At 42.7% G+C, this 72,089-nt stretch overlaps 1 protein-coding gene across 1 annotated transcript; it reads left to right on the top strand.

Moving 5' to 3' along the window:
• Window positions 1–34,966: 34,966 nt before the first annotated feature.
• LOC147449697 (transcription initiation factor IIB) lies at window positions 34,967–59,276 on the top strand. Its single transcript, XM_086522061.1, has 7 exons — window positions 34,967–35,368; window positions 57,681–57,705; window positions 57,856–57,985; window positions 58,054–58,184; window positions 58,615–58,703; window positions 58,876–58,952; window positions 59,036–59,276. The coding sequence occupies exons 1-7, from the start codon at window positions 35,019–35,021 to the stop codon at window positions 59,167–59,169; spliced, it is 936 nt and encodes a 311-aa protein (XP_086378187.1). The 5' UTR covers window positions 34,967–35,018; the 3' UTR covers window positions 59,170–59,276.
• The last annotated feature ends 12,813 nt before the right edge of the window (window positions 59,277–72,089 follow it).

Genomic DNA, 72,089 nt, shown 5'->3' with positions numbered 1-72,089 from the left:
CATACCCATGAAAGCCTTGCTACCAAATGATGGAGAGATGATGAAATGGATTGGGAGGTGGCATCAAAGAACTCTGACTTAGAGGAGATCAATGATCTAGTGCGTGTGATAGATGGGTATCAAAAGTGGCCTACCCTAAACTTTGTAACTATTGGAATTGCTTTTTAAATAAATTGTTAAGCACTCTTTGACTTGTTAATCTTCAAATTGATAATTGCATACATTGACAACTGTATAGACAAGAAACAAAGTACAAAGACTTGTTTAAATGATTTTCCATTTATACAAATACTTGCAATTTCAAAACAAAGGCTTAGTAGTGATCATAAACACTACCCCATATAGTGATTCATATTCCTTGACACTCGCTTATAACCCAAAAGCTCATCGATGCCAAAGACATCATCCGCTTGCTGCTGCAGCTATGAGGGATAAAAACGCATATTTTTTGTCATAATAACTAATATCTAATTCTCCTAAATGATTTCCTCATGTTAAACTGATCATTTAATATGGGGAAGTACCAGGGGAGAAAAGGCTAGAATATTGGTTAAGCTGGCAGATCAGCCACAGTAGGGTTCCAAAGGAGGGAAAATAGGGATCCAAAGGACGGGCCATTTGCAAAAGAGCAAGGTGCAACAATGGGCTTTAAAGACCCTAAGGTTCTGCCCATTAAGACTTCCAAAATGCTAAGGTTCCAAAATTGAAAGGTTGTGTCCAAAGGTCAATCACTAGGAAAATTGGATGCTTAGTGTGTGTGCCAAAAAGTCTTCAAAGAGTCCTACATAGGAGGGGGCGAGCCCTGGAAGTAGGGGATGAGAGAGAGAAACAAACACACACACTCACAAGCTTCCTTTACACAAGGGGAAAGAGGGACACATGTTAGCTTCCTAGCCCATATGCCCACAAGGTGTACTCAAATCCTATTGGATGGCCATGGACGTGGACCAATGAGAATTAGGCTAGAGTAAATCTAGTTTAATTAATTCAAAAACACTTGATAAAAGAAACAATAAGAATTAAGCTCTCTGGAAGACTATTGGACAATCTCCCAAGGGGTCCGATGAGCATTCAATAGCCCAATGGCTTCCGGAATTCTTATTGGCCAGGAGACAAATGGGTCCAATGAGAGTTTAGTTGCATTAATTAATTACCTAAAGCTCTCACAAAAGAGGAAAGGGGGACACATGTCAGAAGGCTATCACTTATGCTCTTGAAATTCCATTGGCTAAGCCTAGAGAGGTCCAATAGGGTGTGAGCATGAGCAAATAGCAAGAGGGGTCGACCAAGAGAGAGAGGGGGCTGATTTTCTCAAGGCATTATTGCATACACATTCACACAAGTACATGTGTGAAGGAAGAAGACTCTCTCTCTCTCCTTCTCAAGATTTAATGGAAAGCTTATCACCTACTCCAAGCTTGTGAGAAGGGAGGCCTACACCAACAACTCTTGGCTTTGTGATGCAAATCCAACCAAGAGCCAAGCTTCAATGCATGCTCATCTCCTCTACCATGCTAATTACTAAGCTAAGCTATGCTAATATGAGTGATTATGTGAGGAGATGTACATCTTTCTCATAAGACTACTCCTTCTTCCTCTCAATCTACTCTCATACCCCACTAGCTCTCACCATCTTCGAAGGTGTGTGAGGTCTTGGGTCTGAGACTGTGAGGGAATTGATGTTGGTGTTTTATAAGTGTTTTACTTAGTGCTTGAAGCTTCCATCTTCATTGCACTATCTAGTATTGAAGGAACACAAAGAATTGTATTGTAAAATGTCTCTCTTGATGGGAGAAACCTATAATACAAAGACTTTTGGAGGGGGGACCCCAGCTCCATGTAAATCCGGTCCTCAATTGTTGTCAATAGCTTAATTTTTGTCTCTTTTGAAGTATTGTTCATGCTATCTAACTAGGTGTTATGCTTTTTGTTACTCTCTCCACCCAAGCACTCTTGTTATGCTCATTAGGAATCTATTCTAATGAAATTCTTTCCGCTACACACAAGTTACTAGGCCATTAAATGTTACTTTTTCCTTGTATCTTGCTAGGTCGCCTCCAAATTAGCTATCCGTGCATCTATCTCTACGAGATTCATTTGCAGAGATGTTGCACTCTCTCCTTAAGCTTGCCAATGTGGCTCCTTGGGTGGCCATGTCCACACTGTGTTCATGCTCCTCTAGCAAGAGCAAAATGGTTCGCTTTCTTCTTGAGGGGAAGTGCCTCTCTGTTTGTGCAGATGTCCTTTCCTTGCTCCTTCCCAAGCCCATAATTGCATTGTGTGGGAAGCCTCTCTTATTCACCCTTTGTCCCACAATATCCGTACAAAATTCTGCGTTATGAAATACATGAAAATCTGGGTGTTGTTTGGCACTAATCACTCTTTCTAGATAAAGCGCACCAAAAAACACCTTGCCAAACACTTGTGTGGTGTAGATCTAAAAAATTCAATGGCAACGTATGCTTTGCATGTGTAGAAACTTTGAAAAGATTGGATCTGACAAACCATGAGGGGCAAAGTTTCTTGCACTGGTAAGAGACTCTTCTTGGATCCCATCGAGCTTTATTTCCTTCCCAAAAAGGCTAAAAACCCCTCCTTTCAAATCGCGCGGACTCCTCTTCCACGATGCAATGTGATTCTTCACAGTCAATCTCGGTCTCAACATCTACGATGACACTCACAAGACCATTTCTAGTTAATGCAAACCATATCAAACATTAGGTTATGATTAAATCAGTCAAATAATCCAAGAAAAGGAAAAATCTATAATATTTACTACCTAATCCAAGCAGCTTTAACCATTCATCAAAAAGATGTAGCAGATAATGGCATATAAGATTCAAATCTCCTATGACAGACCACATTGCTAAGCACGCCTTCAAGAAATGTTTGCAATTAAAACTGAACACAAACAGCTTAAACCACTCATCACAAAGATTCACAACAATTGAAAGACATATAAGAACTTTGTATTTATTAACTATTCCAAAAGGTTGCAAAAATGGGGTTTGTGATATAATGAGGCCAAAATGACTATTAATCATCATTTGGTGGTAAGCCTATTGTGGGTGATAATGCATAGCCTAGCCATTTTATGCCATCTAAGCATGACAAGAGAGTGTGTGTGTGTGTGTGTGTGTGTGTGTGTGTGTCTTTGAAATTTATAATAAGAGAGTCCAGGATCAAGATGAGGAGATGCTTGTACTTTGATACCCACTAGAGGTAATTGGTGTCAACATCATGGAACAAGTACTTCAACAATCCCAATATATGGCTTATTAGTGCATATACGCCATACAATTTGGTATAAATTGGTGGGTTTGTGGATATGAATTGAGGCTCAACCCACCAATACCTCTTGTGACACTCTATGCATGTAGACGGTTGTAGTTTTGGCAAAGTTGGAAATGAATTAATGGTGGGATCGAGGGTAGCTTGCCCCCAATTGTAGAAGCCCATGTAAACACCATGCGATCCAAAGTGGAGTTGGATGTTACTACAATGGATGTCATTGTGAGTGCCATTGTTTGCATGCAAGAAGGCAACGATGTGTAGCATTTCAAGCCCAGGTATTAACTAAGGGCATGATATCATGTGAGGTAGGATGGGGAGTTTCATAAGGAAAAAAAGATAGATTTTACAAAGAAAGGTTCTGTATATAGGTGTTAAAAATGCCATTTTGGCATGCATTTGATATCTCCCTAGTACTACAAGTTAACTGGTGAGCCCAATATCGGCATCGAGACTCGGCGCTTCTGTCCAACGGTGGAAGGTGGCATTGACTCAAATCTGCTTCAACATCACATTGACTCGATGACTTCCTCGACACCAATAGCCTAGGTCTACCATAAACACACACCTATGGATTGCTTACACTCACGATGAGGAATTTTTGGAGCCGGAGCATACTTTTTGGCTCTCCTTGAGGTCTCTCAAGAGACCGGTTTCCTGAGCACACTGCTTAGAGGCCAAGTATCGGCATCGACATCACAAGTGGGGTTTGTTGGAGTTTCAACCGAGGATTTTTTTCCGATTGAGGTGTATTTTTTTGCATCAGAATCACAGGTGGAGTTCAATACTCACAAGGAAATTGTTTGCGCTTCACTTGCACGTAGCTTGTTAGCTTCTACATACATAGGGATTACATGTTTGTTGGATACAAGTTTTGTATCAGTTTTTGGTTCTGATGGGAGGTTTATGCATTGAAAAATGCGTTTCTTTTAGCACCTAAAGTGACATTGAGCACTTTTGAAAGCTTCCCCGTTGAGATATGACACACTCCTTGCATCACTTTTGGTGCCTATTTGTACATGTTTCACCTCATGTACGTTGTAGTTGCAGACACTACCTTCTATATACCCGAGCCATTTTTTGGCATTTTTGATAGTTTCCTTGCCATTTCTAAGACACGGACCAAAAGAGCCCTTTTTGGGACTACAACTAATATCTTGTGTCTATACTTATCCTTTGGAGGGCCTTGCATGAGGTTTTTTTGAGCTAGGGTATTTTCAAATGTTGAAATACCTTCAATGATACAAGTTGTTGGAGTTTTCTATTACAATATCCCTGCCACCATAGGTGTTGTATCTTATGGGATATTTTTCTTGATGCCGCATATGGTTGTCATTTGTCATTGAATTTTACTCTCTTGAGTTGATTTTATGCTTTCTATGCGTCATTTGGGTCAAGTTTTCACTCCCTGTACAAAGGAGACTCTGCAGGATTTTCCTAGCAAATCTACTTATGCATTTTATGGAACTCTGAGCACCATTATGGCTTGAGATGTTTCTTTTGTTACAAAGGAGATTTTGTCAAAATCTTGCTAGGTTTTCTCGCCGTAGTTTTTTGGCATTCTTGCCACAGTACTCAAGTCTTGCAAAAATGTCCTTTTCTATTGAGAAGGACATTTATAATGTTAGAAAATTCAATGGCACAAATGTTTCTATGTGGAAAGAAAAGGCCTAAGATGTGCTATCCCAAAACAGCCAATTAGTCACTTTTTGCGCACGCAAAGAGAAATGGCTGGAAGATGCTAGATGCAAAAGCCATATCCACTATTTACTTATACTTAGCTGGATATGTGTATTTGACCATAGTGAATGAAGCTACTACTAAATCCTTATGGGACAAGCTATGAAATATATATAAGAGAAAAAGTGCAAGTAATAAGGAGTACTTGATGAAGAAACTCTTCAAGCTTTGCATGAAAGAAGGTAGCACTCGAATGAGTTGATTATACTTTTCAACCAATTGACATCACAAGGACTGACGATAAAGTGCATTTCATCTTCTTATTGTTCTCTCTACCCTCTTCATGGAATATATTTTGTACATCAATTAGCAACTCTGCGCCTGAGGACGTATTGGACTACGATGTTGTAGTTTCCAATCTACTCAATGAAGAGATACAAATGAAGTCTATGGAGCCTACAAAGCAAGGTGATGCATATATTGTCAGTGGAAAAGGTCAAAGAGGTGCACTCATAACCGTGCCAAAAGTAAGGATTGTGACAATTCTCAAAGTAAATCTAGAGCTTCTTTGCGTAATGACGATCGATGATTTGGGTTACATGTCCACTTTTGGGAATGGATCATGGACGTTCAAGAAGGAGAATCTTGTGATTCTCAAAGGTCAAAAAATGAAATGCTTTAATCCATGTTTGTTTTGTGTGTAAAAGAGGATTTTATATCCATAGCCAAGGAGCTTCCATCTACTGAGTTGTGGCATAGCCGACTAGCCCATGTGAGCCAAAAGGGAATAAAAACACTAGCTTGTTTTGGTTACTTGCGTATGTGAAGTTATTCTGGTTTTTCTATGTGTGCATTGCATCTATGGTAAAGAAACTAGGAACACCTCATTGCCATTGAATAGAAAACGTCACCCTAGAAGTGGTCAAAAATGGAATGTGGGGATGTGGCAAAGTGATTTGGGTATCAAGGATTGAGCGTACAAAATTTGGTGAATTTTGGAGTCCGTTTGGGGTTTTTCCCGCGAAAAATGCCCGCGGGGGTCAAAATTGGCCAAAACTCGGTCAAAAAAGGTCAAAAAATGACCAAGAATGGTGTGAAAAGGCTTCAATTTGCCACATCAGTCACGGTGGCATGAGTGTTCCAGCTGAGGGAGAACTTTTCAAGTACAATATCAACACTTTCACCTCTCTGTGTGTGGAAGGAAGCAGGGTTCCTACAGGTGGTCTAGTGTAGTCCAGTTGCGTTTGCATACTGTTTTCGAGTGTGTGGAGGAGTGAATGAGAGCTTTCTCTCTTCAATTTTGCACTTGGGAGAGTCTATGGAAGTTCTAAGGTTTCCATGGATGTGTGTGTGCGAGGAATTGAGGGAAGAAGGTGTGACTTTCTGCAAGACTATGTGACCCTGTATCGGTGCCATTAGGGTTGGCGCTACTCCAAAGAGTCCAACAGAGTGGAGTTTGGTGAAGCTTTTGCAATGGTTTGAAAGAGGCCTTTTGTGGCTGGAGTTTTTGACCTTTTGATGGTTTTTCTTGTATAATTTGGTCACCCATCGAGTGTGATTTTGAGTGTTGACAACTCGACTCACCTTGTAGTGTCTGCGGGTAGACAAGGGCTTGTAGGTCAAGGCGTTTGGAGTTTGAATCGAGCTTGTGGGTAGATTTTTAGAGAGCTCTTGAGTGGTGGTGTGTGAGGTGAAAATTTCAAGTAAATTCCTTGTGTGGTGTTGAGTTTTCTGGGTGTGTGAGTGTGCGCACGGCGTCTTTTGCTCCATCATCCTTTGGCGATCCCGCTGGGGAGCGAAAATTGCCGGTTGTGCACCCAAAATTTGGATTTTGAGCAGTGATGTATGCACATTTTGGATGTTTAGGGGAGTTTCATGATGGTGGTTCCATTCCAACCATCAATTTTCACAGATTTCGAGGATGTAGACGATTGGCTTGCATCATATGAGTTCGACTTGACATGTTTATGCCATGCAGTTTAAAGTGAGGCGCAAAAGCTTGCAGGTATCAATCTGGTGGTCAGAGGTAATGCAAGGGATTGGTATAAGAGCTTGTCTCACAAGATGACAAAGTGAATTGGGATAAGTTTAAGAGATGCTTTTTGAAGCGGTTCAAGAAGGTGATTCCTCACCAAGATGCATGGAAACAGGTCACTAGTTTGTTTATGCAAGAGCACGAGTCTGTCGCAGATTTTTGGTCAAGATTTGATGATGCTTGGAGAGTGTGGAAAGATACTCTATTGCATGTGGAAGCCATGTCTAAAGAGGAATTCTATTCAGCATTTACAAATAGCCAAAGAATACAGGTATTCACAAGTTTGTTGCGACCGGTCCTTAAGTTGAAAGTGCAAGAGAAAGAGCCCAAGTCCATGTGTGAAGCATTAAAAATAGTGCTACAAAAGGAGAGAAAGTTGTGCGTTGCTACAGGCATGAAGTGCCCATTGTCAATACGTGGTATGGATAGTGTGGATGACCTTTATATGCATAAAGTCGTGATTGTAGATGCCCATGCTGGCAACGATAATAGCTTGGATATAGGTGTGGAGGCCCATATGCACAAAGTCGATGCAAATGAAGTATGTGAAGAAACTTTGGAGACCATACACATGCCTATGGTGAAAAATGGCAAGGAGATAGTAGATGAATGCAAAAGTTTGAGCAACAGTGTGGAAAGTGAAGATGATGAGAGTGAAATTGACAAGGATGAGACAACCTATGAAGGTGACACATCTGATGCTTGTGAGAATTGGTGCAATGATGTATGCGATGATGACATAGAGTCACTAGATCCATTGAAGGATATGGTAGCCTTGCGCAAAGAGCAATGTATATTTTGGGAAGGAGCTTTGCAACAACAGGTCATGGATGCTTGCTTTGATGATGAGATGGTGGGCTATGGTCAAGGAGTTTCCACATCGAATGAAGATGATGTAAGAGGGAGTGATGCTATGGCGATTGATTTGACCTTGGGTCCATGTGCTTTGAAAGAGCTGGGGGTTGGACAACCCTATAGTGGTTGTGATGCAAAGACTTTGGGTCATGAAGGTTATATGGATGAGTTCTATGTGTGCAAGGATTTGATGCTATTTCCATATCCAAGGGATGTCCATGATGATATGTGCCATGTGGTTGTTAAGTATAAACTTCTTGAGGATGGGGTAGACAAGGAGGTTAAAGTGACCTTTTGCTTGCATGATGATTTGATGGATGCATTTCGCATGCTTCAATATATGTTTGAGCCATACCCTTTTATCTGTGAAGAACCTGATTGGCAATTGGCGAGTCTTGGGGCTAGTTGGCATGATGAAGACTTAGTTATGATGTCTTGTGTGGCTTTGTATGCATGCTACCAGCTTCTCAAGTGGAATATGCCTTCTGCAGAAGAAAAAGATGTTGGCGATAGTGCTTATGAAGAGTGTTTTCAATTTTGGAATGGAGTCGTTAATGCTTGGAGTGATGGTCTATTGGGCGTGGGGAATGAAGAGCAGTCAATGCATCAAAAAGATAATGTGGGGTTGATGGTTGTCAATCAAATGAGCTCTAGTTATGAGATGCATTTTGAGGTAACTGTGGGTTCAACTGATTGGAACAAAGTATGGTACGACATGCATGTGCCAACCTTGGAGAAGATTCAAATTACTCTTGAGATCCAGGTGGGTGGTGGCGTTCTGGCAAGAAAATAGATGCTTTTGCATTTGATGTGAGTGGCATCCTTAGATCCATGGGTGATGTTATGCAAGTGGGTGAGTTTCCATATGATCCAGGAGGAAGTATGCAGCCACTTTTGTAGGTTTATGACACAATTTGATGCAAGTGTTGAGCATAAATGCTCAACTAGGGGTTGGGCAATGATGATAAACCACTTTTGGTATGTAAAAACTAGTGCGTATATACATGGTCATATGTACAAAAGGATGTAAATACATGCATTTGGGAGCTCTAAAAAGTGGTTTCAAGTTTTAAAAATGATGCAGCGTGTACACATTGTGAATAGTCAGGTTCGCGCGCTAGCAGTCGGACACATGTACATGCCCGTATAGGGTATCGGGGCCTTGGATATGGTTCTTGGTGGCCCCTTTTGGCTCTATAGAATATGTTTGATCTTTTTAGAATGTAAATAATGCAAGCGACAAGTGTGGGTACTCTCATCCTGCCCGAGAAGTTTGGGACATGTAGTAACTGTCTATTTACGGTGCCTGATGTGCGGTGATGCGTGCACCACCCTAGAAGTGGCCAAAAATGGAATGTGGGGATGTGAAAAAGTGATTTGGGTATCAGGATTGAGCGTACAAAATTTGGTGAATTTTGGAGTCCGTTTGGGGTTTTTCCCGCGAAAAATGCCCGCTGGGGGTCAAAACTGGGTCAAAAAAGGTCAAAAAATGACCAAAAATGGTGTGAAAAGGCTTCAATTTGCCACATCAGTCACGGTGGTGTGAGTGTTCCAGCTGAGGGAGAACTTTTGAAGTACAATATCAGCACTTTCACCTCTCTGTGTGTGGGAGGAAGCAGGGTTCCTACAGGTGGTCTAGCGCAGTCCCTTTGCGTTCGCGTCCTGTTTTCGAGTGTGTGGAGGAGTGAATGAGAGCTTTCTCTCTTCAATTTTGCACTTGGGAGAGTCTATGGAAGTTCTGAGGTTTCCATGGATGTGTGTGTGAGGAATTGAGGGAAGAAGGTGCGGCTTTCTGCAAGACTATGTGACCCTGTATCGGTGCCATTAGGGTTGGCGCTACTCCAAAGAGTCCAACAAAGTGGAGTTTGGTGAAGCTTTTGCAACGGTTTGAGAGAGGCCTTTTGTGGCTGGAGTTTTTGACCTTTTGATGGTTTTTCTTGTATAATTTGGTCACCATCGAGTGTGATTTTGAGTGTTGATCAACTCGACTCACCTTGTAGTGTCTGCGGACAGACAAGGGCTTGTAGGTCGAGGCGTTTGGAGTTTGAATCGAGCTTGTGGGTAGATTTTTAGAGAGCTCTTGAGTGGTGGTGTGAGGTGAAAAATTCAAGTAAATTCCTTGTGTAATGTTGAGTTGTCTGGGTGTGTGAGTGTGTGCACGGCATCTTTTGCTCCATCAACGTCCATTTGGATAAGTTCCATGTCCTCAGCGGCTATTAGTCCAAGCACAAGACACAATATGGTCATCTTGACTACTAGAGAGAAAATCTCATCAAATTCTTTGCCTTTCTTCTTCTTCAATCCCTTAGCGATCAATCTAACCTTATACTTAGGCTCGAGATCTTCTGACATGTATTTCTTTTTATACACTCATTCTCAAGGCAAGGCTTGTTTGCCCTCTGGCAACTCTGTTAGTTCCCATGTCTTATTTGCTACAATCAAGTTATACTCCAATTGCATTGCTTGCTCCCTCTTCATGCTATCTTTCATCAACATAGCCTCTTGGTAGATGGTAGGCTCTCCGTTAGTGACCAACAAATAGACTAACCCTAGATGAAATGCTCATGGGTATGAGAGACTCACGTAAATCTCCTCGGTGCTTGACTAAAAAAACTATGCTCTCTTTCGAGCACTACTAGTGGTAGGAAAGTCACTGGTAGAGTGAGATGTTTGTTTTATCTCAATTGAAGCTATGTCCTTGAATCTGACCTTATGATACTCAACCTCTTTGACAGGCTATCTATGCATCTTCAATTCATTGAAGATTACCTATGAGCTGCCAATGACTTTTCGAGAATCCAAGTGCTAGAGATGATAGCCCACCTCTTCATCTGCACCATATCTAATGAAGATGCATTTGTGTGATTTGGTGTCTAGCTTCTTGTGTAGATCTTTGGGGACATGTGAGAATGCCTCACACCAAAATACACATAATCTATCGTAGTTTGGGTTCTTTCTAGTCCACATCTTGTGCAAAATAATATAGCTCAATGGCATGCTAGGTGATCGATTGATGATGTAAACTACTTTCATGCTCCTGTCATGAGACAATTTCTCCCCAAAACTCTAGAGGTAAGTTTGCCATAGACAACATGGATGTGACGCTCTTGGATTGTCATGTTCATACACTGAGCAATGCCATTTTGAGCAAGTGTGTATGGCGTAGTAAACTATCATCTAATGCCTCTTTTGCTACAAAAATTTTTGAACTCAATGGAGACATATACTCTACCCCATTGTCAGTGTACAAAGCCTTCAGCTTCTTGCATGACTTGTTCTCTTACCATTGTAAGGAATTCCTAAAACATAGCAAAGACTTCGTCTTTCCTCTTCAAGAGGTAGACCCACACCTTCAAAGTAGAGTCATCTATGAATGTTAGGAAATATAATGCCCCCCTAAGAGATTTATGTGGCATAGGCCTACATGCATGGGTCACTATATACCAAATCTAGAGGATTACCTAACTCTCTAGTCAATCGCAAAGAGGTAACCCTAGTCTGTTTTCCATAAATGCAATGCTCACTCAAGCTAAAATCAAAATAGTTTAAGACAATTAAGTAGCCCAAACATTGAAGTTGTTTCATTCCTTTCTGACTAGTACGACCAAGAAGGCATCTCGGAAACATAAATGGCATTCTCTTTCACAGAGGAGACATACAAAGAGTACAATGAGATAAACTTTTGGCCCTTCAATATTCCCTTGAAAATCATTCAAGAACCATTTCCAAAAACCATCATATAGCCCAAATCATCAAGCTAACTAGCCGAAACTATGCTCTTAGTCAAGTTTGGCACATGTCAGCTTAGGAGGGTTAGATTTGACAATGGCTTTACCCTTTTCACGATGCAAAATGTGGCAATCTTTCTTCAAATGGCCCTTCTTGTGGTAATGATAGCATTCTACATTTTGCAGGTCACGTCCATGTGTACGCTTTGCCGTATGTGTCGAAGCTGGGAACTTGCATGTGCACTGTGTGTGTGTGGGAGCATTGAAAGGCTGCAAACACACAACTAGAAGAGCCTAGCAAGCTCAAAGGGGCAGGGGTGTGTCACTCACTACTCAATGCTTCTGTCATGAAGGATCGTGTGCTACGAAGAAGAAAGAGCCACCGTCGATGAAGCGCTCAACCGCCTCGCCGCCGCCGATGCCACCGCAATGCTCTATCTCTCTCTCTCTCTCTCTCTCTCTCTCTCTCTCTCTCTCTCTCTCTCAAGCATACACACACACACACACCTATGAGCACATGAAGGAGAAGGAGACAGAGATGGAGCAAGAACACTTCTTACCTTACACCTCAGAGAATGAGGATTTTTAGGTCGAATGGACCTTTTATTAGAGTTTGACCCATTCACACATGAACGCTCACAGTTGGCCGGTCGTTGCAAAACTACTGTAAAAATAAGATAAGTTGTGAGCCTCTCATCGGCAATCACCTACACACCTATTCGACCGACAAGCTCAGTCTATGACTCAATCAATAAACAATATGCATCCGTCGAAGGTGATAGGATGTCTGTGAAGGTTAACATGCCCCCCTTTTTTATGTAGACTCCGTCCTCGGAAGCTATTGAGATGAAGCCCGTTCATCGAGATGGAAGAGCATCCGAGATTGAATGTCCTTAGCCTTCTTCAATCACTGCAAAATCAACCAAAATTGGCACGATAACTGCATTTTCATATACAATTAAAAAGCATATGCAGTTGTAGGCACACAAATTGATTGGTAACACAATATTAAACAATTTGTCAGTAGAGTAAACATTAAATTGTAATATAATCAAACTCATAAACAGTTGTAAAGGTCAAAAAACTAAACAAGTGTGGGGTCACTAATTTAACGATCAAAAGGCACTAGAGGTCAACTATTAATACCATGGGCAAGCTTCTCAATTCTCTCTGGTCAATTAAGTCGTTTAATCACGAGAGCCAAGTATTTCATGTCCGAGGGCTGACTAGAGGCTATACATAGAAGACCTTGTAGTTAAGCTACAATAAAAGGAATTGCTCATGAAATAATCGCCTGACTTATTCCCTTTTCTTTGACCCCCCAAAGTCTTTTCACATTGATTCAATTTTAATGTGTGTGCTTATTTTGTAGGCCTTGGGTTTTTTGCTTTTCAAGGAAAAGCACCCACACTGGGAACCTCTAGGGCTCTAGTACCATAGGCGATACATGTGAGTGAAGTACCAAATCAAGCTGAGGTTTCTCTTCCCGCTTAAGATTTTACATTGTGACACTTTTGATTTTTTTGTTTGTTTGTTTTCAACATTTTTATTTTGTAACTTTGGAGGGTCATATAACACTGTTACCCTCCCCAGGCTCATCACACTAGTAAACTCCCTTTATAATACATAAGCTACATGTCAATAAGCTACATGTCAATAGGGACTAAGCCCACTAGAAAGCCCTAGTACATTGCACACAATGCTGCCTAAATTGGATTAAGAGCATAAAGTAACCATTGATTATTAGGAAGGCATTCCCCATGGTATTAAGAGAAGATCTCTAACGCCTAACTTGGTCAAACTAGCTTAGTTAGACTGCTTGTTCTCTAATCTAGACAAGGGGTTATGACAAAAATTTATATAGGATCTAATGTTTAATCTAAGCAAATGTGATGAATATTATGCTACCGATCACATTTATAGTAGACAAACATGGATGCAAAAGAAAGGACAAGGGGCAATGCTAATGGACAAGAAACACTTGTTCGTGTTGATGATTGCGCTTTATTTGAAGAGTAAACGAGAGAAAGACTCCATGAAGTTCCAAATCCTAACAATAGCAACACATTCCTATATACACTAGAAAACACAAAGAATACCTCTAGAAGACACATGATTGGGAAAAGGCACCCTTATTGAACACAATCAAACAACATAAGGAACCCTAACTTAATTATTTGCACTCCACCTAGAGAGTCAAGGGAACAGGATATTGTAGAGATGAGGAGGTAACCCTAAGGCTAAATCCCTATCCTCATCATCGTCGAGAAAAACAAAGTCATCATCGGTGAGACCATACGTGCCATCTGTGTACTCATGTAAATCTTCTTCATCATTAGAGGCACCAATGTTTACTAAGAAGGTCACTAGACGTCTATAGTCATCTTGGTCAAAATGGTAGGCTTTTGCAATTGGAGAGACCCTCTCTACTAAGTATGGATCAGTCGTGGTCAAGAGACGTATCAGCCATTTTAATTCCTCAAGATTCCTCTCACATGCTAGCGTACCTACCAAATCCCATTCACAGGCAAGCACCAGAAAGACTATGTGAAACACTTGTGAAGAGTAAAGAGGGTACCTCTCACCCAAGGTAGGAGTGGATGACTCTAGCGTACTAGCCATATTTGTACACACAGATAAATGGTTAGAGTGCAAACATTATAAGGGTCATGTCAAACGGTGTTGTCCTTGTGCATAATGTGTTTTTATGATTTTGTGTCATATATAGAACTTGTAAGTTTCCAGATTATTGTTTGGTGGCTCTTACTCTTTTACTTTTCTATTTTGGTTTTTGTCAGTTTAAGGCTTTACATATACATTCCCTCATATTGGAGATTGAGAGGTCAGGGAGGAAGGTTAAGAGGGAAGCAAGTGAATGAGGGATGTTCGCAAGCACTCTCCCCTTCCTTGGGTAGATCATACCTTTTGGAATGATGTCGTCACCTTTTGAAACCAATTGTTCCAAGTTTTCTTAGGTGAAGACTTTGACCAATTGTTTTTTACCACCCTAGGCATTTCATCTAGTTGCAAGGGTGGTAACGTACTCTCCCATGATTTTATTTGCAACGTTGTTGTAGGTGGTGAACTTACAACGGGAGTTGAAAACTCTTTCTTGCTTGTATGGATATGTACAATGGTAGGTAGAGGTTGTGTGGAAGCTTCTTATTTCGTATATGAATTACATGAAGAGCAAGAAGCTTCATTCGTTTTTTCTATGGTTGAGCTGAACAAAACAAGCCTTTCTCACTTGGGTACCCAAACTAGCTCCGTATCAGGTGTATAGTGTTCTATGAAATTTCCTTTCCCACGATCTTCAATCCGCTTTATCGTCACAGGATTTTACTCACATGGGTCAGGTGACAGGTAAGAACACAATTTACATTTTGACACGCAGATTTGATCATTTCCTTGATAGGAGCCTTGGGCTTTCAATATTCGTTTAGGAATCCAACGCAACGTTTTCTTGCATTTTCGGGAGCGAGTGGGGAGTTTCTTACAAGGCTCCTGTTTTTTAGCATTAGCCATGGTCGCTAAAGAAGCTTTAGGGACGCACTTGTATGTTTTCTTCGTTATATTAGGATGCACCTTGTGTGTCTCAAGATTTGTTTCAACTACAGAAGTTGAAGATCTAGATAGTTTGGCTATAGGGACATATGGTTCATCCGCCTAGACATACACTGTTTTGGGTTTTATATCCTTAGGAGATAATATCTCAAGGACTATGGCTTGAGTGGCAGGGCTAAGAGTTGGTTTCTGAGTTGTGACACTCCCAATCCCCCAATCATTAGTGCATTTGGTCGTTATCATCCACGTGCATCCTAGGTTTATATTGCCTTCCATAGTTCCAGCAGGCACGACCAAAAAGTATTGAGCCACAACTTCGTTGTCATAACTGACATAAGTGTGCCAAATTCCAAAAACCGCAGTTTTTTTCTTGTTGACACCCTTGACTTGGATAGTACTCTCAGATAGAGATGGCTTTCCCAACTGACACCACACTCCATACTCGGGGGGTTCACTATTCAGTACACCCCTATATAACATGCGTTTGGAGGGTATTAAATAAACCCCTCTTTTAACATGTCTGAATGAATAAAATGACCCCTTATTTTAGGAATTTTTTTCAAAATTGAATATAAAAACCCGTTATTTTAATGTATCTCTATTAAATTGCCTAAAATTTTTGCATTAAAAAACCCCTCCTTTTGAACTCATGTTATGCATTAACATGATTACATAGTGCACCCCCCGAGACTCCACATGACAATAGATTATATTTAGCACCCGTGTCTAACAAGGCATTATATAGCACTTTCCCATAGGTGCTATTTAGTTCAATAGGGTATCGTAGAGGTGTGTCAAAGTCCAACCAATCATCCTATGTTTCAACGTGGAATGCATGTGTAACTCTAAGGTTGGCCTCTCATTGGCATCTTATGCATTGTTGTCGCTCCTTAGCATCAGCTTGAGCTTGTATCTTCTTCAATTCTGTTTGTGCCTTGGCTGCCTCTTTTTTATGGATGGTACGTAGCTCCTCTTGGCTTAAAGGATCATAGTATCTTTTAAATTTTCTCCCATTGAGGAATCCAATGGTTTCAACTCCATCAAGAGTCTCCACACGAATGGTACCTTGTGGGGTGATTTCACATACTCTATATGGTCCTCTTTTGAAATATTTTAAATTTTTCTTTTCGTTATGCACTCCATACATAAGGAGTTTATCACCAACATTGATATCTTTGTTCTTTAGATGACAATCAAACCATTTCTTCCTCCTATATTTCTCCACAAGTGCATTTTGCACAGCCAATTGTCTTTTTTCGTCTAACCTTTCAAGGATATATAAACGCACAACTAAAGGGTTACCATCCCAACCTTCTTGTGAAGCTACACACAGACTAGGAATTACAAATTCCCATGGCATAACTGCTTCCTGACCATATACCATTTTGAATGGTGTACAATTAATAGCCACCTTGTAAGAAGTACGATAAGCCCATAGAGCTGATGTCAGATTCACATCCCAATCTGTGCAATGAACTTTGACTGTTTTGGTCAAGATAGAAATTAAGGTCTTGTTAGTGCTCTCAGCTTGGCCATTTTCTTGTGGATAATAAGGTGTCGACTTATGGTGGGCTATCATGAAGTTTGTCGTGAGTTACTTTATCACTCCATTTATAAAATGAGTACCATTGGCACTCACAATCTCAAAGGGACAACCAAATCTTGTAATAATGTTCTCAAAGAGAAACTTGGCAGTTGACCTTGCATCAGCCTTACGTGTCGCCCTAGCTTCCGTCCACTTTGTCACATGGTCAGTGGCAACGATAATATATCGAGATTGACTGTTACGAGTTGTCGCACTAATTGGGCCTATAAAGTCTAAACTCTATTTTTCAAATGGTTGAGTCACTTTAACAGGATGTAAGGGCATCTTATCCTTTCATTGTGTGATCTTGTGACATTGGCATTCATCATATCCTTTTGCAAAAAGTGATGCATCCTTAAATAAGGTAGGCCACCAATAGCCTGATTGCAACACCTGTGCTTCTTGCAGTATGTATAAATATGCATCCTCACGAGCACAACGTCTAAGAATATCATCCTTCCTAGCTTTCTAGAGAGTTCTTGCAATGAGAGAATAAGGTTTACATCTTTTAAGAGTTTTTGAGTCATATCCTTACAAAGCTCCTTGGGTGGAAAACCATTAACTAGAAAGTTCACAATCTTCTCACTCCATTCAGGCATGGTCTCGATTAGAAATAGGGAAGTATTGGGTAATTTATCATCGACTCCAGTAGGGGCTTCACCATTGGGTATGCATGACAAATGATCCGCCATGACATGTCTTTTACTAGGTCTCACCACAACCGTGAAATCAAACTCAAGAAGAATTAACAACCATCGTGTAATTCTTCTCGTGGAACAAGGTTTATTTAATAGATACAACAAGGCTTGATGATCAACATAGAAAACAAACTTGTTGGCAAGAAGGTAGTAGCAAAATTTCTTCACTGCGTAAATCACAGCTAAATCTTCCCGCTCTGTAGTGGTGTAGTTTCTCTTAGCATCATTCAATTGACGACTTGCAAAGCTAATGGGGTAGTCCAATTTATGTTCTCCTAGTTAAGCTAGAACACACCCAATAGCAAAGTTCGATGCATCAATATGCACATGGAAAATTACATTCTAATCGAGCACTCGTAGAATGGGAGCGCTTGTCAAGGTCTTTTTCAACGACTCATAGGCATGGTCACACTCTGCGGTCCAGTGGAGCTCAATAAGAAGCTTGTAAAAAGAACGAGCTATCTCGGCAAAGTTTAAAATAAACCGTCGGTAATAACCAACGTGGCCCATGAACCTTTGAACTCCTTTATAGTTTGTAGGTGGTGCAATTCAACAATGGCTTTAATTTTGCTCTCGTCGATGGAAATCCCATTTTTGGACACTATATGCCCTAAAATGACTCCATGTTTAACCCAAAATTGGCATTTAAAAGGGTTTAAAGAGATGCGATACAATCTGCACTTCTCAAACACTTTTCGTAAACATGATAGATGTTATTTTCAAGAGGAATAAACACAAAGGTCATCTAAGAAAGCTTCACAAAACTCCCTCAAATATTCTCTAAAAGCAGTGTTTACTAATCTTTGGAAGGTAGCAGGAGCATTGATTAAGCCAAAAGCCATAACACAAAATGCGAACACTCCAAATTTGGTTATAAAATCCATTTTAGCTTGATCGTTTAGTGCAATTCTGGCTTGATTGTATCCAGAGTACCCATCTAAAAAGCTATAAGCTTCCTTTCGTACAACTCTTTCAAGCACATGTTCTGAATATGGCAAGGGGTAATTGTCCCTCCTAGTAGCGGCATTGACCTTCTTAAGATCCATGCACACTCTGAGTTTCCCATTCTTTTTCAGCATAATCACTATTGGAGACACCCATTCTGAGTGCACAATAGGGTATATGAATCCGCATTTGACAATCTTTTCAATCTCTTCTTGAACAATCTTTCAATACTTAGGATTCATTGGGTAGGGTCGTTGCTGGACTGGTTCAGCCATGCTATTCATGGGGATTGTGTGTTGCATTATGGAGGGTGGAACACCTTTCATATCATGATATGTCCAATCAAATATATCCTTGAATTCCTTGAGAATCTCTTTAAGTACATACTCCTCAGTCTCGATCAGATCTTGGGCAATGAAAAGAGGTTTGGACTCTTCTCCTGGGTCTACTAACTCTATTTCCTTAACTACCACTCGATCATCATAAACTCCATTACTTCCATTGATACGTGTCCTCTATGCCTTTGTATACACAACCTTACTTCCTATGTGGTGTAGGATTTGAAATGTTCAGGTGCAGGGTGTAAGTCTGTGGGGTCTTGTTGTTCTATGGACTGTGATTTCTCTTTCACTTCCTTTTGTTGTTGAGCTAACTCGCGATTTTGGCGTCTCCTTACAGTACGGCTCAACTTTGGCTTCTCTATAGCCTCTAGTTGTGTGATGTCAATGAATTGTGGACTACACCACATAACGCTTTGAAGGTATTCACCGTAGTTATCTACCAACTTTCGATGAGCATCACATGCCCCTATATAATTAAGCCATTCTGCGGTAGATTTCTTTTCATTTATTCTAGCACGCACATTTGCTCAATATCGTCGCCTCTTATATCTCTTACTTTTCTTATCTAATTTTTTATTACGGACGATCTCTAGTAAAGAGTCACTAGATGAATCACTACTTGTGTCTTCTACTACCTTGGATAGATTGTCATCTAGGGTACCACTGGGCCGTGAATGGTTTGTCCCACATTTGCATTAAGATTAAACTCAAATTCTTTGTCCTCGGAGTCAATTTCAACTGATGATTCTAACTCCAAATCGAGTGGGCTATAGTCTTGTGAGACGCTACTGGTTCCTATGTCAGTCAAGCCTTCATCTTGTAGGTCATCAGAAGCTATATGCATTGCTTCTATCATATTTAAGGTACGATTTGTGGCATTTCATCCCCCTCAAGTGTTACCCAGGGCGTCCCCCTATTTCCCCACGTGTTTGTGGTTGTTGGTAGGTGGACCCAATCTACATTGTCAGACTCAGTCATCCTAGGTAGAACATCCATATAAGGAGAATCTTCCCCAACATCAGTATCCATTTTACATGTGTAACAATACTACAATGGGGCCAAGTGAACTATGGTGTCAGATCTATGATCAATCATAAATATATTTCCTAGAGGATGTGCTCGACCAGCTACAAGATCCACTCGAATGACAGAATCTTGGAACTGCAAATAGACATGGTTTTTAGATCAGTCATGCACCATTTTTGCTTCCCTTATAAAAGGACGTCGTAAGATCATTTCAAATGACATAGTGTGCTTGGAGAAATCCATAATAATGAAGGTACTCCTTATTTTGTATCCAAAGACCTTGATCTTGAGATCCTCTAGCATCCCAATAGGCTTAACAATTGTCCCATTGGCCATCTTTACCACTATGTTTGTGGTCCCAAGGTGAGGTCTTCCCATAGTTTCCCAGAAATTTTTAGTCACAATGCTGACCCCAACGCCACCATCAAGGATTCCCTTCACAGTTAATCCCTTGGTAGTGATTGGTATGGTCGCATTAGATTCATAGCCCTCAAATTATTGTCCCAATTTGTTAACAAGTATTTCTACAACAGAGTTTTCATCTAGGTTGGGCTGTGGATCTAAGTGTTCCTCCTCTATTGGCATCTCCCTAGCTTCATCCATCTGTGCAAATTGTGGTAGCCCGACTTTTAGTTCTCCATTGAGGAAATCTCGAAGAGCTAAGAATAGGTCGGGGTCTCCATATAGTTTGGACTTGATGGTGGTTCTAACTTCTGAAGCCATGAAATCCATCAATTTGGCAATATTTAATTGCACCTTTTGGGCTTCATTCTCTTGACGTGGGAAAGATGGGATCTCCATTTCTTTCATAGGGTCAGGTAGTCCCTTTGTAAACATTCTTTCCAACAAGAAGTGAGTACGCCCACTTTCCCATGACTTTAAGTCACTTTCTTCTTGGATGACACTAGGTATGGCTAGGGGTCTATGGACTTTGTGAGGTTGTTGTTGTGTAGGAAACATTGTGTCTGTAATCTAGGTCTGCCTAGGTGCTCGCTCTAGATCCCTTTGGGTCTCTTCTACCAAACTCCTTAATTGCTTTACTCGCTCGATCTCCTGTGTAGGGTTTGGGTAAGTTCTTATCTTCTTCTTGGGTCCTGGCCATTGTGGCTCATGACCATCTTTCTTGTTTGTTTCTTTCCTAGTGGTCGTTTTAGTCTCCATGGTTTCACCTGAATCAGAATCCTCTTCAGCATCATTCATATATATGTGGTCGTCACCAGTCCCTATGTTGGTCTTTGAACTGGGATCTGACTTCGCTGCTTTTTGCGATCTCTTCCTTCATGTTTTCTTCTTCTTCTGAGATTGGGCAATTGATGTTGTGTCTCCTTCTTCAAGAATATAATTTTGGTTTTGGAGCATCGATCGTGTGAGTACATTTACTGGTATCATAGGTGTACTTTGTGTTGGTTGCTCAGTAACCTCAATTAACTTCAATGGCGTTATCTTTGGCGCATTTGGATTATTAGGACATTGGGCAATCAAATGATCTATGCCACATCGATTACACATAAGTATCGACATTGTAGACGTGCTCGCTTGATTGGTTTGCATTAGTGTTGTGGAATTCTTTTGTAGCCTAATAGGACACTTGGCTACACGATGTGGACATCCACACTAATAGCATTGAAGAGGTGGTTTCTTGGCAGTGTAATTGATGTTTTGGCCTCTTGCAGCAAGAGCAACTACTTGATAGACGAGTTTGACTTATCCCCAATAGTCCTTCATATAGTATTGTGGACTTTCTTCAAGTGCATCAATCCCATAAGAAATATTGGGGTCTATATCTTCCTCACATCCTTCCAAAAAAGCAATAGATGACTCACAACCCACTTGATTCACAAAAGTGATTCTTGGATGTGTTGGTTGCGGTCCTAGCATTGGAGGTGGTAAGGGTGTTGTTTGAATGATATTTTGGGCCCTAGGGACCATGCGTTGTGATGTTTGGTCAAGAGGTGGGGCTGCCATCAATGCAGGCACTCGAGGTGTGTCCGTCCATGCTAAGGTTGGTCTATTGGCCATCGCGCGCTTAAATACTATGCAATCCTTAGCTTGATGACCATACCTTCCACAGGCATTGCAATTCCCATTAAATTTTACTCTAAAAGTAGGGCATTCACTGGTACTATGCGGACCATAGCAAACTCAGCACCACTGTTTCTCCTTTCTTGGATACATATGATTGTTTTGTGGAGCACGATTGTCTCTGAGACTCTCTTGAATGGCCTTGGTGAGATTTACTAAATTCATCTCAGATATCTTTGGCTCCTTAGCAATAGGCTTAGGGTCATTGGCTGATGCCCCGATGCTTGCGAGCTAGTAGATTTAGGCTCAGCAGGCACTCTTTCTCCTTGAATCATTAAATTATCCTCCAATTTGGTGGTGACTGCTTCCCGAGTGGTGATACCACTAATGACTAGGCCATTGTAGATATCCTCATGTCGTAATCCCCTAATGAATCTATCAAGCAATTGGTTATTATTGAAGTGCTCATTTGGATTGCAACGAGAATTCAAATGCTACAAGTGAGTATTAAAGTCTCTCACGGACTCTCCTTCCTCTTATTGGGCTTTCTGGAGCTGAGATACTACACCCCAAAGCACTCCTTCTAGTATGTATTCTTTCAGGAACTGTCTCCTAAGAATAGGGTAAATCGTTTTTTCTTCCACCCTTAGGGTTCTATACCAATCCCCAACCTTCCCACTTAAGGTTAGGCTTAAAGCATTACTCTTATGTAGGTCATTGTGTTCTCCTAGAGAATCGCATATTTGTTCAAACACTTCGATATGCTTTCTCACATCTCCGTCTCCACTAAATTTTTGTGTGAGCTTGGCTATTTGTACTGCCTTACTTCTAGGCTCCCTATCAGGTGTGTTACGCGTATTCTCAGCAATAGATCGATCGATAGCTTGAGCAAATGTTGCCAAGTGACCTAAGCTAGACTTGGAAAGGTAAAGCTATCACTTGTGGGCTCAGATTGTACCGAGACCCCTTACAAAACAACATATGGAGGATCCATCGCACTTACCGAGGGAGTCTCCATTTGCGATAAGGTTGGTTGTTTAGCCTTCCCTATATCCAAGAATCTCATGAGACCCGTTGAAGGCATGTGGATTCCCTTGTTCTATCTCTCTAGCTCAATAACCCTATGGATGACCTCACAAAATCTTTGTTGTTGATCCTCTATACTAGTAGCACCCGTTGTGGATTATAGGGCATCTAACCAACCCACGTGATACGTGTGACTTGTGTATAGGTCAATTAGAGTTTCCATTTGTAGTTCATAGTCCCAATTCTCATTTAGGAACGCTCCATCTAGGATTGAGGTGCTAGAGGTGTCCTTTGAACTAGATGCAATGTGGCTCTCTATGGGTTGACCCTTAGTGGTTGCTAATTCAGGAGCAATCGATTGCTCTCTTAGCATGTATGTTGACATAGGGGCTTTCGCTTTTAACTCTCTTTGTTGCTCTGCCTTGCGTAAGCTCTTGATTTCCTTTTCCCTAGCCGCAATGATATACCGCTCAACCTCTTGCACTTCAGTAAGGCTTCTACCATCAGGTAGTATAGCCTCGGAGGGGAATAGCTCTGAAGAGTCAGGGGGTGCAGTGAATGGAGTACTCACGTGCACACTCTCCAGGAGCATGGGGTCTACGTTGGTCATGAATGACGAATTTACTTCCCCACCCCCCTCATTTACATCATTAGCTCCATGTTCGGAGCGAGTGTCTCTACTAAAGGTTTCCTTCAAGCGGCTAAGCACGCTTGGTGGCCCGAACCGTGGGCCCATGGCATGCATGTCTTGGCTTGAGCTATCAGATTAGGCATCGTGTAACCCTCCATGATGTCGTAGTCAGAGGAAGAGTCACTAGATGCAATATGTGGGTCCTGAGTGGTACTACCTTGGGTTCCCGCTAAGGGCCTAAAGCCTAAGGTAGAGGAATAATGAGTACCCGCGTAAACGGAGACTCTCTCTATGTGCTTGTCCTCTAGCACATGACCAGAGCGTAGGTGCATGTGACCTCAACACTCTAGAAGTGTTGGTGAGTGCCCGTGAAGGCCGCTCACCTAGTTTTTTAAGTGTTTACAACCCAAATTTTTTGTTATTTTTTGTCCCTTTTTTTAACCAAGCCACGGAATATGGCGTATGATAGCTCAAAATGAGCGTCTTGGCTAGGGGGATGTGTCATGCTTTACAACCCCCGATTCGGTTACATACAGTCCTCGCAATCCTAAAACTAGTCTTTTCCTAGGTGGGAAGAGAGCTAGATTTAGTAAATCCAAAGGGTGAGTATGAAGGGGCTGGTGGAGGACTTGAGGAGCTTGTCTCACATGCCCTCCCTTCACTTGAGGTACTAGTCTTTATATATAAAGTGGTGTGTATAGTATATTAGAAGACTGAGGACTGAGACTTGGGTCTGGGCCTAGGCTGGGGTTCGGGTTTCAGGTTTCGGAAAATGATCCCGATCCTTCCTTTTAAGATAAGGTTTTTTTAATTTTTGTTTTGAGTTTTCTTTTTAGTCCCAAATATCTCGAGTGTTTTTTTTAATTATTATTATTAAATTTTTTTAAAAAAAAGTTCTCAAAAAAACTTTTTCTGAGGATAATGTGGCCGCGTGGACGCCGAGCTCCCACGTGCACACAACAACTCTTGTGAGCTCTGTCTAACCTCTTTTCAACTAACACAGCTAATTAATAGCTAATTAACGCTAACCACCTCTACTAACACACTGTCAAACACAGTACACTGCACACTCACAGGACAGTCAACCCTATTGCTCATTGTCTAGTCTACTTCTCACTGTCTACACTCACTAACAGATCTACTAACACCTGCTCATTACAGATCTTGCAAAACTAGCAAAAACAGTACAATGCAGCACTAACGGAGCTTACACAACTTAATAGAAGCTGACAAAAACCTGCTAATCTTCCCTTTACAGTCACTTAACAGTAGCTAACAAAAAACTAATCTGCCCATTGCAACCACTTAACAGTTCTCACACAACACAACAAAAATAGAAAACAGATGGAAGAAAGGCTTCTAGAGGTAGCATTGAGTGCTCCCCAAGCTTAATGCAAGGCATTCCCTGGTAGCGGCGCCAAAAATGTACGCTTTGATGTACGTGTCGAAGCTGGGAACTTGCATGTGCACTGTGTGTGAGCCTCGAAAGGCTGCAAACACACAACTAGAAGAGCCTAGCAAGCTCAAAGGGGCAGGGGTGTGTCACTCACCACTCAATGCTTCCGTCGTGAAGGATCCTCTGCTACAAAGAAGAAGGAGCCGCCGTGGATGCCGCGCTCAACCGCCTCGCTGCCACCGATGTCGCCGCAATGGTCAATCACTCTCTCTCTCTCTCTCTCTCTCTCTCTCTCTCTCTCTCTCTCTCAAGCATACACACACACACACACCTGTGAGCACACAAAGGAGAAGGAGACAGAGATGGAGCAAGAGCACTTCTTAACTTACACCTCAGAGAATGAGGATTATTAGGTCAAATGGACCTTTTATAAGAGTTTGGCCTATTCACACATGGGCACCCACAGTGGTCGATCGTTACAAAACTAATGCAAAAAATAATATAAGTGGTACGCCTTTCATCGGCGATCACCTATACACCTATTGGACTGACAAGTCCAATCCATGACTCAATCAAATAAATAATATGAATCCGTCGAAGGTGATAGGGTTTCCGTGAAGGTTAACACCATGACTCTTTCTACAAGCATTCTTATGATCTTGTGATTGATGTTGCGACTACGATTGTGACCTCTTTGCTTGTGATGACCATCACGAGCCATATGTTCATCTCCATGCCCACTAGTGTCAAGAGGTTGATGTCTAATCACTTTTGTGAGCAAAGCACTAGTAACATCACTGAAAGCAAGCTTATCATGAGGTGTCGAGTTACTAATGGCAATGTTAAACATATCAAGAAAATAGCCTTCATTTTATGATGTAAGTTGTGTAAACAAGCTGTTGAATTCATTCAAGTGTGAATCGACACTATTGCCCTATTTCTATTCAAATGCATGAGCTTTTTTGTAAGAATAACCTTATTCAAGGCACCCTTAGTCATCCCAAGTTGAGCGTAATGTCTCCCATAATTCCTTTGTAGTAGTCTTGTCCATGATCATAAAGAAAATGGACTCACCAATGTGTAAGCGAATGGTCACCATAGCATGAGCATCAAGCTTTAGCCACTGATCATCGTTGTAAACACCCCCTTTTGCAAAAATGTATGGTAAAATTTATGTAAATTTTTTGATAGAGTCTCCTTTGTACGAAGATCAAAATCTTAACCAAAAGCAATGATAAACCTTAAAAGAGTGCTAAGAGGGCATCAAAATCACATATATTGCTCAAAAATCACTATTAAAAGAGCGTCAAATCACCTATAGCCCTCTATACATGTCCTATGGCAAGGCCACGAAAAGGGATCTCTAGCAATCTATTCCACCTTGCACTGGGTAACCCGAACCCCAGTGTTTGGCTTCAAAAAACCTCACACATGACCCTCACAAAAGGCTAAGTAGACACAATGACTAGACATAGTCTCAGAAAGGGCTCTTCTAGATTGAGTCTCGAAAACGGTTGGGACTGCCAAATCAAACCAAAATAGGGTCAGTATTAGCATATATAGGCGGTATTCGTAACACAACGTAAATGAGTCGTAAAGTCGCTGCAAAGTGCAATATACACACATAAACAAGCGCCAATGTGTGTGCAAACAAAGATCACAAATGTACTAAACTTAGCTCCTTGCGGGGAGTTAACGCTCTCAACAGAGCACAAGCACTCTCAAAGTGCTAATCACGCATAAAACCATATGCATACAACTCCCATTGGAACTGATATCATTGATATAATGCCTGCAAACACCTGTCTCTAACAAATTTTTAATTTGTCAAGACTTGCGATAGCCAACTAGACTAGAGCAAAGATCAAACCACAGATGTCACACATATGCATCTGACATGTCACTAAAAAGTATGTTGTGCGAGAACCTGTAATTGTCCCAATACCTGTGAAGTTGTATCTATGAGCTATCTTTGAGAAGCCATCAATGGCTATGCATACGCAATACCACAAAGAACATACATCAACTCTATGTCTATAACTTCCCAAGGGCACTAGTTGTTGAATACCGAAATCCAAGATGTTGTGTGTCACAATCGGGCGATGTCCTCGAGTGTGTCGGAAAATCATCCCGTGTGGGGCGTCACCAACGTGTGTGTGTGTGTGTTGTGTGTAATCTGCGATTGCTCCTAGTATGGCTCTCTCTCTCTCTCTCTCTCTCTCTCTCTCTCTCTCTCTCTCTCTCTCTCTCTCTCTCTTGCACTTCACACTCCAAGGATGCTCTATGTTTGCAGCGCTACTGCAAAAAATTTAATTCAGCACTATAGAAAATAGTGACCTTGCATTTTAATTTGCTTTGTTGAAGCCTTGTGTTAAATTCTATTGAGAGCTTCTAGTGCTCTCCATTTGGGCACCCAAATTTTCTTGCATTATAGTTAAAAAAGCAAACATTGATAGTGTTGCTTCTTGGATCCCTTTGGTATGCTAGTGTTGTTGGGTAGCGCCTCCTTGCCTTGTGATGGAGCTTTGTGTGCTGCCTATGGGGCAACATTATCTTCCCCTCCTTGTTGGTGCTCCCATTGCTTGAGAAGCAATGTTCATTTCCTTTCCTTTTAGTGCTACTACAAAGACCAAAACTTTGCTAGGTTCGCCAGTAGGTGTTGGGGTTGAGCTTCAGTGCCCCCTCACCCTCTACTTGATGCAGTGCAGACTAAAATCCCTCTTTGCTCAATTCGTCCTCAACGCTATTCTCTTTCTTTTGTTCAAGCTGGTTTTGTAATGTATACACAACAACACCTTAGTGTGCTATTCAAAAACCATCGACCCTCTCTCTCTCTCTCTTATTTCTTCTCCATCAGTTTGATTAAGCTTCCAAAGCTTCAATTCACTCATATATTGGGAACTAGTTGAGCTCATATTGGGGGTACCATTGTAGCATAGCTCCAATGACCAACATTAACCGTCAATCCTGAGCGATGAGCTACGTGGCTAAGACATGGAAACACTCACCCGATTAGTGAGCTAATCATGGCAACACGAATGAAGACTCTATGAGGTGAGCTTCTTGGCCTATGGAGGAGCTAATCCATAAGGCTTGGCAATATTCACATCCACTTCTCTTCACCTCAAATCACCCAACCACACACACTATGAGGTGAGCTTCTTGGCTTATGGAGGAGCTAAGCCACAAGGCTTGGCAATTTCCACATCCACTTCTCTTCACCTCAAATCAACCCAATCACACACACTAATGATTGCAATGATGCACACACCACTAATCCCGTCATGCAACACACTAATCACAAGCACACACAGATAGATGTATTAAGCATCCGCACTCCAATCAAACCTACATGCACACACAAAGAATCAAGGGAAATCACACAAGATTAGAGTGGGATTAACTATTGATTAATTACGATCTAGGTAATCAAAGCATCATAGTCAATCAAAGAGAGTATGAAAGAGGCATAATGAAAGAGAATTAAGCATTGATTAGTGATAATCAAGTCACATGAGCAAGGAGAAGCTCAAGGACTCCATAGACACACACCTCACGAGCTCTCACTAAGAGTGGTCTCAACAAATAAGATTGAGAATCTTAATTCCATTTACACACTGCCTTATATACCTAGGGTAAAAATATGCAATGTCCGAATGCCCAAGGCCTTTAGCTCTCCACATCTTACTGAATCTACAACCTAGGTACACTAATTGTTATGTTCTTTACATCTTGGAACTCCCATTGCACCTATAACACATTACAAATATTATAATGGCTTGAAGTAAATCAGGAAATTACAATACATAGTCATTTTGGAAAATGTGAAAAATGTGTAACTCCAATCTTTAGTACTTCTTCGTACATGTCTTGGATGTGCGTTCATAAGGCTTGGGCCTTTAGCATATTTTGTTAACTGACTTGGCTCATTTAACAACTCAAATCTACACACAGAGCAACCTTAATCTCTACACACTTGCTTCAACATTAGCCAAAACTTAGAGAGCTACACACGTGCCATGAACAGGGAGGAAGACCAAGCTTTGATACCACTTGTGGAGTGCATGTGCAAGGATGTGTGTGTGATGTATGAGGATGGAGAGCACAGAGTGGGTGGAACTCGGAGTGAGTTATCCTCATTTTTCGTATTCTATTTTTATGTAAAGAATAAGTGAGTTAGTGATGGGTTAGTAACGGGAACCCGCCTTGTTGGCCCAAACCCCAGGTCCCCAACACAATCTTGCATGAATAAATCAACCTTGCTTCCCAAAAAACATGCAAGTAAAGAAGAGCCAAACAAAATCTCAATGACATCACCACTGACAAGATTGGTTTCCTCTATCTTTGCTTTGCACTAGTCCTCTTTCTTGTCATCCTCATGCTTACCTTTTTCTTCTCTTCTTTCCAATTAAAGACATCCTCTAAATGTGACCCTTATTACCAAATTAAAAGCATTCAAGATCTTTCTTATCTCGAAACTTACTACAATATCCATGAGATTTATTGTGCTCATGGGACTTTCGCCTAAACTGTTTACTCCCTCTATCAAGACTGAGACTGGCACTTTGCTTACCTTGATCCACTACCTTCTATCTTATCTCTTCAGAAAGCAAGTTACCAACTACAACAACAAACCTTAGGTTACCAATGGCATGTGTAGAATTTGTGACAACAATAACATATATGCCCCATGAAGAAGGTAATGAATAGAAATGACATATTGCTTTCAATTTTTGAGATTGTAGTTGGCTAAAATGATGTTGATTTCATTCAATGAGACACAACTATGTGCCTTCTTTCATCCTCAAATGAAAAGTTTCTTCATAAGATAGACTTTATCTACAACAATTTCCTTCTCATAAGAGCTACAAAGCCTTGTCCATAAAGATGCAATGGTCTCTTCATTGATCATAGTGAAGTAAATAGAATTTTCTAGGTGAAGTCTAATCATAGACTTATAAAATGTATCTAACTTAAGACAATTCTCTTCAAACATGGTAGAAGGCTTAGATTGCACACCAAAAAATGACTTGATTGCTAGTTATATACATCAAGGGAATTGTATATGATCGGAGGTGCATGTCTCCAACTCTTTCATCGAGGGTGGAGCACTTTAGAGTTGGAAAATGGTACGAATACCAATAGTTTATGCCTTTACCCTCAATTTTGATGCATTCTCTTGGAGTGGTCAACATCAGTACCTCTGCAAATACTGGTTTTGAATTGTGAGTCGTTTAAGTTGAGGAGATTCTTGATAGAGCTGGATTTACTTTCAATGAACAACATTGTACTTCCCGGACGTCTTTGGGGGGTAGTGGCTAGATGGTATACTAGCGAGTTATTATTCGACCTCACAGTTTTGTAGCAGATATCCGTCCACAAAACCCTCTCTTTTCAAATTGTAGATTGCTCAGTCCAGCTTCTTGGTCCATCTTCCTTTCCAAGAGCTAAGAGGGGGTGTTAGAGTTTAGGCATCTCTTTAGATTTGTCTAGACAGTCCTTGTTTCTCCCAGGGGTAGGTGTTAGGAAGTTAGGGCTATTTTGTGGCTGTGCTTGGTCAATGTGAGGTTGTTTTCTCATGTCGGGTTGTGTTTAGCCATCTTTACCCTTGGGTTTTAGCTTGGTTCCATGGCCATTATGCTCTTGCAGGCTGGAAGTATTTTTACCAGTCTTGCCGGTATTTTTCCCATGGCCCTACTGGGCCGCTGGTGTTTTTCCCTACCTATTCCCCTTTTTTTCAGATGTGGGGGCTAATTGACCTGGACCTTTGGGGGTATATATGTGAGGACAGAGGCACTAGAGGGAGCATATAGTGCATAGGACCTTGGGGGTACAATATGCCCCTAGGGGGCACCTCTAGCATGGGCGATGGGCAGGAGGGGCATATAAACCCCAACATTTTTCCAAGATCAACCTGACATTTTTCATCCCCAGCAGGAGGGTAGCACCTCAATGCGATTGATGGGCAATAGGGGATTTCTTCTAGCATTTTTCATCTTAGGGCATCTACAAGGAGAAAAGGTGATCATTTAGATGCTAAGCACCACATGAGGTGCATGCATGGAGTGGAAATGTCCCATACTTTCTTGATGGCACCCTTGCCAGGAGGCATGTCCCTCTTCCCTGTAGATCAATCTTCTTTCTAGGAGATACCGCCAGAGCCTCACTTTCTCAGGAGGCTAGGGGAGCCCATGTGGACACCATGTCAGTGATCTTGTGTGTAGGAGCAATTGGCAGTGTTAGTAGCGGTTGCAGTTGTGTGTACCTCGGGTCTATCCAGTTGGCATGACAATTCTATACCGGACCACCCTTGGTCACTTGCATGAGCAGCTTCTTATCAACATGGAGAGCCTTTCCCATCTCTCTCTCTCTCTCTCTCAAATGTCTTGTCTCTTTCTACCTCAATGATCTCTCTTCCATAGGTGTTCCTTGTTCATGTGTTTGTCATTGCAGGCGTTCTAGATCGGAGTTGAGGTGTCCATCGAATCACGAGCCGGTTCTTGTTGTCATTGCATCTTTCGCTTCCACCTTTGGACATATAGTTGGCGTATGAGATGCATATGATATGATCAAACATACTTGCCTTGCATCATTTATATGACGAATTGAACAATTTTCTAATATTAACCAGAATTGATAGTGAATAACATGTGCAAGGTATTAAAGCAGTGGCTATCAAACTTTTTGACCACAACCAATATATCATTGTCACAAGTAGCATGTTTTCTTGGCCCCCATATGGTATTCTACGTATGGATTTTTTCGGAATCTCAATCATACTTTTTCCTCATTTTCATACCCGTATACAATTGCATATGGTTGCCATATGAAAAACTATGTGGGTATGAATTTCCGTATGAAAACCTATGCATATTTTGTTTCCCTGCACCGAAAGAGAGGGAGGGAGTTCCAAGAAAATGCTAAGTCAAAGAGGGGACCAAGAGCAGTAGCAACAATTGTTGATTACACATAAAGACGTACAACGACAAACGTATGGGTTACGTGGTGTATTATTTCCTAAATTGAGGAGTGACTTAGTATAAACTTTACATCATGATAAAAACTATTTATATCTCCACCTAAGCCACACTCATTTTGGCTTTGAAGTATTGCATCATATGTATCTTATGCATTGGTTGCTTCTAGTATATCGATAAAGAGGAGCTTGTATTACTTGATAAATCATGGGACTAAAAATGATTGCTTGGTTGCCATGCAAGTTGAATATGATGCAATTATTAAGAATGGCATGTGATACATGTGTAATTTGCCTTCTACTAAAAAAGCTATTGGCAGTAATAGGGGAGATAAGAATAATAGAGTTTTCATTAGTACTTGATAATTTGTCTTACTTGATAAATCATGAGACTCAAAAAGATTGGTTGGTTGCCATGCATCTATAATTTGTCTTCTACCAAAAAGGCTACTAGCACTAACGGGGACAATAAGTACAAAGCATCTTGTTGCACAAGGTTATGTTTAGAAGAAGATAATTAATATGCAAAGAGGTTTTTCTTTGATTGTGGTATGACAAGAATTTGAAGCATTTGTGCATTAGGAGCAGACCATGGTTGTAATGTACTTCATACGTACATTGAAACCATATGTTTGAATGGGGGTTTGCACAAGGAAGTGTACGTAGTTGAGCCTTGTTGTTTACTTTGCAAAGGGTAGTAATAGTAAGTGTGTCAATAAGAGGAAGCATTTTGTGATTTCTAGCAAGCCCCTTGTGCTTACTATGAGAAGATACATGCATACTTTCTGGCTTTGCCTTGTTGATTACATTAAAGGGTAGTAATAGTAAGTGTGTAAATACGAGTAAGCATTGTGTGATTTCTAGCAAGCACCTTGTGCTTATTGTGAGAAGATACATGCATACTTATTGATACAAAGGTTTTCATAGCCGTCCCATTAAGAGCACATTGTATCTAAAACTCAAAAGGTAATGCAATTTTAATAGATATAAGGTGTTGTTAAATTGGAAAATTTTAAGAAAAAGCTTCCTTAATGGTTTTCATTATTTTGTTCTTCCAATCCATCAGGTGGGTTTATGTAAGACATCCCCAAGGATCCAACCTACGCACATTATAAGACACAAGCCAAAGTAGCAATAAAGCATAGAATGGATCAACATTTGACTCTCCTCCTAGCCACCATGCAGCCTAACTAGCTCACCCTGGAGCCTAGGAGCCTACCACTACTCGGGCTAATGCCTCATCTCAAGGACTAATGTTGGGTTAAAGGGCCACTATGCCCAATCGATCGTGTCCTAACCTTTACTAGATTCTTATCACAACACGAGAAGAAATAAAGGAGCTAAAACAAGACGTGCCATTCCTTTCTCTTCCTCTCATGCACATATTCTGCCTTCAACTAGTATTAGTGCTGACAGTGGGCTTAATCATTGGGAGCGTGCAGAGAGACCACCTTCGAGCTGAATTCTTAGTTTGTGGAGAGCTTGTCAAAGCACAAGCCCCACCTTTAGGGAGTCTCATGGAATAGAAAGCTATATTTTCAGCTTGAGAAAATATTTTTTGCAAGATAATGTACGCCTCCATGGGCTCGAGTCTTGAATGCTCAACAATGGATCTCTGTGTGTGAGAATTACACAAAGAAGAATAAACTTATGTAAGTAGATAATTAATGCCAGCAATATGTAGGTCATAAGTGGGAAAATGAAGCAGCTCTACACCAGGTCATAAGTAGTAAAAATAACATCATTACCCTTTTTTAAAGCAACACAAGAAAAGCAGCTCATTGTAAAAATACAGGTAGCGATGGTGAACTCCATTAATATAGGTAGTCTTTAAACGTGACACTAGTAGGCAAGAAAAGCAACATTGCACAACATTGGGAACATGTTGGAAATTTTATAGTGTTGGTAGTTCTATCCAAGGCAGCATTGGAATTGGCAAACACTGGCAACTGGCAGTACTCAATAACCAATGTTGTGGCAATTAGAGGCTATTTTGAAAGTTCGAGCAAAACAAGCAAGAGGGTCACTCTTTAGTTCAAGAATCTTTGTCAGCAAATTTTTCACAATGTTCTTTGCCATTGTTTGATGCGAAATGAATGTTTGATTGATGAAATGCTTGATGCGCATGGCATTCCGGAGCACTTGTGGGATCTTTTTTTGAGAGCTTCTCATGCTAGCGTGTATCCATTGGAGCCCAGATGTTTGACTTGAGACAACATAGGGATTCATTGGTCATGCTTTTGCCAGTGGTTAAGCTCAAGGTGTAGGTTCAATTATTGTGCAGTCATGATTGGGCACATTGTAACATCCATCAGATTGTGGACTTAAGAAGTTTTAGGGATCGCGTTCAGTTTAGTAGAGGCACTCCAGGCGAGACTCTTCTTCTCTTACGAAGAACAACAATTTTGGGATTTACCTTGCATGTGGAGAGTAGATTTACTGGTGCAACAAAATTTTTTATGTGTCACAAGCAAGCCCAAAAAATCAATCACTTGGCCTATCTGCTTTAGTATGTAAGCACTCTAATTCCCGGAGCAAATGGCTTCAGGAGTAAGAGCAATAAGTTTTGCTTAGTTAGGGCATCTCATTTGAGGTGGGGCCTTCTATTGGTCGGAGATCCAGGCATACGTCCCTTTTGGCCAAAGAGATTGTCTCTTTAGAGGTTTTTGTTTACACTTTGATTGGAATCATCCAGCTTTACAATGTTTAGTTTTTGCTACGAGCAGATAGCTCCACATGTATGAGTATGAGATTTGGTATTTTGCGTCACACATCAATGATCATGACTGAACACACCGATGATCATGATGACATGATTTTAACATTAAGGAAGACCAATACATTTGTTGGCACTGCCTTTCGACAAGTAGGGAGGGTAAATGCGAGAGAATTTCAGCCCGTGTACAATGGAGCACCTTTCCAATTTTTTGAAGTTATGTTTTATTTTTCTCCTTTTTAATCTATAGCCTCTCTTCTTCTTCATTTCCCTCTCTCTCTCACGCCCTCTCCTTCTTTCTTTCTCTCTTTCTTTAGTTGGATGAACGGCAGTGCCAACGTCTGCCTCCAGACGCCTTGTTAGGTTAAGTCATAGGGGGACAAATCCATACCCATACACATTTGTATATAAAATGGACTCGTCCTCGCTAGGATATTCATGTGAATACACTCGTGGGTGCTATAAACATAGAATGTCTGAGGGAAGGTGAGCAGACGTGGAGAATGGCCGAGTCTCTTTGCCCTGAGTGCAAGAAGCCAACGGAGGTAGTGCTCGACCACGCCGCGGGGGACACGGTATGCAAGGAGTGTGGCCTTGTCCTGGAAGCTCGCACCATCGACGAGACCTCAGAATGGCGTACCTTTGCCAATGAATCTGCCGATAACGATCCCGTGCGTGTGGGTGGCCCCTCCAACCCTCTGCTCACCGATGGCGGCCTCGCTACCGTCATCTCCAAGCCCAATGGTGCTCAGGGTGACTTTCTCTCCTCTCTTGGCCGCTGGCAGAATAGAGGATCCAACCCTGATCGCTCTCTCATCCAGGCCTTCCGCGGCATCGCCACCATGGCGGACCGGTCTGCCTCTAACCCCCCCCCCCCCCCCCCCCCCCCAACACACACACACACACACACACACACACATATCCACATATGTTCATGGATGCTTGAAGAGTATGTGCTCATGATGGCCGTCTGCATATGCCCTGGGCCCTGTATAGTGTGGCAGCATAACATCAGTCTTGCTTATTTCTTTCCTCTTACAAGCTCCTCAACCATCTGTGTAAGCAAACTGCTTGCATGTCTTTTTTACCAAAATAACGTACAAGTCTCAAGACATGTAGACTATTTATGCACTCATGTGCTATTTAGTGGCTGTGTAAATTCATGGATAGACACCCTTAGGTGCGTCGTAAGATTTATCTTACCATTGGAGGTCTTTCGTCCCTTGGACACCATTTTGTTGTCTTTGGGGCCAACGGGGTGTCATTGTCTACTTCGGAGTACTCTAGCTACCAAGTCGTGGATTGTTTTGAAGTGATGAATTGTTACAGGCTTGGACAGTCCAAGTAAGATATTAATAGCGACACGAACAAAAACTGCAAAATCATTGAACTCGGGGAGAGAGAGAGAGAGAGAGAGAGAGAGAGAGAGAGAGAGAGAGAGTTCCGCGCCTATACGCATTGGCCTTAGAGATTGACGCCCCTTCCCATATTTCTTTATTCTTGAGTTACAACAATACAACTCCCTGCCCTCGGAATCTATGTCCAGATGCTTTGCAGAGTGAGAGGCCCAATGGTCCTTATAAGCAGTACAAGGGTTGCCCAAAAGCAAAAAGCACTAAACCCCAAAAGCTCTGTTGATGTCGAGAATGCTTTTTCAGTTAGCTTTAGCAGGTTTTTAATTTTGGCTGAGAATTTGTTTGGCGATCCTGTTTGGAATTTGTTTGAAATGGATGGTATCTCTTTTAAACCTTTCTTGGTGCTGATTTGAATTGTGACTCTAGTTTTAATATTGGTTTCAATGATTGGTGAAATTACTAGTAGTGAGAAATGATGTTTGAGAATGCTTGCACATATTCATGGTCCAGACCCTTGTGGTTATTTGCGGGGGGAGTAATGAATGTTAGAAAAATGTCGTTTTCACTCATGGACCGAACCCTTGTGGTTATTTACGGGGGGAGTATTGTTGTTGTTACTCATGGCCCAGTCCCTTGTGTTTATTTTGTGGGGGGAGTATTAAGAAGTCTGAGTAGTGGTTACTCTCAGTCGCTCCAAACGACGCAGGCTGTGGTCTGGGAAGCGTTTGGTTGTAAAAGGACTCTATATCTTATGCCCAAACCTTTTTAGGTTATTTGTGGGAGGAGTGATGAGGGAGTCGTTGAACAGCTCATGGTCCGGACCTGGACAATTATTTGCTAAGGGAGTGTTTATTGGCAGTCTTTTTCTATGTCTTGTAACATGCATATCTGAGTATTTGTGCTACATTGTGATGTGCCAACCATTGAATATTTCTTATTGGGGGAGATTGCCTAGGTATGTAATTTTAGTACATTAAGAGATCAGCGTGGTCTGGGTGTGATGGCTAAGTTTGTTGCGCCATAATATCAAGAGATGCGATTGGGGCGGTCTGGGTGTGATGGCTAAGTTTGTTGCGCCAGAATATCAAGAGATGCGATTGGGAATGAGAATATACTCCTTATTGGATGAAATTTTTCAGTGAAGCCAACGACCCAGAATATCAAGAGCTTCAATTTGGAATGAGAAAATCGATTGTCCCTCGGAATGTCCTTTGGAATGACCCTCGGAAATTTTTGAGCTAACTTGAGTTGTTTTGCAGCTATGCTGTAATCGCGGACGATCTCTTTTTTTCAAGAAGGGGGGATGCCACAAATTGCTGACGTGTCAAGCCATTGAAGAACGGAGGCAACCTACAGATCTCGGCCGAGGGGCCTAAACTCTATAAGAAGAAGCAGTAGAAGAAGTAAATGTTGTAGAAGAAGTTTTATCTACTTGCAAAGTCTTGTTGAGTGGCGTATTTTGAAAGAGGAGTTCCCACCAACTTATGGAACCGCGTCCGATGGGGGTCCAAGTGACTGTCACGTGCACATCTAACCCTATGTGCATGTGGACAAGCTACTTCATGTCTAGGGTTCAGGTCAGCTTAGAAAGTGTTCTGGCACCTTTGTGAGTCTCTTCGCAGGCCGTGCATGTCCATGCACTTAGAGTAGTTGTATATCCTTTGGTTGCACACAGCATGATCATCAGATTACAGTCAATAGCCATCATGCGATCATGAGCATTTTACAGTGCACATAACCCATTTTTCCTCTTTTAGCCATTTTTTACTTATTATTAATAAGTGACTTTGTTGGGAAATTGGGTAGGGCAATTCTGGTAAGATAATATATAAGAAAAGCTAGCGCTAGCACTTTCTAGCAGAAGAGGCAGCAGGGAACCAAGTTCTGGCAGTGCACCTTCTCAGCAAGACCGGCAGGAAGACTTAGCGTTTTTCAGCGATCAAGACTACATCAGCGTTTTGAGCAATTGCAGATCAGCCCCAGCGTTTTGTAATTTGCAAATCAGCTTGACGTTAGCAGTTTCTAGCATACCATCTAGTGTTTCCTGTTACAAATTGGTGACGTGTCAGGCTTGGGCAGCAGAGGACACATCCACACACACACACCCCCCAGCAGAACTTGGTGGTCCATGCTTCTATTAAACAAGACCACCAGTTAAATGGCTGAAATTTAAAAATCTTTTTATTTCTTCATGGCTAACTCGAGAGTATGAACGCGATATACCAACGGCTTGGAACCACCTTCGGATGACCAAGAAGGATACAATGGATGCTTATTGCGAGAGATTCTAGAGCTCTTTTCTACCCGTCTCTTCATTTAAGAAGATCTTGTTCAAGTAACAGATTGAGCGGTTTACCTTGGGTCTACCTTGGGTCTACCTACGGAGATCCGAGATTACTGCTTATAACAAAAGTCAGCTTCCATTCAGGAGTTGATGAGTCTTGCAAAACGGGGTTTTGCCTATTCACTCTAGCAGTCTGACCTACCGCACAGATGAGATCATGATGCAAAGAGCCGAACAAACTTCGAAAAATGAAAGTAGAAAGAGAAAGAGCAACCTAGAACAAAAAGACAAAGATGCACGACCAAAGCTTACTCCTTAAGAGAGGGCTCTCTACGTAAAGGAGGCGCGAAGTTCCCTAACAAGGCACCGAATGAACAGGATGAAGAAAGGCCAGAAAGTTCCAAAGCAGCTGAGGGACTTGGCAGAAAAGGCAGATAAAAAGCAGAACTGGTACCACATTGCGTGGGGCCTGAACCGAATCAAATGAATGAAAGTACAAACTTTGCCGCTTTTGGGCACAGTGAAGGATCAAGAAGTCCTCTTTTTCTTTGATGAAGGAGCCAAGGCCAACTTCTTTTCACTTGGAATTGGCGGCTCGATTTGGAATTACGTCCGATAGGCTGAGGCCACAGACGGAGGTAGTTCGAGTGGCACCCGGACGGGATGTTGCCATTACACTGTGCATTGGCAAACTCGTTTGCAATGACAGGCGTGTTTAGGGCACGAGGAGTTCTACGTAATTGCCTTGGAAGGTTGTGACGTTCTACTCGAAATCCCTTGGTACCACAAGAACAACGCCGTGGTTGACTACTGGGCCGAGAAAGCGACTTTGACAATTGAAGGGTTCAGAGATTGTACTTGATGAACTTTAGTTTCTTTACTCACTTTTTTTTGGGAGAGAATTGAACGATGGATGAAGGTCGAATATGTTTTGACCTGAACAAAGAACGCCACACTCATGCTGATTGCTTTTCAGAGGACCTCCCAGGCGAGTTACCACCAGCTCGTCCTGAAGATCATACTATTGATCTGATTCTGGAAGCACACCATCGAACCGGCCACCTTACTGTGTGAGCCGAGCCCAGAACGAAGAGGTTATGAACCAAGTGAAAGACCTCTTGGAAAAGGGTCTTGTCTAGCCTAGTACTTCACCGTATTGCTCTCCAGTGTTGTTGGTTTTGAAGAAAGACGGATCTTGGAGAACGTGCATCGATTATAGAGCTCTCAACAAAATCACCATCAAGAACAAATTTCCGATTCCTAGGATCGATGATACACTCGATAGATTACAGGGATCCTCATGCTTTAGTAGGATCGATTTGAAGAGTATCATCAAATCCGACTCGCGCCGGGAGATGTCTACAAAATAGCCTTTCGGACGACTTTTGGGTTATTTGAGTTTTTGATGATGCCTTTTGGCTTAACCAATGCTCCTGCGATATTTAACTGGATGATGGACATGATTTTTCAAGAGTAAAGACTATTTGTTGGCACTTTCTTTGACGATATCATTGTTTTCTCTAAGGATGAGACAGAACATAGAGAACATGTGCTTCAAGTCTTTTAGGCATTACGAGATCACAAGTTAGTGATTAATGCAAAGAAAAGTGATTTTTTTCTACCAAAGATACACTTTTTGGGACACATTGTGTCAGTAGCAGAGTGCAGATGGATCCGGCCAAGATAAAGACTATCCGTGATTGGCCCGATTTGAAGAATGTCCATGAAGTTAGAAGCTTCTTCGGATTGTGTTTGTACTACAGGTGGTTCATTAGAAAGTTTGTAGAGGTTGCTTCCCGTTTGCATATCTTGAATACAGAAAAGAGTCCCTTTCTCGGTGGGATTTACAAAAGTAACTGCCTTTCAGGAATTGAAATAGAATTTGACTATAGGACCAGTTTTTGACTTTGCCGGATTTGCAGAATTCGTTTGAAGTATATTAGGATACTTGTGGTCGTAGTCTGGATGCGGTCTTAATGCAAGAAGGCCAATGTCATTGCCTATGAGAGCCGATTGTTTTCAAGGCTGGAAATTGACAGTACAAATATGTAAGAAATAGCTTTTGGCGGCGATACCTACTCAGAGCCGATTTTACGGTTTTCACAGATGATGCGAGTTTACGCTACTTCTCGTTGCGGAAGCAGCTATCGGAAAAAGCAGATGCGGTGGGCAAACATCTTGTCACTGTTTACTTCCGGATTGTCCAAGTGCAGGGACAGAAGAAATTGATGGCAAATACTTTGTTCCGAAAGCAGTTGGTTCTAGCTATTTCCACGTACCTTATAGGAACTTCGAGGATATACTCGGTTAGTACGCCACAGAACAGATTTTGCAGATGTATTCAGTTGAATACAGAAAGGGGAGATAGTAGCGGACTATTCCATTCGGGATGGCTACTTGATGAAGAAAACCATGTTGTGCGTTACACAGGCGTTGAGGGAAAAGGTTCTAATTGAATGCCACTGTTCGCCTTTTACGGGTCACTGCGGCATTGCCACCACCTTGAAAGGGGTAGAGATGGTTGTGGAAAACAAAGCACAAACTCTCTCTCTCTCTCTCTCAAGCTTTTCTCTTCTATGTTCTTGTTTTCTTGTGTTTACAATGCCACGATCTTGAGGTCTCAATTTTGATATGTCTAAATATATCCTTAGCTATTAAATTGTATTAATTCTTTGATTCAATTTCGCTTTATTTTGTGCATTCTTGTTGTTTGTGTAAGCATGGTTGCGTCATTCGAAGATTCTACAAGTGTATATATTCTTGGAGAAGAAAATGGGGAGAGAGAGAGAGAGAGAGAGAGAGAGAGAGAGAGAGAGAGAGAGCTTGTTACCTTTCGTCAAAGCAAGTTTTTTTGTTTCTTAATTGGTAGTAGCAATAGGAGCAGGGCCATAAAGCTCTTGACTATTTTTAGCAGATGCAAACCGAGTGCCTCTCTCTAGATGCAATCACATACGCGTACATCTTGAAGGCATGTGTTGTATGCAAGATGTCGATATGGGCTTAAAAATTCACTCTGATATTGTTAATCAAGGGCTTTCGCAAAAAATTGTCATGCTTGGCAATGCCTTAGTCAATATGTATGACAAATGTGGTGCACTTCAAAAAGCACAAATCGTGCATGAGGAGCTTCTTGTCCCGAATGCCATCTCTTGGAGTGCATTGATTGTGGGATACGCGCATTAGGAGCAGGGCCAAAAAGCTCTCGACTGTTTCAGCGGATGCAAAGCGAGGGCCTCTCTCCAGATGCAATCACATACGGGTGCATCTTGAAGGCATGTGTCTATACGCAAAATGCCGATATGGGCTTAAAAATTCACTCTGATATTGTTGGTCAGGGACTGCTGCAATGCCTTGGTCGATATGTATGCCAAATGTGGTGCAGGATGTCTTTTGGAACACACTAATTGCAGGATATACCCGACAAGGGCTAGGCCAGGAAGCTCTGGGCTGTTTTCAGTAGGTGCTTGTGGAGCTTACTGTCCGAAACGACGTCAACTGATTGCGGGATACACACAACAGGAGTAGAGACGAAAAGCTCTGTGTTGTTTTCAGCGGATGCAAAGTGAGGGCCTCTGTCGAGATGTAATCACCTATGCGTGCATCTTGAAGGCATGTGCCTCTACGCAAGATGCTGATATGAGCTTAAAAATTCACTTTGATATTGTTAGTCAAGGGCTGTTAAATTGTCGTGCTTGGCAATGCCTTTGTCGATAAGTATGCCAAATGTGGTGCACTTGAGAAAGCAAAAAATGTGCTTGAGGAGTTTCCTATCTTGAATGCCATCTCTCGGAGTGCATTGATTGCGGGATAGGCGCAATAGGAGCAGGGCCAAGAAGCTCTTGATTGTTTTCAACGGATGCAAGTGAGGGCCTCTGTCCAGATGCAATCACCTACGCATGCATCTTGAAGGCATGTGGTGTAACAGACTTGGACACTCCAAGTCAAGAATCAATCGCGACAACACCAAATAACCACTTCAAAACAATTCATAGATCACAATAGATTTGCACTGGCCCGGCGGAGTTGCGTGCCTAGAGATATTGGCCCCAAAGACTGGCACCCCTTTCATATTTCTTTATGTATTAAATCAATGTCAAAGTACAAAGAGCGGTCAGGGTTTCACTCTCAGACTCTGCGTCAGATGCTCTGCAGAGTGAGCCCTAAACTGTGTATATAAAGATTACAAGGGATGCCCAAAAGCAGAGCCCCAAAAGCTTGAAAGCAAAAGCAGATTCTCTCTCTCTCTCTCTCTCTCTCTCTCTCTCTCTCTCTCTCTCTCTCTCTCTCTCAATAAGAGCAACAAAAAACAATTATGCCTTTCTCTCTCTCTCTCTCTATCTTCCAAAGCGTAGCCAAAAGCTGAGATTTGCGCCGCTTTTTTTTTTCACCTTTGCGATTTTCAGAAATTAGGGTTTCTGTTGTCGGTAGCCACGTCATCACTTTGTGACATACCTCCCTCTTGAAAGCATTGTAATCGACCGCGATTACGCCTGCAAAACCGACAAAAGCCATAAACCGTCTTAGCAGACACTGACTGTTAGTACCTACGTACTAGGAACACACAGCTAGCACATGTACAAAATCGATAGTCACATCACACGACATCACAGGACATCACCAGACATCACAGGACATCACATGACATTCAACATTCATTTGGATCTTAGACCATGATTTATCGGCAATGTAGCTAGCAATCACATCTAGGTCCAATCGGGACGTCATCGATGTCCGATTGACTAACCCCTATTGCAACCATGTCTATTCGAGATCAATCAGACCAAAATGCTGCAGTCATTTCGTCTATCAGTTCCTACACTCAATAGAAGTCAATAACAAATCAGTATCGTTATCAGGAATTCCATTTCATAAAGTCATCGAGCAGAATACTGTCAGCTCTCAGTATCTCTGAAGCTCAAAGAGACATCAGTGACTTTAGTATCAAAATCAAGGCATCTGTTGACAAAGGAGCGGAGTAACTCCCTTGTTGTGCATTCCACTGCACCAGATCTTTGGCCAAGCTGAATTTCTGGGTTTCGTTTGGAGTAGACTATGCTAAACCAAAACATCGAGGTAAAGTTTCATGATCCGAGGAGTATCTCTAGGTCCTCCTCCTCCATCCACTTCGCATCAAAGTGCAGAATAGTTCTTGAACTTAACCAAGAACCGCCTTCGGACTTTACCTTTAGTCTTCGTATCCTTATGTGCCAAAATCTGTTCAGGAACAAGGGTCTCCTCGTTTTCTTCCGCTTCGGGTTGCTCATCAGGCTCCCTATCATCATGCACATCACCATCATGCACATCACCCTTAAAAGGTTTCAAGAGACCCACATGGAATGCATTGTGAGTCCTCCAAGTATCTGGCACTTTCAATCGGAAGGAGATATCATTTATCTTTTCAGTAATCTGGAAAGGTCCGTAGTATCGCATACTAAGCTTTGGAAAAAGCCTCTCCTTTCCCTTTTTCTTTCTTAGGCGTGCCTTCTCAAAACGTAAGAGCACCCAATCATCCTCCTTCAATTTCAAGTCGCAACGTTGGCGATCCGCTTCCTTTTTCTGTCGTTCTTGAGACTTTTGCAAAGTCTCGCGAACCTTGGCAAAAGCCGTATCCAAATCTCGCGAATACTCATCCGCTTCAAATATCTAATCTTTCGTGCTCAAGAAGGATGGAACCTTCGCAGCACTTTCAACAATCTCAAATGGCGTCTTCCCTGTCGAAGAGTGTATTTTGTTATTGTAGGCAAATTCCACCAAAGGTAAGTTCTTTTTCCATGGAGTCTTCTGATCCGAGATACAAGACTTCAATAAATCTAAAACCACTGAATTGGCAATCTCAAATTGCTTGTCAGTCTGCAAGTGGAACGATGACGAGAACTGCCACTGCGTGCCAATGTTCTCCCAAATTGCCTTTCAAAACAAACTCATAAATCTGGGGTCTCTGTCGGAGACAATTGTCTCAGACATGCCATGTTATCGGAAAATCATCGTGACCATTCTGTGTTCTCGAGAGATCAAAAATGAAATCCATTGCAATACTTTCAGAGTTACCCGGAACGCGGAACGGGAACGGCGACGGGCCTCCCTGCGGAACGGGGGAACGGGAATGGGCCCGGAATGGGAACAGCGCGGAACGGCAGGCTAAAAAAACACCCAATTTTTTTTTTTTTTTTTAGCGTTATGTGTTTGAATACAAGTAGTTTTAGAGTCCTTTGACTCTAATACCCACAAAAAACATGATTCGAAGACCATTTAACCTTATTATGACTTGATTGGGATGTGAGGCGCCCAGAGTACATAGCGAGATGAACAACAATGAGCAAACACAATGCCCATAGTACATACACAATGCTCTCAAATAATTGCAAGAGTAGTAGTCAGAGATAACACTTTGGAATTAATTATGGCTAACATAGTAGCAAGCCTCAAAGGCCGCTAGCGGCCAAGGTGCTACAAAAAAACCAAAGGGGGGCAAAGTTCAAACCAGACTTCAGTGACCATACAGAATTTAGCTAGAGAAGTTTGTGCTTGAGATTACACTAGAAGACTTCTATGCGTAGCCAGGTTGGTGGGATTGTTTAATCGTCCAACGCTACATTTTCGGAAGCATGTATATCTTGGATTCCCATCATAGAATATATGTGATATCAGGAGATACCGCATGTATTATTGGCATGCAAGCGACCTCGCTTGCAGTATTTCAAGGGTGGGGTGTGTCACCAGGAGGTGTATTTTTCCTGTTGTCTTCCGTAAATAAGTACTAGATACTTTTATTTATTTTATTTTTACTTGTTTTCCTCGGAACCCTTGAAAAGGTGCAAGTGGACATTGCATGGCCAGTGTGAAACGGCTGCGGCCGAATAGGTTTCTCACAGCGGGAGTCTGGGTCAGTCAGTCTGGGACTGGTCGGGCCAGTTAGCACTGAATTCTGATGAGTATGGAAGCCTGTGTGCGCCAAATGAAGTCTGGGCCACTCGGAAAGTCACTTATAACTTTATAAGTCAGTGGGAACTAGAGAATTAACTCAAAAGGGGCAAACTGGACACATGGCAGCTTCTGGGGAGTTTGCTACTTCCAGCTGAAGAGTGGGTGCCCAATTTGAGAGAGGAGGCTGATTTTTGATCATAAGTGAGCTACAGTGTGTGTGTGTGAGTAGTGGGTGCAGGTCTACAGCTTTAATGGAAAGCTTGCCTTCTCCTCTGTCTCATGTAGCGCGATGACTTGCTCTCGTGCATCTCTCTCTCCCCTTTGGCACTTATGGTAATGCCCCACTAGTTGGGCTACTTAGATGAACATGTACAGTTCTAGGGGTTTATGCGCGTTTGCCAAGGCAAGAGCCTTCTGAACAGGAACCGGATTAGCTAATTGCTAATCCCCCACAGGTACGCACAGTTCCATCGCGAAAGATTGCGAGTTCGGAGAGTTTTCTCGCGTGAAAACTCGTCCAATTCACAGGGAACTGTCCCATTGCGTGCGGGAGCCCTTGGGACACGCGTAGGCGTGTTCGCTCCGCTAAAAACGATCTGAAACAGCGAATTACAGCCTGCTGTGTTTTTCTGCAGGTTTAGGGTTTCGCACCTAAACTGCAAGGGAACACCGGGGGAGCCATGTGAGAGCCTTGGGATGCGTGTACAGGCTTTTGGGCACTTGGCAGTGAAAAACAGGGAATTACAGCCTGCTGAATTTCTGTGACAGCTCACCAGAAAGCTTCCAGATAGCGAGGGAATCCGTCCTAGACAGGTGCTTTTGACCTACAGGGGTTTTTGTGCCGTTATGCTACCAAAATCAGGTCGAAAACCTGCGTTTTCAGCCCTCGCCAGGTTTGGACAGCTTTGTGAAAGCTTGTGCGAAGTGGTCGGATCGTCTACCTTAATTTGAATAAAGAAATACCGAAAGGGGCGCCAGTCTTTGGGGCCTACAAGGTGTCGGTCTCGTGTGCGCAGTGACATTCTAGTCGCTGGACGCAACTGTGTTCTCTTCCCTTCTCAGTGCTCTGTGTAAAGCTAACAGGTAATTGAAATAGTACTGCCCTCTACGTTGTACAGGCCGGTTATATCATTTGTGGGGTAGGTCAGACTGCTAGAGTGAATGGCAAAGCCCCGCTTCGCATGACTCATCAACTCCTGAATAGAAGCTGACTTCTGTTCCAAGCAGTGATCTCGGATCTCTGTAGGTAGACCCAAGGTAAACCACTCAATCTGTTCTCTGAACAAGACCTTCTTGAATGAAGAGGCGGGTAGAAAAGAGCTCCAGAATCTTTCACAGTAAGCATGGATTGTATCTTTCTTGGTCATTCGAAGATGTCTCCAAGCAGCTCGTATATCTCGTTCATATTCTTGCATCAACCAAGAAGAAATAAAAAGATTCTTAAATTTCAGCCATTTAATTGGCGCAGTCTTGTTTAAATGAAGCGTGGACCACCAAGTACGAGCATTCCCCTTTAAGTAAGAGGCAGCTCTCCGAATCTTGGAGTGCTCGGAATAGCGTCCTCCTGCGAAAGCGACGTCAAACTGCTGTATAAAAGACAAAGCCTTCGAAGCATCTGGGTATCCTGAAAAGTATCAAACTTGATCGAGTGGCCACCTTCCCGAAACTCTCGGACTTTCTTGCTTTTATCTTCGAGAAAGTCATACTGGTTGGCTTTGTAAAAATTCTTCTTGTTCGCATAAAAGTTTCCGTCATCCGAATCTGAGTCCTCAGTAGAACTGTCAGTCTCTGGGCGAGATTTAGCCTTCTTTGCCTTTTTCTTACCCTTTCCGAAGCTTTGTTTCTTGCTTCGCTTTTTACCTTTTCTGTCTTCTTCGCTCGAAACTGAAGAGCTAGAATAACTGTCAGAAGAAGAAGAAGAAGAAGAAGAAGAAGAAGAAGAACTGGGTACTCCTTCAAATCGAACACGCTTCTTCTGTTTCTTTGCCTTGTCAAAAGTCGACTGACGACCCAAATATCCCGTGAAGTTAGTGCTTTTCTTTTGCTTTTTGCCGTGCTTTTTGACTTTCTTTTGCGCGTCAAAAAGCTGAGCAATCCGTGCATCAACCACCTCTTGTAATTCCTTCTCTGAATACTGTTTGTGATCAGAAGGTTTCTTGAGAGCGGATTTCAGGGGTGGTGTAGTGGTTTTCTGCCATTGCGTATGCACTTCTTGAAAAGAAGTCTCGCTCATATATTTTGCCAATTTCGGATCCTTCGCAAAACTGAGCATCATCTTTGTTGCATCGCCGATCAATTGACGACGCTTCATCTCTCTTTGCTCCGCCCGAGTAGGTCGAGGCGGGCTATACTCTTTGTCGGAATCTTTGTTGTGATCCATGCCCGCATCTCCAAATGCAGAGGGAGTCGACTGATCCTTGCGTGAAGCCATAGGTGTTGCGGGAAAAAAATTGGGGATCGGATTTCCCGTAGAAGAGAAATCGGCCGTGCTCTGATACCATTGTAATAGACTTGGACACTCCAAGTCAAGAATCAATCGCGACAGCACCAAATAACCACTTCAAAACAATTCACAGATCAGAGTTCCGTGCCTAGAGATATTGGCCCCAAAGACTGGCGCCCCTTTCGGTATTTCTTTATGTATTAAATCAATGTCGAAGTACAAAGAGTGGTTAGGGTTTGACTCGCAGACTCTGCGTCCAGATGCTTTGCAGAGTGAGCCCTAAACCGTGTCTATAAAGATTACAAGGGATGCCCAAAAGCAGAGCCCCAAAAGCTTGAAAGCAAAAGCAGACTCTCTCTCTCTCTCTCTCTCTCTCTCTCTCTCTCTCTCTCTCTCTCTCTCTCTCTCTCTCTCAATAAGAGCAACAAAAAAGCAATTATGCCTCTCTCCCTCTATCTGCCAAAGCGTAGCCAAAAGCTGAGATTTGCGTCGCTAAAAAAAAAAACAATTTTTTTTTCCACCTCCGCGATTGCCGGAAATTAGGGTTTTTGGCAGAAATTAGGGTTTCTGTTGTCGGTAGCCACGTCATCACTTTGTGACATGTGGCTCTATGCAAGATGATGATATGAGCTTAAAAATTCACTCTGATATTGTTAGTCAAGGGCTGTTGCAAAAAATTTTCGTGCTTGGCAATGCCTCGGTTGATATGTGTCAAATGTGGTGCACTTCAAAAAGCACAAAACGTGCCTGGGGAGCTTCCTATCCCGAATGCCTTCTCTTGGAGTGTATTGATTGCGAGATACGCGCAACATGAGCTGGGCCAGAAAGCTCTCGGCTGTTTTCAGCGGATGCAAAGCGAGGCCCTCTCTCCAGATGCAATGAAATATGTGTGCATCTTGAAGGCATGTGTCCGTATGCAAGATGTTGATATGGGCGTAAAAATTCACTATGATGTTGTTAGTCAGGGGCTGTTGCAAAAAAATAACATGCTTGGCAATGCCTTGGTCGATATGTATGCCAAATGTGGTGCTCCTATGCAGGATGTCGTCTTTCGGAACACACTTATTGCAAGATATGCCCAACAAGGGCCGGCGGGCCAGAAAGCTGTGGGCTGTTTTCAGCAGGTGTGAAGCAAGGGCCTTTCTCTAGACGCTATCACCTATGTGTGTAGCTTGCGAGCATGTGGCTCTATGCAAGATGCCCTTGAAAAGAGATGGCGTGCTTGGCACTGCCTTAGTCGATATGTATGCCAAATGTGTGACACTTGAGCAAGCACACAATGTGCTTGAGAAGCTTACTGTTTGGAACAACGTCAACTGATTACGGGATACACACAACAGGAGTAGGGACAGAAAGATCTAGGCTTTTTTTCAACGGATACAAAGTGAGGGCCTCTGTCCAGAAGCAATCATCTGTGCGTGCATCTTGAAGGCATGTGGCTCTACACAAGATGTTGATATGAGTTTAAAAAATCACTTTGATATTGTTAGTGAAGGGCTATTGCAAAAAAAAATCGTGCTTGGCAATGCCTTGGTTGAGATATATGCTAGATGTGGTGCACTTCAAAAAGCACAAAACGTTCTTGAGGAGCTTCTTGTCCTGAATGCCGTCTCCTGGGGTGCATTGATTGCGGGATAGGCGCAACAGGAGCAGGGCCAGAAAGCTCTTGGCTGTTTTCAGCAGATGAAAAGAGAGGGGCTCTCTCCAGGTGCAATCACATACACGTGCTTGAGTCCTCATCATGGTCTTCATGCATTTGAACTAGAAGCAGGTGCTCAAAAGAAGGATTTATACCAAGTCAACAATGAGATATGTTGCTTCGCATTAGAAAAGTATATTTAGGATCATATTGGTGAGTGTGTACGTTGGTCGATATGTATACCAATTGTGGTGCCGACAAATATCCATAGAGAGACAAAAAATCCACTAACAACTCTAGGGAAGAAGCAATACTCGCAACACACATCAATTCCAACCCTATTCACCCATGCTTGCACCTTGAAAGTTGGTCACCTCATGCAAGACCTTCACATGGGTTTGAGAATCCATGATGTAATTGCTAGTCACGGCCGTTGGAGGGGAATGTCATGCTTAACGGTGATTTGATCAATATGTATGCTGAATGTGGTGCCCTCACGCAACTACAAAAAGTTCTAGATGAGCTTTTTCTACGATAGTGAAAAAGGATGTCGTGCTTGTCACTGTCTTGGTTGATATGTATGCCAAATGTGTTGTACTTGAGAAATCACAAAAAATGATTTAGGAGCTTCCTGTCCGGAATGTCGCCTCTTCGAATGCAGTGATAGCGGGATACACACGACAAGAGCAGGGCCAAAAAGCTCTAGGCTGTTTTCAGCAGATGCAAAGCAACTATATCTCTCCAAATTGGGTCACGTATACATTCGTCTTGATGGTTTCTCACTAGGCAAAAACTCTTGGAGTGCTCATATAGAAGTTGGATGCCTAGCTCGATCTTACTAAGAAAGCTCTAAACTTTTTCTTTGATGTAACACAAGGGCATTTCATCAAAATTATTTCTTGTGTCATTTCTTGGAGTGTGTTGATTGCAGGAAATGAGACAGCTCAGAGGAAGGATTTGTACTAGATCAGGAGGATAAATAGTAAGCTCCTCAACAACGCGCTACTTAAAAAAGACATAGATTTACGAAGCTCACAAAAGCACAAGTTTTCTCTCAATGGGCTTCTTGCCCTGAATGTCATGGCTGATATGCCCAACACGATTGTGGCAAAGATGCACATTGGATGCGAAGGGAAGGCATGTTTCCATATGCAAAATGACATGCTTGGTGGCGCTTTGGTTGATTCTCTCTGGACTTTTATCACTCGGAATGTATTGATTGCAGGATATGTCCAACATGGCTGGGACAAGAAGCTCTGGGTGGTTTTAACCATATGTGAAGGGAAGGCCTTTCTCCTACGGCAATCTCCTATGCTTACACCATGAAGACTTATGGCCTAATGCAAGACAGCTAAATGTGGGAGAATTCACAACAAGATTGTTGGCTGTGCAAAAAGATGTGATTGGTGATACTATGGTTGATAGCATAGATAGACAGAGCGTCAAAAGCGATGAGCTGTCAGAACCGATCCAACAGGACAAACAGAGCTTCACCAAATTTTGGGGAACACATTTTTGAAGTTCGTATGCCAAATCTGGTACCCGCATGAAAGCATGAGAAGTTCTTTTTCTGGAATGTGTTTACTGCAGGATATCCTCAACATGGTTGTGGCAGACTTTGTATCTTTCTTGCTATTTTTAACAGAGGCAAAGACGTGCAGACTTTTTGTGAGACAGATGGTGTGATCCATGGAAGCAACAAAGACAAGGAGACTCTTTGGAAAGGAGCTTTAGTTGACATCATCGTGATGGTTAGGACAATCGACAAATGAATGTAGAAACAGAAGGTATGTAAATACTTTGTATTCTTTACTCATTACGGAGAACACAGTGAAACGAACACACTGGAAATTGCACGCTGCCGTGGGAATGGCACGTTCCCTCGTATTATTAAAATTGGGGAGGACTGTGCAAACTCCCCCATGCAAGGAGACTTGCATGTTTTCTTTTTCTTCCAAACATAAAAAGGGGACAACATCTAAAAATGAACATATTTTAAACGATCCGTATCACTTTATATAAATTCTAACCCTTCTTACGGTTCTTTGACGAGGTACACGATTCAAAATTGTTGCATCACAATTGTAACGCACTTGAGACAGTACCAAATTGTGGGTATCCCCCAATCAGCTGACGTCATTCCGAACAGTAAGCTCCTCAAGCACCTGCTATAAACAACCCAGAGCTTCCTGGCCTGCTATAAACAACCCAGAGCTTCCTGGCCTGGCCCTTGTCGGGCATATCCTGCAATCAGTGCGTTCCAATTGACGACATCCCACACCACTTTAGCATACATATCGACCAAGGCATTGCCAAGCATGGTAGTTTTTTGCAACAACGCTTGACTAACAATATGAGAGTGAATTTTTAAGCCCATATCGACATCTTGTGTACCAACACATGCCTTCAAGATGCACGCGTATGTGATTGCATCTGGAGAGCTTTCTGGCCCTGCTCATATTGCACGTATCTCGTAATCAATGCACTCCAAGAGACGGCATTCGCAGGAAGCTCCTCAGCACGTTTTGTGCTTTTTGAAGTGCACCACATTTGGCATACATATCGACCAAGGCATTGCCAAGTACGACAATTTTTTGCAACAACCCCTAACTAACAATATGAAAGTGAATTTTTAAGCTCATATCAGCATCTTGCGTAGAGTCACATGCCTTCAAGATGCACACGTAGGTGATTGCAAGAGACGACATTTCGGACAGGAGGCTCCTCAAGCACTTTTTGTGCTTTCTCAAGCACACCACAGTTGGCACACATATCGACCAAGACAATGCCAGGCATGGCATCTTGAACTTTTTGAACAACCCTTGACTATAGCACTCTCATCATGAATTATCTCACCCAGGGGGAGGCTTTCAAAGTGCTTGCAGGTCTTTGCTTCAAATCTTGTGTGAAAAGAACCCAAAGCTTCCTTGCCACAGCTATGTTGAGTATATCCTACAATCAAAGCACTACAAGAGACATCCCAAAAAGGATGCCCATCAAGAACTTACGTGCTTTGGTGAGGGCGCCACAATTGATATACATATCTAGCATACATACTCTCATCCATGTCATCAAGGTGCAAGATGCATTTGGAGACTTGCCTTCTCATCTTCTGAAGTATACGATCTCATCATGAATTCTCTCTCAGTTGTTGCTGCCCTACTGCTAGGTCAAGAGGTGCCTCAATTCAAGACTTGCAGTTTGCAACAGAGAGCTGTTTAGATTCAAGGAGTTGTTCAGCAACACGAGGACCGTTGCACGTGAGCCGTGAGCATTAAGCAGCTGTATGTGCGCTTTCTTGTTGTCTTTTTCATGCAGCTCGCCATCATGATGAGGAAAGGTGACGCCGGCCCAGGAGACTACACAGGGTGGAGGTAGCCACAGGCAAATAGAGCCAGAGGATGATGGTGTAGCACTGTCGAAAAGTATACGAGCCATATTAAAGGGCATAAATAACAAGCGAACCTATACGAGCCATATTAAACGGCATAAATAACAAGCGAACCTGTTGTTTGAAAGTCCGACACGTGGATTAATGAGAGGGTAGCATTGATACCCCCAACACATCGATACCCAACGCTTCCAGTGATTGTACGGCCTCATCAACATTTTCATGAACAAAAAGAAAAATAGAGCTTAGCTGAGAACAGGTTGTTGGGTGTGCTTAGCAATTTCTACCTTAATCTAAGAGAAGAAAGCGGAACATGACTTGTAGAAACCCGGTGTTTGGCAGTAATTTAATTACCTCCTATTGGGAGGAGATAACGACAGAAGCTCCTTCAAGACCGAGTCGGCAGGCGATGGCGTAGCTAATGCCCTGCGTGGAGGCAGTTAGCACAGTCACCTTGCCTTTGATCCGTTTGGGTATCTCTGGCGCAGCCATGGATTGCGAAATAGAACGCTGCAGCTCGTTGCAAGTCTGTCTCTCTCGGAGCGTGCTTTTATTTTTAAGCCCTGCGATCAAAAAAGCTTGCGAATGTTATGCCAGCCACGTGGACGAAGGTGCTTCCAGATTTTCAAATTTGCCTTCTACGCTAACGAAGTAATAACTCCAGATGACAGACTCTGTGAACTAAAAGTCAGACGATTTCAATGTGTAGCCATAGATGCTATGAAAAGAATCAGAATAAGAAAATTCTACAAAAGCGAACAATTTCAAAATTGAAATTTAAAGTCAACCTACTTACCAATTTTTGTAACCACTATCTCGGCAGCATCAAAAGTTGGAACATGTGGTGGCTTTAAAGTGATTATGCATCCAATGCATACATAAATATGGAGCCTTGCTATTGAGCCCCATTGCCCATAGACAAGGAAAAACCTCCAACATTACATGATTAAGCAAAACAGAGTTCAGGGAAGATGCAGGTTGCTGAAAGATGAGAAAACATAGAAGTAGACCATTACACACAGAAAACGTCCTCCTTCTTCTTCCTTCATCGACAATACCCCCAACTACAATCGCCAAAGGCTCCTTTCAAATCCCCATGAAGAGTTATTTCCATTTCCCAAGCTATTGATTGCAACAGAATCTGAAGTTATATACGTTAATATGTCACATCAGAAAACAAGTTGTCTAAAGTGGATGGTTGAGTAAATCAGAGTTACCGGGGAACGGCATTTTAGGGCCTTGGAACGCCGGAACGGCGTTCCGGCCGGTTGGAGGTTTCCGGAACGCGTCGGAACGGAATGGCGTTCCGACTGAAAGCTGTCACCGGAACGGACTGGAACGGGCCGGAACGGCCCCAACGGTAGTTTTTGAAATTTAAAAAAATGAGTGTTGGGTAGCCAACGGCCATTTTCAGCAGTGAAAAAAGTATATAATGCCCCCCTCCTCCCCCATTCTTCACACACTCATCAAGCCTCAAGGCCCATTCTCCCTTGCTTGAGCCTTGCTCTCAACTCTCAAGCCAAGCTCATTCTCCCTAGCTTGCTCTCAACTCTCAAGCCATAGTGTGGCGCCGCGGCATGCCTCAAGGCTCAAGCTCTCAACCTCTCTCCCTCTTGGGCTAACTTCTAAGTTCTAACCCTGAACTTTCAAGGCTCAAGGCTCAAGCTCTCTTTCAAGCTCTCACGGAATCAAGCGGCAAGCCTCTCTCTCTCAAGCCCTCTCTCTCTCTCAAAGTTCAAGATCAAGCTCTCTCTTTCACGGATAATCCATCATCCATGGCCTCTTCTTCTCGTTCAACCCCCTCCGTTCATGCGGGCAACACTCAAAAGGCGAAGGAATGGTCGTGGTGGGATGAAGTGACCTCGGAGGGCACCTTGTCGGCGGCGGGAGGTTCTCGTGCATGGGGATGCAAGCTATGCTCTTACACACGGAAAGGGGGGCATGACAAAGTGAGGGCACACTTTCTTCGAGTGCCGGGACATGAGGTGAAATTTTGTGCCAACGTAACCATCGAGAAGAGGAAGGAGCTCGAGGAAAAGGATCAGCAATTCAACCATAAAGCCAAGCCGGTACGCAAAGGTATTGATCCAAAGACCCTCATTTTTCCTTCTTCCTCTCTACCCGGTGTAGGTGTTGGTGCATCTTCAAAAGGTCCAATTCGTCGCCAAAAGACCCTTGCCACCTCTTGGGACCCAAAGAAGAAGGAAGAGGTGGATGCGGCCGTGGCCCGATTCTTCTATCACGACCATATCCCATTTGTCGCAGCGAGGTACGTTCATTGTTTTATGATTCATCAATCTTCTCTCTCATTTCTTCCGTTATCGTCGTTTCCACTTTTTTGATACTAACCTCTTCTATGTTTGATCGAAATAGGTCGCAGTATTGGAAAGTCATGGTGCAACGGATAGGAGAGTATGGCACCGGCTATGTGCCGCCATCTTCAGAGGCTCTCCGAACCACCTTGCTCGATCGAGAGAAGGCTATCGTGGAGCAAGCAACCCTCAACATTCAGCGTCTTTGGGAAAAACATGGCGTTTCCCTCATTGCTGACGGGTGGAGCGATACAAGGAAGAGATCTATCCATGGTCTCGTCGCATACTCCAGTGGAGAGATGTACTTTGTGCACTCTCATGATGCCACTGAGAGTGGCAAGTCCGCCGATGTTCTCTCTGCAGAGTGGACAGCGGCCATAGAAACCATCGGTGAGCAACACGTGGTTGCCTTTGTCACAGATGGGGAGGCATCAAACAGGGCAGCAACAGCTATCATAGAGGGCCACTATCCGCATGTGACAGTGTGCTTTTGCATGGCACACTGCTTGAACAACCTTCTAAAAGACATCGGCAAGCTAGACTGGATTGCTCCAGTCATTGCTGATGCAGTGAAGATGGTTACTTTCATCAACAATCACAACTTGGTTCGGAGTGAGCACCTCAAGAGGTCGGGCGGCAAAGTGCTTCTAAAGTATTCAGATACCCGCTTCGCATTCAACTTTCTTCTTGTACGCAGGCTGTCTGAATGTCAAAATGCGGTCCGACAGGTCTTCATCAGTGATGAGTTCACCACCTCCCCCTATGCAAAGACAGTTGCAGGGATTTTGTGCAAGGATAAGGCAGAGGATCTTGAGTTCTGGAAGGAGCTCAAGAGTCTAGATGCACAAGTAAAACCGGTGGTTCATTTGCTTCGAGTTCTGGATGGCATGGATCCTTGCATTGGCAAGATTTATGAGGCAATGGACCGCATGATTGAGCAGCTTGCACAGCTTGAGCCGAACGCAGAGCGATATGAGGAGATCCATGCGCTTTGCAGCTCGAGGTGGAATTCATATACCTCTCCTTTACACGGGGCAGCGTACATGGTGGATCCAGAGTTCCAAGGTGCAAGGCAAGAGACAGATAGGGAAGTCATGAACCAATTTACAGAGATCTTAAACAAGATGGTTCTAGACAGAGATGGGCGACGCATTGTCAGAGATCAGCTGAGACAGTACAGAGAGATGCGGGGGTCATTTGGCAGTCCAGATGCTCAGATTGATCGCAGGAAAATAGGTTCAGTGCTTTGGTGGGAGGACTATGGCTATGATGGCCCTGAGCTTCAGAGATTGGCGATCCGTATTCTCAGCCAATCAGTTAGTACCTCATGCTTGGAGCAATTGTGGAGTACCTTTAGCCACATTGCTTCCAAGAAGAGAAATCGGCTTGGAGTGGAGAAGGCTAATGATCTTGTCTTCGTCAGGGCAAATTTGAAAATGCTTTGCAAGAGTACAGACAAACAGACAGATCCTTTTACACAGTGGGAGATGGAGCAAGAGGCTTCTCAGGCGGGTGGAGATGCACATCCACCAACACCAGGTACTTCATCTGTGGCTGAGATCGAGCCGGACCTAGACCTCGATGATGAGGAATGGGAGGATGTGCATGATTTACAGCCGGCTACTACGGATTGGGAGGCCTCTCAGGCTAGTGGCTCTTGAGTCTTGAGTCTTTGCCATTTATCCACCTTTTTGTATGGCTGCTTGAGCCTTGCCCTCTTTGCCATTTGTAGCTACTAGCATCTTTATGGTATTTGTCACCTTCAGTCTTTTGGTATTGTGGTCAGTGAAGTCTGGTTTGAACTTTGCCCCCCTTTGGTTTTTTGGTAGCACCTTGGCCGCTAGCGGCCCTTGAGGCTTGCTACTATGTTAGCCATAATTAATTCCAAAGTGTTATCTCTGACTACTACTCTTGCAATTATTTGAGAGCATTGTGTATGTACTATGGGCATTGTGTTTGCTCATTGTTGTTCATCTCGCTATGTACTCTGGGCGCCTCACATCCCAATCAAGTCATAATAAGGTTAAATGGTCTTCGAATCGTGTTTTTTGTGGGTATTAGAGTCAAAGGACTCTAATACTACTTGTATTCAAACACATAACGCTAAAAAAAATAATATTTGGGTGTTTTTTTAGCCTGCCGTTCCGCGCCGTTCCCGTTCCGGGCCCATTCCCGTTCCCCCGTTCCGCAGGGAGGCCCGTCGCCGTTCCCATTCCGCGTTCCGGGTAACTCTGGAGTAAATACCACAAAAGTCAGGGTATGCAGACTTACATATTTAGAATGGAGCGACCAACATTTATGTTTTTGGCAGAGTAGATTTGATGCGGTGCACCAAATCCTGATAAGACATACAAAGCAAGCAATCTCTCTGCTAGAATTGATGCACGTTGGACGCTCTATTTGAGGGCCATTGGTGTGGAGGCGCTTTCAGGAGAACATTTAGAGCCTGTTACAGTTCCTGATATTCTTATTATGGGGCCTGATGTTTTAAGATGGTGTCCACAGCTATCTTGCATAATAGCATACACATACTGGTTTTCTTGGAGGTTTCTTAGGTCTAATGGCTCAATTTTAGAGACCCTAAATTAGTATCTACTACTCACCCCACAAGTGAACAGACCAGTGATTTTTTTCAAGAAATTTTAATGTTGTTCAGTGGGCTTAGAGCAGGAATGGAACATAGAATACTGTCTGGTTCTGTGAAGGTAGTTACCTGTGTTCCTGAAATAAGCTGTAAATACTACGTTTCTTTGTGGAAGCTTTATATCTTTCATTATTGTTGTTCACGTGCATGGAACGGCTTTGTTTTGTTTGCAGGTTAGGCCTTGTCCCGACCATCAAGGTGATTCTCAAATTTGTATTGCTGGAGCTTTGGTCAGGTTTACCTTAAATGCAACCTGTGTTTGTGCAAAATGTGTGTAAAAATAGGGCCTAGTTCTTTATTGAAGTCGAAGTTCTGGTGCCATTTTTTTAATTTTCTGTGGGCATAAAGGATAGAGCAAACGAAATCTATAAAAAGGTGGAGGACCTGAAGTCTATCAGGGGAAGAAATCAGGATGCCATCTTGGCTGCATGCCTTTACATTGCTTGTCGTCAAGAGGACAAGCCCAGAACAGTGAAAGGTTGTGTTTCTGTGTTCTGTGTGTTCCATTATTGTCTTTTCTGTATTCACGAAGGGGTTTTGTAACAGAGATATGCTCTGTGGCAAATGGCGCATCAAAGAAGGAGATTGGACGGGCTAAAGAGTTTATTGTTAAGCAGCTGGAAGAAGAGATGGGCAAGTCTATGGAAATGGGCACCATACATGCCGGGGACTTCTTGGTAAGCCCATGTAATCAAGCACAAGTCATTTATATACCAGTCTGGTCTCTTGGATTCTCAAAAAGTTGAGATCCGCTCTTTGAGAATACTGTGCACGCTTGCATGTGCAGATACTAGATTACTATGCATAAGGTTTGTATAGTACAAGCTCTTTTGTAGATCTAGAAAGGATACTTGAGTCACACATGCAGGCACTCTAGACACATGCAGTCATACGCAGCATGGTTGACTAGACTTTCCACATCACTTTACACATAGGATTCCACATGATATTCACATGGGTTTGCACACATGGCTTACACATAGGCATACACATGTAAGGGGGGCTTCACATAGAACACTATCGGTGGAGTCTCTTAGCATTTCTTCCATTAATTGAATAAAAGACCACCTCTATTTCTTGTGTTCTGATTTGTGTGCTTGATTTTAGAGGAGATTCTGCTCGCATCTTGGCATGGGCAATCAGTCCATAAAAGCTGCAACCGAAGCTGTCAAAAAATCGGAGGAGTTGGATATTAGGTAGGCAATTGTTTGCAAAAGCATTAACTTCTACTCGCCTAGATACTGATACCTCTCTATTTGAAATTAGTGTTAAGTGTAGAGTAGAGAATTTAAGTTGAGGTTTGGCTTGGGGCTTCAGGATTAGTTTGTAGTTCCCTAATTAGCCAGGAACACATGTTTCTTACAACAGGAGGAGCCCAATCTCGATCGCAGCGGCTGCCATCTACATGATATCACAATTATCAGACGACAAAAAACCATTAAAAGGTACGCTCCTGTGTTTATGCTTCATGTGAGGTTTCCTTTCATTTTTGCAATTCGTTAAGGAATCCTGCTGGTTTGTTGTGTAGATATCTCGCGCGTCACTGGAGTTGCGGAGGGCACCATAAGGAATTCCTACAAGGATTTGTATCCCCATGCAGCCAAGATAATCCCAGATTGGTTTGCAAAAGATGAGGATTTGAGGAATCTTTGTGCTCCCTAGATTTTCATTTTTTTTTTCAATACCTTACAGCCAGAGATTTTCAATGCGAATGCTCGACGATGTTCTTACACAGGGTTATTATATATCAAGTGCATGGTTTTGTTGAAGGTGGTGATCCAACGTCTACATTGCGTCCCCCCCACCCCCCTTTTAACACACAAATAAGTAAAAAATTTAAAAAATAAATCAATGGTCCCTGGTTCTTTTGTTCTTATAATTTGGTCATGCTTAATGGAGTGTTATGATTGTATAGTTCCTCTCAAGTCTCAAGGGATGATCCATGTATAGACAATATGGAACCTGGTTTTGTTCTTAAAGTTTTGTCATGCTTGATAGGGGATTTTAAAGTCTCTAGGGATGAGGGTCTGTGTGTATACAAGATCTAAAGTGGCGTGTTCTGACTTGGCTTGAAATTTTCAAGTTCTTGAAAAACTGTGATGTGTGACATACAGCACTCTGTTTGAGAGAGAGAGAGAGAGAGAGAGAGAGAGAGAGAGAGAGGTTTTTTTCAGTGTTACAGTAATTTCAGCCCACGGGCGTTATTTTTCAGTTTTTCCAATCACTGATGGGCTTCAGCTCTTTACAGGTTCTATGCCTTAGAGCAGCCTTGTACTTTGGCTTTGGGCGGTTATATCAGATTACTTCCCTGTAGGTGGGCACTGTAGGCACCATTGGGTGCCTACAAGGGGTCAAAGTAATAGAGAATCAGTGATGTGCTTTGTGTGTGTGTGTGTGTGTGTGTGTGTGTGTGTGTGTGAGAGAGAGAGAGAGAGAGAGAGAGAGAGAGAGAGAGAGAGAAATGAAATGTTATATTAACGTCTTCAAAAGGCCAAAATGACCTATGAGACCAAAAAGTTACAATTGGTGAATTTGATACCATGTCCGAGTATGGAAATTACAGAGTTACAAAGAACTAAATCTAAAACACTAAGGAGAAAGGAAATAGTGGGGGGGGGGAGGGGCTTGTGGGTTCAGATGAAATCTTTCATTGGTCGTTGTCGGATCTCATCGACCTCCATGGTCAGTACTCTGGCTGGGCGTCTTGCATGTTGAGCTAGAGTGATCTGTATCTTTTGTTGCAGCCTTCGTCGGTAGTGGGAGACCCCCCGAGGTCGTGGACGTTTGGATCTGCCAAGCTCCGTGGCTCGATCAAGCAGTGTACCTCTAGTATGAGTATGCTTTGAGATCTGTTGGAATGACTGCTCCGTTGGCTCTTCTCTGGTTGGTGTAAAGAAATCTGTGATTCGTCTCTGAGACCGTCTTTCCTCTGATGTCCTCAGCAAGCTCTCCCTAAGTTTGCGCAACTCTAGCAGGAACAATCCGAGACACCTCTGATCCTTGTATCTCATGACTCTAGAAAAAGGTCCGAACCCTTCTTTGAACAGGTAGTGGAAGCGGCCGCATATCTCATAGTATGCCGGGCAGTGACATGTGTAGTGCAATTCTGTCTCTGGCTCTAAGTTACATAGGTGACAAATCCTAGCTCTTGTCGGCACCCCTTGAAAACGGCCAGTCTCGATTTGGAGTTGATGTGAGGATGTGCGTATCTGTCCAATAACGCATCTTATCCCATGAGATAAGTGTGTGTCCATGTATGCAGGCCTAGTCACAAAGCCGTCCTCCGTGAGTTGGAGAAGATGCTCTCTGTAGAAGGCCATCTTCGTGCCTAGCTCCTGTGTCGGTTGTATCCATGTGCTCTTGGTATTTAGCTGAATCAGATCCTGACGTACGAGTCTGGTGATCTCTGTCCGTGTGAGGGACAGAGAGGGTGCATCCAGGGAGTATTGAAGTGGAGGTAATCTATCCATGTTGAGACCATGCGACTGAAACCATGCTGTCATCTATCCATACCAACATGCTGTATCACCTTGTAGAGCTAGTTGTCGAGATGACTCTAGGGCAAGCCGAGCGTATCTCTCCTTGGGGAGGTCCCATAGACTGTGCATATAGGAGATTGATCTCATCAATGCCTCCACCACGAGGGGGGGGGGGGGGGGGGGGGGGGGGGGGGGGGGGGCGGCGGCTAGCTCGGCTCGGATAATCTCATGTGGCTGAGGCCTTAGCCCGAATCATCCGAGCGATCATGGAGACCAGAGGCCTCTCCATACATCTCCATCCGTTTGTGTTGCCAGATCTCCCTTGGTGGTCTACTGAGGGTCCCCATACTTGAACTACATAGAGCATAGCTGGAGTCACTAGAGTGTCAAAAAGCCAAAGCTTTGTTCGCGGTTCCTGAAACTGAACCTGCGAACACATCCTCTCCCGTCCTCCCAAAGCTGCATATGCTCTCGGCAGTCTAGTCTTTGGTGCTCTCCTTAGTGACAACACCGGTCCAACGAAGACTACCCCAAGATAAGTATATGCATCTGTGTACTCCACAGTCTCCTGGCCATACATAAATGTGGGTGCCGACCTCCTGACCCACTGTGGTGTGGTGTTGAACACCATAACCTTGGTTTTCCCCAGATTGACAGACAATCCACTGTCACGAGCAAATGTATGCAGAGCATCCAAATGACGTTGCATCCCCTCTGGAGAGTCAGGAATCAGCACAATATCATTAGCATATAGTAACAGCGGAAGCCATGTCGCTGCTAGCAGAGCCCCCCTGTCCCCCTGACGCTCTACATAGTCTGAAAACTCATCCACATACATCCCAAAAAGAGTCGGGGATAGGGGGCATCCCTGCTTTACTCCAATAGTGGAGAGGACCGTGTCAGACATTCCCTCAGTGGTGCGTACCCGCCCCATCACTGTCTTGTATAGAGCCAGAATCCCCCAAATCAGCTTTGTAGGCACACCCATGTCCTGTAATCTGCGTATAAGTCTGGCTCTCGGCATTGTGTTGAAGGCTTTGCGGAAATCCACAAAGCTACAATAGATCCTCTTGCCATGGTGTCTACCCTCCTCAATAATAGCTCTGAGTGTCAGAATGTGGTCAAGAATGGAGAAACCTCTCCTGAAACCTGCTTGCCCTGGTGCTCTTATGCCCTCTCGCTCTGCCCATCTACTCAGCTCCTGTTCAAGAATGGATGCACACAACCTAGCTAGTGTGTGACCAACCATGATGGTGCGATAATTCCCAGGAATCATGGGATCTCCTGACTTGAAAATAGGCACAATCGTGGACATACTCCAAGTCTCGGGGAAGCCTTCATACATGGCTCGATTAAACATCATAGCCAGGAGCTCTGCAAGCATATCTCTGGCATGGATGAAGTGCTCTGCTACCAAGCCATCATGATCATGTGCTCTCCTTGTCTTCATCTTGTCAATAGCTTTCCTTGCCCTCTCGGTAGTAAAGAAAGAACATGTCTCCGGGCATGTCTCTAGTGGGTCTGGTAGAGGTGGTTGTCCTGATACTGTGTAGAGAGATGTGGCATATTCCCCCCATGTCTCAGTGGAGGTGACCGCTGGTGGTGGTGAATGTTCGTGGAATAGCCTCCATGCTTCGCCTGAGTCCTGACTTATAAATAACTGATACAAATCTTGCTCTAGCTGGGATAAATAAGCCCTTTTCTTTCGTCGCACTAGGCGGCGGAAGATAATCCGTGACTGTCTATGTGTGGTAATACCCATGAGCACTTCCCTCTGTACCTTGATCCTCATCTCTCTACACTCCTCATCATACCAATTGTTCTGGGGCATTTTTCCAGATCGTCTCCGTGTAGCCAGCCTTGGCTGTGGGGGTATGCTTCTTATGCAACATCATGGAGCGTCTCTGTCAATATCTGAGTGAGTTCATCTAGTGGCCGTCCTGGCTCCTGGGTGCATAGCTTTCTGTATATATCATCCATATACACAGAGTCCGTCTCCCTCATGAAGGTATACCGGACGTGTGTAGGGACCTCTCCTAATGGAGCTGTGCTGAACTGAAACGTCAGGGTGAAGGACAAGATAGCATGATCAACTGCCACTCCAACTGGCCTAGTGACCACCATGAAATCTTGAAAGAATGGAATGAGACTTGGCTGGGCCATAACATAATCTCATTGTGCTGGCACCATGTCGGTGTGGAAAGCAAGTAAAACCTCCAGCTGTCGAAAATCTTTGTAGGCCATTCAAGATGGCCAATCTATGTGCGGTTCTCATATCTATCAAGTATCTGCCATATTCCGTGTATTCCTCATCTTGTGATAATCTGGATAGACCCATCTCTGTAACGTCCAGCTCCCTAAGCATTTCCTCGGAGGTATCATAAAATATTGTTTGGTGGTGGGCAGTCCTAGCATCGAAATCCCCTAGTATGATAATGTCACCATCCTTAGAAAACTCCCATATGTCATTATCCAAAATAGCAAAGGGGGATTGTCCCCTAGGTGATGCATATACTTACGTACTAGGAGGAAAGTAACAGATAGCAATGTAAAGGTATCTGCCCGTCTCTGCCCTGAGCCTCACCCACATGTACCTAGCATGCTCATCCTTGCGCGCTATACATATCAATGGCTGCATGTCCTCCCTGAATAGAACTGCCACTCCCCCTGAGCCTCGTCCTCGGTGTTCCGATCTGTGAGAGAGAGAGAGAGAGAGAGAGAGAGAGAGAGAGAGAGAGAGTTTTGGTTGCAACCATCGTATGCGTTGGCTGCCCTTACTCATCCCTTTGATAGAAGAACCTTACATTGGCCCCAGACGACTATACACTTATCAACTAGTGTCAAAAGTTGCTACAAATGATGCATTGCTTGGGCAACATATGTGCATGCGCTTTTCCATGTAATAGCTCTGAAGTACTTGAACATGTCCTCTCGAAAAAATTGCATGCTGTCCTGTGGTACATGCTCCTGATGCATTTGCATAGATCTGGTTGCCTAGTGGTGTTCATTTTCAGAAATTCTCATTCTCCTTTTTTGCATTGATGTCCTTAAAGGAGGTAGGGTTTCTTTGGCTATGGCTATAAATAGCCTTGACTTGCACATTTCAAAGCTTTGTATGGTAATTTTGACTACATCCTAGTGAGATCATTGATTGTTTGTAAGCAATCTTGTTTTTCTTTTTCCTTTTCCCACTTACTAGGGTTTTGAGTATTTTGTGGATATTGTAAAGATAGAACACCAAGAACAAGTGCCCATGAACATGATCTTGTCTAAATGAAAAGAACATGGCAAATTCAATGTTAGAAAAAAATGGAAGTGAAAGGTCATGGAGCACCTATACTTGTTATAGCTGCATGTGAGGCTTAGAAGAAATGGTCCCACAACTTTTCGAGCTTCACATGCATTGTAAGTTTGTTGTTTCACCATGTGTTTTTAATGCTTGTTTTACATAAAAATAACCATCGATGTAAAACTGTGTTGATTTCCTCTCAACTATATGCGGTGGATGTCTTGCTATGATTATATGTGTATAAGGAAAGAGCTCACCCTTCGACAGATGTGTATTGAGATACAAGTATCGCTCTCGCTCCACGTGTCAGAAAAATTTTGAGATAAAAAATGGTTCCTTTGTCAAGTTCCTTTGCATTAACCTCTCAATACACATCTAGGGTAGAGGAGCCAGTAGGGGGACGGGTAACTTGGGGAGCTTCAATCTCTTTCCTCCGAGCTCGACTTCTTGCGCTTACCTGCTCATTTTAATCGCCTTCTCACAAGCTGAGGAGCGACTAACGATCAAGCTTGAGCTTTAAATGTTATAGTAAAGCCATGGAAATATGAAGAAAGAATCAAGGGGCGCATGAGGACGTGGATGAGAATATCCAAGAAGTGCCATCATTTTTCTCCCTATTTTTTCCCTAAATCCTATTTTTGCCCTTATTTAGGGTTGTTAGCATCCAAAACCTTGATTTAAGCAAAGGTTTTGTAGTAAATCCATTGCAGATGGGTATAGGGGGTCATGGAAGTTTTTGAATTTTTTTCCTAAGCTCTCATAGCCAAATACGTGAAGAATGGACCATTTTTTACTTAATTTTTTATGAATAGAGCTTGTTTTGACGTTTTGGATGTTCCAATGCTTTTTAGCCTTGTGCATTTCCATTGCATTGGAGCTTGAGCTTTGTTAATACCCCAACTTGAAGAAATCATTTAGAATGGGCGGATCAGGGAGTCGAGCTACCAAAGTCTACTATAGTAGCAAAGGACAAGGGGGACCACATAGTAGAGCGTGTTAACATGGTTGTATACCTTAAGACGCGGCTTTTTGAGGTGATGGACACATCGGAAAACTTGCCATAAAAGAATACCGCTCAAAGAGAGAATGCCCCTCCCATACCTCAAGCTAACCCCTTTGTGACGCCTAACAAGATTCATAAATGCAAACCAGCACCTTCTTGGGGCAGCCCCAAGAAGGTGCTGGTTTGCATTTATGCAAAAACAAGAAAAACAAGACCCAAATTATGCAAAAACAAGAAAATCTAGGAAAGAAAATGGCACGAGCAATGATAAGCAAACCCCATGAGCCTTTAAAACCTGTTCTAATCCTTATGAGGTGTTTCAAGATGCGAAAAAGCCTTTTTAAGCACACAACATCTCCTGCTTCTTAGAAGGACCCAAGGATAAAATTCTATATATCTATTTATCCGGTAAGCACCACACAACTTTGAATGTTATCAAGATACTTTGTATACAGATTACCATGGCTTGGACATTGTTACGAGTTTGAAAAATTCACCATTGCAAACTTCAACAGTGACTTGAGTTTTACAGTCGAAACGTTGGTTATTAAAAACAGTCTATACTTTGTAATGAAAAGAATTCACAAAGAAGAAGAAGTGCCAATCGTGCAGAGATGAAATCATGGCTACTACCATCATCTAAGAGAATTGTGATATCTTCACTCTTAACTGTGCCTTTCATTTTGAGTAAAGTGTGTGGACATATAGGAATATATGGAGAAGGGTTGTCATTGGCATCATACTCAGGATCATATTCCTTACAATAATTGAATTCAACTTTCTTGTCATTGGAAATAGCATCTTCGATGAGATTAACGGTTGCCCCATTTGGCCGGTTTTTGTTGAATGATCTTTGTTTAAGATTTTGTGTAACTCCATTGGGTTGGCCATTGGAATGATCATTGCTCTTAGCAATGTTGTTTGGGCACTTATCTACATAGTGACACTCAAAACATTTCACCTTTTTATTACCATTGGAAGATTGAGTAGGACGTTGATTGTTCGAAAGATGTTGGTTGCCCATCTACTACATGTGGTGGTTGTTATTGCCATGGGACTGAGAAGATGTAGCAAAATTGTTAAATTTGCATCTCTTGAAGAAAGTACGGCTTTGATTCATGTTCCCGTCAAAGTTAGGAGGGAAAGGAACTCTCTTGTTACGCTTAAAGTTAGTGGGTTGATCAGTGTGAAGTTGATGTCTACCTTTCCTTTTCTCCGCATTAAGAGCCAAGTGAATAGCTTTTGACAGTGAATCTGGCTCAAACATATCTACCTTATCATCAACTTGCAGTGCTAACCCAGATACGTACCAATGCTTTAGCTTCGTGCGACTGGCATATTCAATGGCTTGAAACAGAATGAGAGTTCCAAAAAAAGATCAATGATGTAAGCATATTTCTACCTTGAAAAATCAAATGCCACTGGAGGCGTGCTTTAGCTTTATACTGCGTGGGTAAGAAATGAGGTATAAACAACTTTTTGAATGCATGCCAAGTACGACATCTTCTACCGTGCTATTTAGCGGGCATTCCACCATAGTATAGCGTATCGGTGAGGTGATTTGTTGCACATTTGACCACGTCACACTCATGAAAGTCTTCGTCATAAAAATATTTGTGTAATTGACTAACCCATGGAAAAAACGTGATTACATCTTTAGTATTATGAAAATGAAAGCCTTTCTGCTAATTTTAGTTTGCTTTGGAGCAGGTGCAATTTTGGCACGTATTGTGTGCAAAAGCTTACCTTCTAATTTTTGTCTTTGCATGAGCTCAAGTGATTGTTGCAAATTTGTGAGCTGATCAACAATAGAGGGTGGCTGTGGAAGGTGAGCCATGATGACATGTTTTTCTCCTTTAAAAAAAAAAATGGTTATATATATGTGGATATGATCGTCGCGCATGATAATGAGTAAATAAAAGAAAAACAAAAGAAAATTATTTACTTAGATTAACGGTCTAGAAGTGTAATACAAGAGCAGGTTGGAATCTAGCGATCCGTTGAGCAGATCTGTGTGTGAATTTTTGAAATTTTGACATTGAAACTCCCTTTGCTCAATAGCAGACCACAATCATCAAGGGTTCTACATAATAATTGATCACAGTCTAACTCTTTAAATACTTGTTGATGAACGAGACTGTTTTTCTCGATGAGATTTTAGAAGATCTTCAATAAAGAGAATCGGCTTTCTGTCAATGGTTCCTCTTTGCATGAATTAAGAATATTTAGATTGGTATCCTTTCGATGGAGGTTGGTCGATGTGAATTTCAAGGCTTTGAAAATGACAAGGTGGTAACTTGATTTCAAATGACCATTGTACTCTCTGGAAGCATGAAGCAACAAGATCGATTACCGGAGGCCAGAATTTTGTGTTGACTTTCAGGGGTGAATGAACTCTTGTGGTATTGGACCTTTGCATAAACGGGCGCCAAGCATGGCGGTAATTTACTAAATCCCATATTTTTGAAGCTAAAAATAATGCGAAAGTGGTGGTGACCTGAGAGCAGGCTGAACTGAGGACGACAACACTAGGGAAAAGGTGAAAATGATGGCCCGTGCATGGGTTTTTGGGTTGACAAAAGGTTGCAAATGCTAGGCTAGGGCGCCTTGTTTTGTGCAGTTTTGATGAAGTTGACTATGATGCTTCCTTGCATGCAAGGGTGACTCCCACGACAACTCTTGTCTGCTTATTGTAGTTGATTAGGCACTGAATTAAATGGTATGTATAATCCTCGCTTTGGGTTCAAAATGTCGTAAGTTTGATTTCAAATTTGGAAATCTTGATGCAACCCAATCTTCTTCTTCTAGGGTGATCGATTGTTCGTCGGCTTTGGTTCCAAGCTTACGAAATTCAAATTTTCTTTTTAGAAATCTTTGAGGGCTCTCAAAAACTGTCTTGTGACTTATCCCTTCTTTTTATCTCTACCAATCGAGATTCACCTTCCTAAACTGCTTTAAAATTTGCTTCTTCCTTTTGTCTTTATCCACGTCAGATTCGGCCCTTCCAAAACCTCGTCAAGGCACTCCGATGTCAAATTCTTGATTTGCTTTATCAATTTCTTTAGGATCTCCTGCTTCTCGAGTTCTCGCACTTCTGCCTTCACAATTCACAAAATTTTAGACGCTGTTATGAATTAAATCCTTGTCATACTGGATTGCGACGATAAGCAAGATTTGATGGTCGAATAGTTCAAACATCCTTTGTCGAAGTGTGCAGTTCTCCAGGGTTGACCGGGAAAGCACCGGGCCTCAGGTTGTAGACAGGAGCTTAGCAGCTGCTCAAACTAGGATAACAGAGTGCATATAGATGTAATTAATAGTTTAATACACATAATAATGATGATTCAAGAGAGTTTGAGAGAGAAGACTGCAAATAAGAACAATATTTATTGATACAATGAAGAAACAAAGCTTCCAAACTCAAGAGATGCTGACAACGGATACATTGTAAGATTTTTGACTGCTCTTTTACAATCCTGTTGCATACGCCCGCTTGGTATGCCTTTCGAATTGCAACCCTCGCCTCAGAATTCTCCAAGCTGTCCCACCATCCACCAAGAATGCTTGAAAATTGACCCTCCCTAAAAGAAAGGAAACTCAAAAGAACCAACCCTTGTTAAGTGAAAAATACCCCTTTTATAGAGGTCAAAGTCCAAAATAAAAATAAAAATGAACTCCTCCTGGCCGTGCAACTCCCAATGAGCTCCTTTAGAATTTCCCATGCATTTCATACACTTGGTGCATCTTAATTTGGTATTCCTCTGCATGGTGGACACTCGGACCATTTTCCCTCTCTCTCTCTCTCTCTCTCTCTCTCTCTCTCTCTCTCTCTCTCTCTCTCTCTCTCTTGATCCCTCCCCTTTTACCTGGTCATGTCCCTTGCTTCTAGCTTTTCTCGGCCTTCCTTTCTCCCTCCTCGGAAAGGCCTTTCTGGAGCTCTCTCTCTTGTTATCTCATGACAGCCCTCACAAGCTTTGTCCGCCCGGCTTGACTCTCCCCTGACCGGCGGCACGGGCGCTGGACAGAGCCCTACGGGCTGACAAGTCATCTCACCAACCGTCGCTCGCTCAGAGCCGCCGACCGTCGGCCTGCACCACCTCTTGGGCAAAGCTGCCGCCATAACCCGCCTGCGCCACTGCGCGCAGAGCCAGCAGCCGCGCCTCAACTCACGGCCATAGCCACCCCTTTGAGAGCACACTCCCTCTGGAGATACACCTTGATATGGTCACACTCTACCTCTTATACCATGATCTCCAATTCAAGGGCCTGCATGCGGGATTATTTGGTGCCACATGGCACCCTATCAACGTTCCACTCCTCCAAGGTAACCCCCCCCCCCCCCCCCCCCCCCCCCCCCCGCCCCCCTTCCCCCCTCCCCCCCAAAAGTCACCACCAAAGCCTTGACATTTCTTGCCCATAGGCCTGGTGTCGGAGCCGCGAGTCCCAATTGGTAGCCCTCATTGCTGACTTGGAATTCCAAAACCTTTGCCGCATTTTAAGCCTCCTAAGCCCACAAACTAGGGCTGCCAAAATGGAAGAAAAATATATTTGACACCTCTCCTCAGGCAACTGTCCCCACTTTACCAACTATAACTCGGTAACCGAGAATTCGATCAACAAGCTGTGACTTCCTTCTGACTCCACGTAGTATTCTCTACCTCCTTGATCTTTGACAAGTGCCCCAAAACACCGGACAACATGACTCCCCATGCGGTCAAGTGGGCACAAACCCGGCCCCCGGCAAAAGTTCATATGCTAATATCCAACAATCTGTAGCTCTGATCTGCAATCTGAAAAGACGAGTATGCTCCGCAGCTTGAGCTTTACATGTGTATGCATTGACATCCACTTGGGCCACCAGTCTCCAGCTGCCAAGCCCGACGAGGATTTGCTACGCACTCAACCTTCAAACTCAAATATCTTGGGCTTCGTAGCTCGGTTTGATGAGCCGTTTGGACATGCTCCTTTAGCACTTCAAGCTCTAGATGTTTAAGTAGAAAACTAACCCTTCATTCAATCCTCACCTATTAGCCCAACTGGTTCACTTTGATGCACTTTTGGTCTACAAAACCCACATAATGCATACATTCCTGCTACTCTGATGCCATAGACAATTCTAACATAGTTCATAGATTTGTCAAAGTTCATAAATACAAACAAAACTCTATTTTTCAGCTTGTGCACGCAAAGCGGCACGACACCGTTCTCCCGGAATTCCAACACAAAGTTACAAAAATAGCAAATCATGGGTCAAGTGATGTGAAGAATGCAACAAAAGACTCGAGTGCCAAGCTACTTCTTCGTGATGAACTCAAAGGGCTTATGTATGTGGACTTCATTTACGTAGCCATCCCTTCAGAATTAGCAATAGGTACATATATTAGTCAAATTTCTAGTGGATTGTTGTGGTGTGAGGTATGTAGAATATTGGTTAACCACAACAACAACAATTGTTATTTTAGAGCACGAGCACTAAGTGATATTAGGAAACAAAGTGACCAAATATCTCTCAAGGTGGTGGAGACACTTCATCCGAGGGGAACCCCTTCTAATTCACTCCCTATTTTAGGGGCCCAACCTCCATTGCCTAGAGCAACAAAAGCTACAACATTTGTACATGTAGTGACTAACGAGGGTAAGTTAGTGAAGGTAGAGATAGTGCCCATTGGGACTTATGATGAAGAGTAAAATCTAGGATAGTTTAATGAAGTATTCTGATTCTATTAGCTATTACAAAGTCTACCCAAGACACACCCATCATCCATTAATGCTAGCAACTCAACATTGATTGAGATGTCATCCACCATCACAACCTTTGCAGAAGGGGGTACATGATTTAAATGTGGCAATTACCATTGGATGAGGGTCTAACCTTAAGACAAAGAGGGCCTTGGCTACTTGAATGACGTTATTGCCATAAATGGCATATTAGGCACCTTAGCCATGATTGGTCTATCAAACCTAAGGAGGAAGGATTGCCAAAACCAAGGCTAAACATGATAAAATTAATCCTTCTTTCAACTTTTGAAAAGGGATGAACTATCTCCCCTAAGGGTAGTCACTTGTATGTAATCTTAAGCCCAAAATCCTTAAGACTGCATTGAGTCTAAACAAAAGGAGGATACACCATCAAGCTCTTACATAACAAAAACAGAAGAGGATATAGGCAAAGACCTAGTTGTGCAAAAAACAATTCAAAACGAGGAGGTCCCTAATGAAGCAAAGGAGCAACCAAGAGGGAAGAGTAAAGAACAAGGGCCACATCATGAAGTCTAAGAAGTATATGAGTTGTCTTTAGGGGACTCCATTGTTATTGATAAAGTTGATGACCCTCTCAAAGTGGTAAAGCATGTTGTAATGTCAACCCCAATAACTTGCACCATTACTTGGACTAACCTACTTAAGGTGACATCTAACTTATGGAGGGAACTCTCCCATGTGAAAATCTATAGATTTTTTGACAAGCATGGGTTGGAGCAAAAAATATAAGGCCCTAAAAAGAAAAAAGGACAAATTATGATTCAAGGGTGGAGAACATGCCAATGAAAATGCTACCTTACCAATCAACAAAGGAAAAAGAAATGAAAATCTTAGAGATGGTGGTAGGAGTCATCATATCTAAAAAAGAAATGTAGGAAAAGTGGGTAAAGACTTGCACAAAACTAGGATGGTCCTGCAATCGATAGATGGTGAATTCATAATCCTTGGGATTCTTGGTGAATATTGCTATTATAGTTGATGGGTTGAATGTATGCACACTTTTTCTACCATATATTTTGGCAGCGTACCCGACTGCAAAGTGATTGTAGGA

Source organism: Adiantum capillus-veneris, chromosome 10 (assembly GCF_014529385.1).
Source record: "Adiantum capillus-veneris isolate H3 chromosome 10, ASM1452938v2, whole genome shotgun sequence".
Taxonomy (NCBI): domain Eukaryota; kingdom Viridiplantae; phylum Streptophyta; class Polypodiopsida; order Polypodiales; family Pteridaceae; genus Adiantum; species Adiantum capillus-veneris.
Note: the sequence above shows the minus strand (reverse complement) of the source record. Positions and strands in the feature narration are given on the sequence as shown.

What these genes read in the sequence shown, in the direction of transcription:
- LOC147449697 (XM_086522061.1), top strand. Translation starts at nt 35,019, where the DNA reads ATGGCCGAGTCTCTTTGCCCTGAGTGCAAGAAGCCAACGGAGGTAGTG. An exon ending in GCCTTGTCCCGACCATCAAG is followed by an intron (nt 57,706 to 57,855) that starts GTGATTCTCAAA and finishes GTGGGCATAAAG; the next exon opens with GATAGAGCAAACGAAATCTA. An exon ending in CAAGCCCAGAACAGTGAAAG is followed by an intron (nt 57,986 to 58,053) that starts GTTGTGTTTCTG and finishes GTTTTGTAACAG; the next exon opens with AGATATGCTCTGTGGCAAAT.